The following is a 72,089-nucleotide window of genomic DNA, read 5'->3' as shown; positions in this document are numbered from 1 at the left end:
TTGATTGATCAGGCAAGTTTCATTTCAGTTTGTTTCAGGCTTATTTAAACCTAGTAATAGCTCCAGAGCTTTATATGGAGTCGAAACTCCAACATGATTTGGTCAGCTATAATTCTTAAGATAACTTTCCTAAGTGAGGTAGCAATACACTTATGCCCCGGCCACACGAGGACGAAAACGGTCGTTTGCGTTACTGTTTAGTGTCATATAGACCGTTCGGCCACACGAGGACGACCGAATACGGCACTAAACGACTGCGGAAACGATAACGGATCCCAAGGTGGATAGAACGGCATACGCAACGCTCTGGGGGGTCCGACGGCTCCGTGTGTACGCCCTATACCAGTGTTTCTCAAACTTTTTCATACCAAGGACCACTTAACCAATAAAAAAACACTCGCGGACCACCTAACTCCACAAATATCCCAAAACACATCGTTTTTCTAAAACAGATTATAAATCGCCTGAAAATGGTACAAACAAGTGGCAACATGTGTGACGAAGGTGTTGCCCTGGGCTTTATCATGCAATAGAAAGTGAAACTTAAGCTCGTTCCCTTGCGGAGATATTCCCGCGAGAGTGCGGAAAACTTAAATGTATTTATTTATTTCAAATGTGAAATGTTACCAATATACTCACGGACCACTAGGGGGCGCTCACGGACCACCAGTGGTCCGCGGACCACACTTTGAGAAGCACTATACGATCATTTTCTGATAATGATGAGGCAATAGCCCCGCCTCTCCCCACCTCTGCTGCTCACCCCGCGTCAAAGTAAACTGCACACTGAATTCAGATTATTTATCTTTCTCTCGATATGGACATAAACGCGAGTGAAGTCTAATCTGACAGGACGGAGACACCTCTCAAACTACCTAAACTAGTTATAAATATGTTTATTTTTACTGTCGGCCAGGTCACTCATTACTGGATCAGCTGCTGCATGAGACAGACACTGGCGCTGTCCGAAGAGAGGGAGGAAAAAGAGAGGCTCCGTGTATTTTATTATTATATTATATAGAGTCGTTATTCATTTGTTTTAAAGCTCAATAAATAACAAAGAACACCTTTGACCGGCACTTTTATAATTTAAGATTTAAACTTTACACGTTGACTGGCGAAAAACTCTGCCCAGTTCCCTCGGCCCCCACCGCGGAGAATAAACAGAAGGGCAACCATGACAACCATGGTTCTTCGCTGCTTTTGTGGAGGAAGTTACAGCGCGACGTACAGCAGGCTCCTGCATATGTACTGCAGCTTCTCCAGCGTTTGGAGCTAAACGGAGCTGTCTCGTGTGGACAGACACTATCCGGATGAATATTGCGTGTGGACGGAAGCTTTTTTGCGATTGCGTTTGCGTTAATCCTATGCGTTTAGCCGTTTTCGTCCTCGTGTGGCCGGGGCATAAGTTACAACTTCTGATGTTAAAGGTAATTGGTGGGACTATCTGAGCCTCTGACTGTGTCATTACTCCTTTGCTCTCACAACATATGCCATGATATAAGGCAGAGCAATTACATTAAAGGCCATTGTGTGCCAATGTCAGGAAAGCCCAACATCCTGTGAGTCACACCATCATGTATATGTAGATTGCATAATGTTGAACCTACGCTTTCCACAACCTGCACTGCCTCTACAATCCTCCACACACACACACACACACACACACACACACACACACACACACACACACACACACACACACACACACACACACACACACACACACACACACACACACACACACACACACACACACACACACACACACACACACACACACACACACACACACACACACACACACACAAGCTCCTCAATCTTCTTGCTCAGGAATGCTTTGTGTTGGCCCCTGATGGTCGCCCCTCCTCTTTCTATTCAGTTCTATTAAAGAGTTCAGGCATTGAGAGGCCATGCTGAGGAGGATTTGTTTAGCTGCAGCAGTGATGTTCAAGGTGAGATCTACGGGGTGAGGAAATGAATTATTTCTAAAAGTTCAAGGATGGGCAGCCTGAGAGATCGAAGGAGCTTATCCTTACGAACACAAGGCAACTGTATGAGTCATTACACGATTAAATCCATGCAAACAGCCACGTTACCACCCTTTTTACAAATCATCTGCTAAATTGTGGGGTGCCTTTCAAGACGTGAAGGATGACTAATTAGGGGAGTTTGCGCACACATGACTCTGAGGGACTGTCTACATAAATGAAAAGCAATGGTGTGAAATTGCCTCATTTATGCACAAAAGTATTCTTTTTTAATCACATTTTGCAAACGTCAACAGATATTTCAGAGATTTTGACACAAGATAGTCTGAGATACTTGACTAAAGTGATATTGATACATGAGTTACCCCACGAGATGACTGCTTGTTGGACAGAAATGAACAGGAATAGATGTGGCAAATTAACACAAAACATTATAACACAGCCAAACGCACTCAGGCAGGGAAGCTCGCAGCAGGCAAAACCACATCAGAGATACACAATCCTTCAATTTGTATCTGCTACTTTTCATCAGGATCTTTCAAAGCAAGGTTTACACATATTTGTATTTCTCGGATATTGATTTTTCAGGTAAATATTTGTTTCTCATCTCATTTTATTAGAGCTATTGAAAAGAAAAATGTACACCAAAGTTGAGAGTGATCCTAATTGAACCAACCCGGTATCACGGTGAGACGTGAACATGTGACGCTTTACCATTGCTGGGAGACGTGAAGATGTCACGGTTTCGTCTTTTCAAAACGTGAAAAGCGTGACAGCTACACGGTATTGTTAACCCATGTTAACCATTGGAGAAATAACCGGAAATACCAAGCAAAGGCTACCCCGACGTAATGATTTATTTTTTAAGTCACACTCGATTACAGCGATTTTCTTGTTGCCCCAGCTGGTCGACACCTCTTTTAGCATAAACAAAGGCTACATTAATGTATTAAATCGATATTAATCCATGCGTGTGGATGTGGAATTAACGGACGTGACGTTGTGCGATTGAGTTGCCGAGCAACAGCTTCGGTTCATGTTAATTTACAAACTATTCAACTACAACCGTAGTTATATTTAAAAACATGTTAGAAGGCCTCACGAAATACTTTAATGCACATTAAAATGTAAATGTGAAGGAATGTGTGTATAACAAAATACATCGGTCATTAAACGAAACCGGAAAGCGACGTAGGCAAGATCCTCAGCTCGATGATTGGATGGTTATCCGCAATGCATGCTGGGATTTGGTGTTTATGTGATGTGAAATCTGAAAACGTTTTTTAAAAATACAATAATACTTTATTCCGAGTGTGCTTGCTTTTCTCTTTGAACGTCATCACATAACGGCATTGTAATACACGGTTCGGCTGCATTAAATATTACATATCTGCCGTAATTCTCTATTTATAGAGGCCTGCTGAGAAGACTTCTAGACAAACATGAGGCACTGAAAACGTGACGTGGATCATAAATATATAAGCAATTAAACAACATCTTACATTTATTTTTACACAATACGTCTCCTTGCAGTATCAACACTAATTCGGCTGACTTTTATATTTGATCCAATTGGTAGATAGGCTGTATTTACACCATAACCGTGCAGAGCTGATAGAAAGGGTGGTCAAAGCACGTTATTGAATTGTATTATTTTATTATTAGATATTAATAGGAGGATGTGCAAAACAGACAAACTAATAAGGCTTAATTTAAACATTAAAGAGTACTTTAGGTTAAGGTCTTATTTTGAATAAGAAAAAAGCTTTAAGAAGAATATGGAGGGATGAAACCCTCTTGAAACCGCAGGTCCTTCCTTCCTGCAGCGGTCAGACTTTACAACCAGCACTGCCCCTTGTAGACCCTCCTACACACACAACACAGACTATAACACCCCTTGCTGCTAAATACAAACCAACTTTGTGCAATATGTGCAATATATATATATATGCCATTAATAACTGTGTAATTTATACCTGGCCACTAAATCAATATATATGCCGTTTTGTTTTTGATCTGTATTTTTGAAAATTATGTAACTTTTTATCTTTCTTTTAGCATATTGTTTCATATATTATAACTTAGTACTTTTTTAGCATATTGTTTATTTTATTCTAACTTAGTACTTTTTTAACGCATGTAAGATATGCAACACTAAGCTGTCTGTGGCTCTTTCCTGCTGTAACGCTGCACATTTCCCCTCTGTGGAACTAATAAAGGTATTCTGATTCTGATTCTTTAATGGTCACACATGCAGAGCACACAGCACACACAGTGACATTTGTATCTACAGATAAATATTAAGCCTGACAAAGTACTTAACGTCTAATATATTGCTTTCCTGCAATGTTAACTATGTTTAAGCACTTATTTGTTTATTATTTGTTTATTATTAAACTGATATTATACATATGTATTATACTCTTATAAGATGTATGTAGATAGTATAAGAAATGTGCAGAATGACAGTTTAATGGTGGAGTATAAACACATATTGATAGATGTCTTGTAATGCACTGTTGAGGAACCTGCGACCCAAGTTTTTCATTCATTGCATAACTACACAGTAGTTGTGTATAATATGATATGTCAATAAACCTTAGCTTATAAAATCTTGAAATCTTGAAAGGGATGTTCAAACTAGTCATGATATACAGTCTTTAATGAACTATTAGTAGAGAATAACGAGTAATGAATATACTTTATAGAGATCCTATTAATATCTAATAATAAAATAATAAAATTCAATAACGTGCTTTGACCACCAGGTGTCCCTTTATATCAGCTCTGCACGGTTATGGTTTAAATACAGCCTATCTACCAATTGGATCAAATATAAAAGTCAGCCGAATTAGTGTTGATACTGCAAGGAGACGTATTTTGTGAAAATAAATGTAAGATGTTGTATAATTGCTTATATATTTATGATCAACGTCACGTATTCAGTTTTGGCGGCAGTTCTCCTGTTTGTCCAGAAGTCTTCTCAGCAGGGCTCTATAAATAGAGAACTACGGCAGATATGTAATATTTAATGCAGCCGAACCGTGTATTACAAAGCCGTTATGTGATGACTTTCAAAGAGTAAAGCAAGCACACTCGGAATAAAGTATTATTGTATTTTTAAAAAACGTTTTCAGATTTCACATCACATAAACACCAAATCCCAGCATGCATTACGGATAACCATCCAATCATCGAGCTGAGGATCTTGCCTACATCTGTTTCCGGTTTCGTTTAATGACCGATGTATTTTGTTATACACACATTCCTTCACATTTACATTTTAATGTGCATTAAAGTATTTCGTGAGGCCTTCTAACACGTTTTTAAATATAACTACGGTTGTAGTTGAATAGTTTGTAAATTAACATGAACCGAAGCTGTTGCTTGGCAACTCAATCGCACAACGTCACGTCCGTTAATTCCACATCCACACGCATGGATTAACATAGATTTAATACATTAATGTAGCCTTTGTTTATGCTAAAAGAGGTGTCGACCAGCTGGGGCAACAAGAAAATCGCTGTAATCGAATGTGACTATTAAAAAATAAATCATTACGTCGGGGTAGCCTTTGCTTGGTATTTCCGGTTATTACTCCAATGGTTAACATGGGTTAACAATACCGTGTAGCTGTCACGCTTTTCACGTTTTGAAAAGACGAAACCGTGACATCTTCACGTCTCCCAGCAATGGTAAAGCGTCACATGTTCACGTCTCACCGTGATACCGGGTTGAATTGAACAGATGAATAGGATAAAAGCTACATGCTTTGTCGCTTTACAAATATATTTAAAGTTGCCTAGCCTAACCTTGAAACAAAAGGCTGCAATGAATCCCAATATACCACATGCACATCCCCTAATATTAACCTAATATATTCCCAGGCAGCATGTACATTAAACCCTCAAATCTCCCATGGGATCATCATGTGAGCAAATGTCAACAATGTATATTTCCCGCTCTCAGGAAACCCCCTGCTGGGACTGAGTTATGTATTGATCCCACAACAGAGCCACAGCTTTTTTAATGCATCTGATATGATTCTTAGTTTAGAAGCTCCTGGAAAATCTAACAACAAGATCAAGTACCTTCCAGACTTAACCATCTCTTTATTTAGCCTTCACACTACACTGAGCGACATTTATTGACATAAAGTTATTTGAGGATTACATTTATTTATTTCAAGCCAATAACACGCGTTGTGTGAAAAAAAATGATATAATGCGTGAGTTATCAAAATGTTATTTTTAACTAAATGTAAATGTGACTGGAAGCCAACAGAATCTTCTTGCATCACTGTTTGTTCGTGCCAAGCTCGCAGCACCATTATGGCTCACTAAAATCATGTGATTGGCAGGAAGAAAGGCTGAGAATGTGTGTTGGAAAGGATTTAAGCGATGTGTGCGTGGGTAAAATTGCTCCAAAAAAACATGATCAATTCTCAATCAGCTTTACAAAACCCACAAATGTAGGAGGAGGAGGAGAGTAAAGACACACACAGGCATGCACACACCTACATTGTTAATTTCCTAAGCAGTCTTGTGTGCATCCATATCTTATCTCTCCACCCCCACTCAAGTTCTTCTATATCCCTTTACTCCCGCTGCCTCTCTGTTTCTCTCTCCCGGAGATGAATAATGTACACCCCCTCATTGTTTTGTATGAACAGAGAGCAATTCTCTGGATGAAATCCTTTCTAAGGGCTGGAGAGCCACAGGCCGATCTCCGGACCCTCCTAACTAATCTGCTTTCTCCCTCTGTTCTCTTAATTGGGGAGCCATGCACAAGAAGGCACAGTAATTGCAGTTGTTGCAGATTTCTCATTGTATTCCTCCCTTATGTTCTTCTTCTCTACACATTTAATCCCTAAGTCATATTACTTTTTATCTTTTCATCATATGTATTCTTTAAATGCTCATCATCTTCTTCTTCATCATCAGAAACACGTTTTCATCTGCATTCATTACCCTCAGACACAGAGGCATAGGAGGGAGGCTAAAGGGCTGAGTAAATAATTATGTGGGAAGAAATAACCACAAGCCACAAAAGTCAATAACAACATAAAACCTTGAATGACTCATTGCTTATTCAATGTTTAAGGTACACTGCAGGGGGCTCCAATGCTTGAGATAATAGCCACATTTCATAATGTAATAACTACGTCTAAACTGGAAATGCTCCCTAAACCTTGCCTGACGGAAATTAATATTTCTCTCTATGGTGAATTACAGGCTGAATGTGTACAGCAAAGGAATGACAAGCCTGTTAATATACTGCACCCAAGGCATCTTCACCACCTTCAAATATCAGCCACAACACTGCTTTATAATCCAAGAAGCTCAACAGTATTGTGAAGTGTGTTCACATCCCGGCCACAGGCAACATTAGGGTACTACTCTCCAAGAAATGTACCATCCTAGAATCCTTGTACCCCTTCGGCTGTGTTCAGACATATAACTGCACTGCATCAAAAAAAGTGCACTGGACCCCTCATTCACTTCATAGAGATTCCTTCATTGGCTTTCAAATCGCATTCCTGGTCAAATAAAGTATGACGTTACAGACATCTGGCAAAAGTAGATACAATTAGTTCTTGTCTCTTCAGGGGTTTAGGATGCTTCATGTGCATCATGATTTAGTACTCCTGTTAATATGCAATTGGTGAATAGCTAATCAATATCCATATGTTGTGTATAGTGATTAAAAAGCATTACATTAAAAATAACTGCTGTTGCCTTGAGCCAGGATGAAGTGACTGACAGGACAGGTAGAATTTGAAGGGAAAAAAACATACAATAGCCTCAAACGCTGTTTTTTAAACATCAAAGAGCACATTTATTTATAAGAGAATAAGCAAAGTAGCACAGTTAGAGCCTAAATACATTTTAAGTAATGAATGATTCTCTTTTAATACAGCAGTTTGCAGATTGCAGCACTATTTTGTCTGTCTTTCTCTTTTTACATTTCTTTCTTTTTGTATCTACCTTCTGTATTTAGACCAAGCAGGCTTAGAAATCAAACCAAGTGAAGCGTTCTGTCTGTTGATCAATCCCCCCTTGCAGCACTCAGCACACATGACATCAACAGGAAACAATAAAAATAGATACATAACGCTCAAATAGGGTTGGGGGGATATAACTGAGGGGGCTAAGCTCCCTTAAGACCCCTTGTGGCACTATCTCTTCTCTGTTGGTCTTGAGATGGTGTAAACTGTCATGTTTCCTCTGCAATAGATTCAGAGTCTCCATTCCAACCTAAAATCCATTGTTTTACTATCAAATATCCAAGATCCAACAGAACCTTGCACACCACTCCTTCAGAGGATTCCACTTTGCCCAGTTCGTTACTGTGCTCTGTATTTTCAAGCAATCCTGTATTTTCTAAAATCATGCTAAATATTTAGACACTATAATTGCTACAGGTATTGAATCTCTAATTTAAGCATTGTTCAGTTCTTAGGTAGGTATTTCTTGTTTTATCAACAATTTACATAATTACTTTGTAAAAGGTTTACAAGCAGCTGGAGAAACCCAAACCACAGCAATTCATGCTTAACTTTCATCACACTAACACATTAACATGCAAAGACAACAGATTATATTCTAGGCGTCCCTAGGGGCCTAAAAAGAGTCACACAACTGTCAAAAAGACTGATAGATATCATTTAAATTGAGTTACAAAAATATGAATATGAATTTTGAGTAAAATGAAAATAGACAGAGCAAATTAGCAAATCTGTATTTGCTGCATCTTTTTGCAAAATGACTGACAGAGAGCCCCTACACTCTGGTAGTGTATTTGTATAGACCATGGTAAATATTTTAACTGCATATACTGTACTAAAAGCTACAAAACCTAAATACAAACCTGTTTTAGTGAAATGTTTGTATTGTACATGTTACATTCCCTAAATATTGTACTTGTTGTACTGTATGTGTGGTCCAGTTGAATGTCTGATTCTCCAACCAGAGCCTTGAAGGCAGCACAATACTACCCTGTACCAATTTTCACAAATGTATACAGAAGACTGTCAGCTCAGCATTCAATGTGAAGAGTGGAATGTACCAAAGTAAAAACTGGTTGAGATGAGGGAAAGGATGTCACCAAGTTATGACCACATGCATATGTGCAAACACACACACATATATTAAGTATGAAGTAGCTATCCAACCAGTCAAGAAAACAAAATTGCATGGAGATTTATTTTTTTAACTTTTCATATCAGTGCCACCAGGCAGCTCCCCATTGTTCCAGTTGGTCAGTATTCCCCTGGTGGCTGAGTGATTTAGCCATGCTTACAATACTGCGGTTGTTGTCATAAATATAGATGATGAAAATAACACTGCATTCTCCCATGTGCTTTCTCTGAATATTTGTCACCGAGAATGCATTTATGAGGTGGCCTATTCAACCGAGACACCCCTCGGCTCTCTGCTCAGTCCTGACTTGCTCGCTCATAATGATGATGCCACCAGCCTGGTTTCACTTAACCAGGTAACAACAAGTGCAAATATGTCTCATACACTAACTTATATATGCATAAGTACATCCATACTATATATTTCACTCCATTTCAGTGGGAAATACATTTTTCAATCTGAAAGCCTTTGGTTACTATTTACTTTTCAACTTAAGATTTTGCACAAAACAAAAATATATTTAAAAAATATAACGCATTGCTGTGTGACCCCCTGTAGTTAATATCCTTTGTCATGTTTCAGATAAGTTGTTAGTAGTCTAACAAGGCATTTCCCCTCAAAACATCTCACATTGTCCCATTTAAATAACAATATGAGGCCCAAAGTGGAAAGAGTATATATCTCCCCCCTAATTCATGCACGTTATACATTCAATCAAAGTGCTTAACAGCTGAGTGGGAAAAGAAGAACACAAGAAAATAGACAAGCATACAAATCAAATGAAATAATGAAACAAAAATAATCCTGTTATCCAAATTGCACAAAGAAAACAAACACCAAATGCTTCAGAATAAATAGGATTTATGCTTTTGACTTTTCTGCAGCTAAGGAGCCAGTGAAGGGAGGTGAACATGGAAACAATGGGGTCCCCTTTTTGACATTGTTAAAACCTTTGCTGCAGCATTTCTAACTACTCGGACATGGACTGAATAGTACTGAGAAATGGTTGGAACAGAGAGAACTGCTTTAATGAATGACTTTCTCCAGGTCAGAGGTACAGATAATTGATTGTAATTTGGAAATACAATGTAAACATAAATGCCTTTGTTAGTTACATTTCATTTATAGATCAAATATGACTTCATGATCTTTGGAATGATATCACAACAACAGGAACATGTATGAAGATGAAAAGTTAGAGGGAGAACTGTAGTCAGAATAACACGATGTATTGTCATCGTGCTGGAGAGAGTTTCCAGTAATCTATGATCAGTTATCTTGTTGCAACATCTTGCACTGGGACGCGAGATTCATTCCCTTCATTTTTTTGTCCAAATCATTTATATAGTTTCAGTTTGATGTAATCACTAAAAGACCACTCTACTGTCCAATCACCAACATCCAATTAGGAGAAGCTCCGAGTTGATTGACATGTTAAGGGACTATCTAAGTGCCTTTTTATCATGCAGCCACTGCTTTTAAGCTTGACAAGAATGATTGAGGCAGACTTTATTCTGTGTTTTGCCCCTTAGGCATCATGCATGTTAGCCTATTCTTGGGAGAGGTTGTTGGCACTTTATAAATCCATTTCTAAGGGCTGAAAGAAGTGAACTCTTCTACATGGGATGTTACATACAGGGAGACAAGGATTGGATACAATATAGAACATTGGAGTACTCACATGGCAGACTAAACATCTTGAAATTGTTACTTTTCTTACTATTGCTTTTGTATAGGGCTTTTTTATTTAATCCATCACAAAAGAATGTAAGGAAAATACAGAGCAACATAATCCAAAGTCATCAAAGCTGTCTCCTGCCTTAAAGATTGCCTTCAGTTCAACTAAGCCTGACCCATGACCTGCTTAGATTTCCGCTAACAGATGGAAACAAAGGCAGCTTTAGATCATAGTGTGAAAAATAAATTCAGCCATAGTTATGGTAGACACTGCTTATCAGTGAACACAACAAAAGGAGAACAATGAAAAAGATAACAGCAGAATACACTGCGCGTTATTATAAAGCACAACTGTTTTCTCAGGTGCACTGTAGACAAAGTAAATGACACAGTGTAGTCCTAGTCTCTCTGGAGGTATCTTTCAAATGTATCTGTGCATTATCTACCAAAAGGTAACCGGGCACAAGTTGGCTACGATACGGAAACCTGTTTAATGCTCTACGCTAGGTCAACACACACACGTTTGTATGTGCTCTGTGCGTTTCCTGATTTTAAAAGGGTAGTTTCTTCTCTCGCTGTGATGATAACCTTTGCAGGGAGCTGCTGCTGGGAAGGAGGAAAGGATGGATACACAGGAGAGAGGAGGTGTATAGGAAACTGGGGAGGGTCAGCGGGAGTGGAGGTGACCTGATTCGTAAAAACACATACACACAGACACACACACACAGACACACACACACACACACACACACACACACACACACACACACACACACACACACACACACACACACACACACACACACACACACACACACACACACACACACACACACACACACACAGGAGCATTCACAACCACTATAATCCATCATTACTCGTCATTCCTGGACCTGCCTTAATGACCCAGAGCCGTCTGTTACTGTAGAAGCCAGAGGTGTATCATGGAGTTGTTAAACACACACACACACATCCATCCATTTTACAGTCATGACCCCTGTATTTTCACAAGTTTCAGGTAAAGAAGACAAACAGACATACAAATAAAAATGATCAGTGAGATGAGTTTCTTCCCGTTACATGGATATAAAACATTCATAGTTTCTTAAATATTAAGATGCCCTCAGACACTGTTTCCTCAGATGACGCGTTTTCCCCCCCGCATATTTTCTTTGCCTAAGATGTGAGAAAACTGTGAATGAATGCAATATCAATTTGTGAGCTAGTTTGTATTGCATAAACTGTGTCATCTTAATACCGATTGGTCCACATTGTGCGTGACAGTGTCTGTCCATGACAATTCCAGGAACAAACTTGGACTTCTTACAAGTGACAGCTACAGCAAAGAAGTTCCACAAAGAGAGCCCTGTTGTGTTAAATCCAATTGCTGTGTCAGGGGGAATGTACTGGCAGGAAATGCAAAACTCGTACTGTATTCACAAGCCAACCAGATCTCTGTCGGGAGAAGGCTGATCCTATTAACCCCTTAAGCCCTGACCAAGACAAGGACATTTATCTAGAATCCAACATATGAAGGGAACATTGAACGAAAAATAATGGTTAATTGCTCTGGGTATGTTTATCTTTTATATTTATATGAAGAAGAAAAAAAGACGCTGCATTGTTTCATCTCTGCAGTTCTCATTCATAACACTCCGTTCGATGTCTCACTATGGGATGCGCCTCATCGCGGAGCAAACAGAAGCATCAATCTCATTACACCAATCCTGATTGGCTGGTGATCTTGACGTCAGCGTCAGGGAATTCACCCCCTATAAGTAGCTTGCGCCACGACACATGCGTCATTCAAACACCTCTTCTCGCTTCAGAGCACATCTCTATAGTAGCCGGACAAGCTTAACGGTCCACAGACTGAACCCAAATAACCATTTCGGTTGACGGGCGCTCGCCGGCTACTCCTTCTGCTTTGCAGAAAGATGGTAATACTAACGCCAGTTAGTATTGAAATCGACCTCGCCGTTCTCTTTCCCCGGAAAGTAAGGTAGGTCTGATTTTTTCAAGCTAGCAACACACCTGTTGCTAGCTCGCTCCCTCACTATCGACACCACGGTAGCGAGGAAGCTTTTTCTTTTCTCTTCCCCACGGAGGAGGAAAGGATTAAAGGAGCATACTGTCACACCAGTCAGTATTCTCCGGGAATAAAAGACCCACACCGTCCTTTTCTCCGGATTAAGGACAGGGTGGTAACACCTTTTTTCTCCCAACTTACCTGTTGAGAGCGGGTCCTCTCCACGCCACGAGGCGAACAAGATGGACGCCTCTCTCCCTCACACCAGAGGAGTCAGGGACTCGGTGGCTCGACTCTGCGGCTGCGGGTTGAAGATCTTGGGCACAGACACACACCAGGTCTGCTCGTCCTGCCTCGGGCTGGAACACGCCTGAGGCGCTATCGACAACCCCGGCTCGTGCAGACATTGTGTCCGCTTCACCGTGAAGAGCCTCCGCCGATGGCTAGCACGCCAAGCTAGCCTGTCGGAGCAGGACCCCCCCATGTCCACTGACCTGCCGGCCGGCAGTCAAGACGCGGGGGCGTCCGCCGCAGAGAGTGAACCCTTCTCCGTGTCGGTCTGGGGCTCAATATCTGCGATGGCTGCAGAACCGGAATCCCGCACCCTGGCAGGCCGGGACCCGGTGACGGCAAGACACGCGGGAACGGGACCCCACGCTTTACCGAGCTGGGGCTCCCGGTTAGACCTCACCATGGTCTCACCCGCGGAGGATGTCCTCGAGCTGGACTACGATGAGGACAAAGAGGACGCCTCGGTGTTCCTCCTGTCCGAGTCGGATGAACATGAAGAGGACATCTTCATGTCATCGGCTCAGGCTGCTCTCCCGGGCGATAGCACACCAGCTTCGCCCTGTCTGAGCATGGACCTGCAGGACGTGTGTAAACGCGCCGCGGCCAGACTAGACATCCCGTGGCCTGAAATGGCCAAGGAGACCTCCAGGTCCCGCTACGAAGGGAAACATTTTCCCCAAGCAGCGCGGACGAAGAGGCAACTCCTTCCGGTCTTCCCGGAGATGTTGGATGAGGTGTCGGTCTCGTGGAGAGATCGGCCCTTCAGCAACAAGGTCCCAATCCAGGGTGCCTCCTCCCTAGACTGTGACGGAATGGAGAAGCTCGGCCTGCTCCGCATACCGCCCATGGAACCGCTGGTAGCGGCCCACCTCCTACCGAGGATGGGCCTGTCACCAAGGAGGAACCCCACGCTGCCAGCAAAGTCGGACCGAGTTCAGTCGACAATGACTGAACGGTCCTACAAAGCCGCAGCATTGTCCGCCAGGGCCCTGAATGTGTCCTCGCTGCTAACCGCATACCAAGCGGAGCTCTGCGAGGACCTGTCGGGTAACCCGGGGGCAGCCACTCTGGACGAGATGGCAGCGGTCACGGACATTTGTCTCCGTGTCCAACGCTGCGCCGTCCAGGCCACGGGCAAGGCAATGGGGATCATGGTGATGCAGGAAAGAGCGAGATGGCTCAACCTCACCAACCTCCCAGACCGGGAAAAGGAGGATGTGCTGGATATGCCCATTGTTCCCGAGGGAATTTTCGGCTCCGCTCTCGCCTCCATGCAAAGGAGGTGTGAGTCGAAAAAGAAGGAGGACGAGGCACTCCACCTCTGCCTCCCTCGAAGGGTCCAGCCGCTGCCTTCGCAGCAGCAGTCCTTCGCCCAAGCTGCCTCGAACCCTGCTCGGTTTAAAACACCGAAGACGCAGAGGTCGCAGCCCGCCCCGAGTCCCCAGTCCAGGCTGGAGACGAGGGCGAGCTGGCCTAGAAAATCTCCGGTTCCTGCTGCAGCTCAGGCGCAGCCAACCCAGAATTTCGGCCAGCAGTCGAGGAAGAAGAAGCGAGCGGCATGACAGCCCCTCCTTCTCCCCTCTGTGACAGAGCTGGAAGTCCACGGTTCCCCAGCTCTAAATGTGTTCCCGCCGCCTCGAGAGATGCCTCAACACCATCCTCAAGTCCGCACAAACACATTTGTTGATTTTTCTGTCATAAAATATTTGCCGCTGACGCATCCAGGCTTCAGGCCGAGGGCGCAGCTCAAAAAAATGAAAAGAAAAACAATAACACCAATAAACAGCCCGTCAACTGTTCCCCTTCTGAGAGCAGATACGGCATCTCTCAAAAGGCGGATTACAGGCGGGTCTGTGAAGGCACCACCGCCACGCGCATGTGCAGTGCCGGCTGGGGCTTTAAAGGCACCACCGCCACGCGCATGCGCAGTGCCGGCTGGGGTTGTGAAGGCACCACCGTCATGCGCATGCGCAGTGTCGGTGGGGATTGTCGAAAAGGGGCACCACTGTGTTCAGACACTAGAGGGCCCCATAACACAACACATAGAGACTCAGAGGGGAAGAAACGTGACTTCTCCACTGGTTCTAAGGAGCATGCAGTGGAAGATGCTCACATCATCTGCTTGGGTTTTCAAGACAGTAACACGGGGCTACAGGCTCCAATTCGCTGTCACCCCCCCCTCGCTTCTCGGGCATTCTGCTTTCGCAGGCCCGAGGAGAGTCAGCCCATATTCTGGAGAGAGAGATTCTCTCACTCCTAAAAAAGAGGCCTATATCTATTGTACCCGCCGAGCAGAGTCAGGACGGCTTCTATTCCAAGTACTTCCTCGTTCCCAAACGGAATTCGGCCAATACTTGATTTGAGGGCTCTGAACAAATATCTAAAAATATATAAGTTCAGAATGCTCACTCACACATCTCTGCTGCGGCTCGTGCGACAAGACGACTGGTTTACATCAGTCGACCTGAAAGATGCGTATTTTCACATCCCAGTATATTACCCACACAGGAAATATCTGAGATTCGCATTTCAGGGGATCTGTTATGAATACAGAGTACTCCCCTTCGGTCTGTCTCTCAGTCCAAGGGTGTTTGTACGATGTACGGAAGCCGCGATAGCCCCGTTAAGACAACAGGGTATTCGCCTGGCGACCTACCTGGACGACTGGCTGCTTCTCGCACAGTCGGAGCAGGAGGCTGTTACGCAGACAAATGTCCTCGTAAAGCACCTGCTCAACCTGGGTTTCATAATAAACACAGAGAAGAGCATGTTGTGCCCCGCGCAGACTATACTCTTCCTGGGTTTATGCCTGAACTCGGTGCCCTTTTCAGCTCGCTTGTCAGCGGATAGAGTGAAAGCTTTCAGAGCTTGTCTCGCTCTTTTCCAGCTGCGCAAACATGTTCTCTTCAGATCATGCCTGCGATTGCTGGAGCTCATGGCGTCAGCCATCCTGGTCGTACGACTGGGACGCTTACACATGAGGGAGTTTCAGCGCTGGGTGGCCGCCCTAAAACTAAACCCGAGAGTGATGGTTACTGTGAAATGCGTAATGGCACTGCGCCACTGGCTGCACCCGACTTTTCTAGTACGAGGTGTGCCTATGGGTGCTGTCCTTTCACGGAAAGTGGTCACCACGGACGCATGTCTGACAGGTTGGGGAGGTATTTATGAAGGTCGCCCGGTGAGGGGTCTCTGGAGCAGAAACCTCCAGCGGGCGCACATAAATTACCTGGAGCTTTTAGCGGTGTTTCTCACCCTAAAACGCTTTCTGCCTTTCCTCAGGGGACATCACGTCCTCGTGAGGTCAGACAATACAACCACAATATCGTATATTAACCGCCAATGGGGTTTGCGTTCTCTCCAGTTACACACACAGGCGCGCAAACTGATCCTATGGAGCGGTAGACGTCTCCTCTCTCTGAGAGCGACGCACGTACCGGGAGTGATGAACCTCGGGGCAGATCTACTGTCCAGAGGTATACCACTTTATGGACTCTAAATCCAAGGATTGTGAGCCAGCTGTGGGTGCGTTACGGCAGAGCCGCGGTGGATCTGTTCTTTTCGATGCGCGATCTAAATGCACCGTTAGGCGTGGATGCACTCGCGCACGATTGGCCCCCGGGCCTTCTGTACGCGTTCCCACCCCTGGCTCTGATACCCCCAACTCTGGCCAGAGTGAGAGAGCAACGCCACACACTTATCCTGATAGCTCCGCACTGGCCAGCTATGTACTGGCTAGCAGAGATATATCAGCTGCTGTGCGGGCAGCCATGGCAGCTCCCACTACGCAGGGACATACTGTCCCAAGCGGGGGGGGGCGATCTTTCACCCACATCCAGAGCGCTTGGCTCTATGGGCCTGGCCCGTGAGTGGTACAATCTGAATACAGTGTGACATGAAGCTGACCCTGGCAGCTGCCAAGCGAGCCAGTGGCACTCATGCACTATCTGTACAGTTTTCATGCACTCAGTTTGCCCCAGAGCAAACAGAGTGTGGTTGAAGCCCAACCCTGCCTTTATCTTAAGGCGGTTGGTTCAGGTACCACATTTGACATTAAGGCATCCTCCCCGCCACTGTATTCCTCCGGGGAACAGCGGCCGGATTTGCCGTGTCTAGCCCGTGCTGTACGCACGTACAGGGACAGATCAAGGGTGCTTCGTCATAATGACCAAACCCTTGTGTCCTGGGCTAACCCTTATAAGGGCAAGCCTGTTACTAAGCAACGGCTTTCCCACTGGTTTGTGGAAGCAATTGCTTTGGGGCTCATACGAGTCAGAGTTCGCAGGCACCCTCGGGTCCGCGAGCTCTTTCGACTCAGGGTCTGGCTACATCCTGGGCTCTGTCCAGGATGTCTCCCATCCAAGACATTGGTGCAGCGGCGAGCTGGTCCTCGCCGCTCACTTTTGTCCGCCTCTTAACAGGCTGGACGTTCTGCTCCCAGTGTGACTCAAGCAGTGCTGGGCACCTGGTTGAGTCAGAGCTCTACCTGTTAAGTTCTGGTTGGTTTGGTGATTTTCGAGATAAGCTCGTCTGACAATACGGGAGCTACATTATCCCATAGTGAGACATCGAACGGAGTGTTATGAATGAGAACTATAGGTTACTTGCGTAACCCCAGTTCTCAGAGTAACATGAAGTGAGATGTCTCACCAGACGGCCCTCCTTGCTATGGTGAAGCGAGAAGAGGTGCTTATTTTTAATGACGCATGCGTCGTGGCGCAAGCTACTTATAGGGGGTGGATTCCCTGACGCTGATGTCAAGATCACCAGCCAATCAGGATTGGCGTAATGAGATTGATGCTTCTGTTTGCTCCGCGATGAGGCGCATCCCATAGTGAGACATCTCACTTCATGTTACTCTGAGAACTGGGGTTACGTAAGTAACCTATAGTTTCCACAGACGTATTTTCCTTGTTTAACAAAAGGAAAGACACACACACACACACACACACACACACACACACACACACACACACACACACACACACCCACATACACAGACACACAGACACACACACACACACACACACACACACACACACACACACACACACACACACACACACACACACACACACACACACACTACAACTGACCCTTTGTCTGTCTGAGAACAGTGCTATACATTTTTCATGATTCAATCAGGGTTACCTAGAAATTCAAGCAAACAGAGAGCTTAGCCTTCTAGAAACAAAAATAAATGTTTGAAGTAAAAATTGTCAATTTCTATAAAACATCTGACATCTGATGTAAGCAACAGCAAAGTTGGAATGATTTTTTGATTTGTTTTAAACTCGTCAAAATGCAGTGATACGTTTTGATGCAACAAGCTGTTGCCCTCCAAGAAAACAACCCTAAAATAACTTCAGGGCCATCTTTTGTGCCTTCAGGCAATGGATCTTTTTTTATTATATTATTTTTATACAACCCTTACAATTGTTCCACTTTTTGTGAGACTTTGTTGACATTGTTAAAAAAGGAAATACAAATAGGATTGCCTTCAAAAAAACCTTGCTGTTAAGTTGTTGATTTGAAAGAAAAGTGCAAATACCAAAATGTCTGATAATATACTAGCATACTTTACAGAACTAGCACCGTTTCATCTGGTTGCAAATAGTGCAATTATTCAATTCTAAGCTTTCTAGAGAAAAGATGTTCAGCATAAGTGTAGGTTACCTCTCAGACATGTCAGCATATGTTGTGCTCTGCTGTTTGACAGACTGAGGACAGCATTGAGGAGAGGACACGAGGCGGACCTGTGGTTCTGTAGTGGAGCATGTGTTGCTGCTGAGCATTGCCCAAAGGGCTACACACAGTGGAAGGAGGTTCACAGTACAGCTGATGGACTGTAACTACTTTAGAATAAATAATATATAGGAAGTGCTCTGCTGCCAAACTACAGGAAGCAGAGATCCATCATTTTCTGTAAACCACTGTCTTGAATGTTGCAAAAAGAGGTTAAACTGAATTATAGTAATTGTGCTAAGAAAACAGAAATCCTACTTTCCCTGACACCACTGATCTTTGACAGTATTTCAGGATTTGCAATGCTTACTTAGATGTCAAGTGTGACAGAATTGCACAACAGATGTTCACTTACCACGAGTGATGCCATTTAACGATGAACAATGAATACACACAAAATATGATTTTAGACACACATTATGCAATATATAATTTATTCATAATACAATGCAAATTGCTTCAATCATTGATTCTCTGTTGTTTTTTGGTTCACTCCTTTAGTACTATTTTGCCCAAGGAACCGTCTTTTATTCACACATTTTTGAGATACACTTTTGGAGTGTTAAGAAGGCAACACTGACACGCGTTTATATGAAACATATAAGCAGTGTTTTCACAAAGGTCCCTTAATATGCTACTCTAGTTATTCAGAGAATCAAAGCTACAGTAATAGCTTTTTTTGTTTCTGCTGTGTTTATTTACGTCCTCCTAGTGGAATTAATATAGCTACACAGTTTTGCTCCAATTTCCAAGCCAGATTTCGAATGTGCAAAGTGTTAATCTGTCCTAAGAGGTAGTGATTCCATGTGTCAACCCTATTCATGGAGGACTAATTATAAAGTTGGCAGAAAAGACTGACTTCATTTCTTAAGTGCTGACTGTCTGTCTGTGTCACAGAGGGACACGTAGGAAGCTTTAAAACAAACACTTGTTTTGGACTAAAGGAGTATAAAACAAAACCAGCAATGTCTCGAAGTCATCCACATTCCATATCCATATTCAATGTCCCTTGTATATCTCCTACTTATCAGGTTTATTGCATCCATGCTATGCTTCAGAAGCTAATTTTAGATTCCTTAATAACAGATCCAGTCTCTTGTGGCAACGTCTCATTGTGGTTCCATACAAAAGATTATCAAACACTGCAATTACTGAGTTTTTGTTTCTTTTTGGTACAATAATTGTTCCCAAAATGGAAACTTTTGAATATCTAATTTGTTTTAGAACAAGCCATGAATGTGTATGGATTAAGCTTTGAGATAGCGGTTTACATTGCGGTATCCAACATGAATAGTATACATCATTCCATATTGGTCCTCTCGTTTCATTAGAGATTTCATTTCATTTCTGCAGAGGAACTCGCTTTGTTTTTTTTAGCATATCCTCAACCTCGTTCTTTTTCATCTGTGTTTCTTATCATTTCAACATTGCTCTGGCGGTTTCTAATCAAATTGATGAAGCTTAGGCAATGAAATTAATGTTGAATAAAAATGAATATCTCAAGCTTCTACTGTGTTTTACATATGAAAAAATTATACACACTCTTATTCTTAATATATTAGTGGCGAAATAGGACAACATACCAAAAAAAACAATCCAAATTGTCTATTATTATATCAATGGCATTTAAAAAGTATTGTCCTATTTAGTTTGTTGTGTTATTTTCTCGGGATAGGAGGCTGGAAGTCTTGTGAAGCAGATTATTTCTTCAGATAAGACAAATTATGACAAGCTTCTTAAAAAGAGAGAAGTCTTAAAAGTGTGACATAGAGCTGTCAAGCTCTCAAGTCAAAACGAGGTCTTGAGTTAAAATAAAATAAGTATCCATCAACCACAAAGAGGTTTTGAATGAAACGTAGTAACGGTCTGTATTTAAATGCTGTATACAGTAATATAGTATATATTTTAAACCATATACTTCACTGCCACTCCTCACTGCTCCATTCTAGAAATCACTGATGTTTGAATTCAATTTGAGACGGATGGACTGACTGCAGATCCAGAAAAATCGTGAGTATAGCCATCTATCATAACTGCATTGTGTACTCTGCGACACTGCGATTAGAAAGTCTTCCATTGCGGTGATTCATTAGATGCTCGGTAGTGCTCTTTTGATGGCTGCTTGATTGATTGCTTTTCTTCCACAGGGCTGTAACTTGTCTAACTTCCCCAGCATCTGTGTTTGGAAGGAATTGGCTCATAGTGAAAAAAACAAAACAAACATGTGCAACTGTCCCACATTATAAGGCAATTTCTGGTAATAATCGCTCTGGAGAAAAACTCAAAAATAACTAATTTCCTCCGACATAGCACAAATACTGAATCTTAATTGGGACAAACAAAACCACAATAGGCACAGCCGTGTTGAACATTAACCATCAACCTGCATATTTTACATTAAGAGAGGACATAATATGAACATTTAAAAACATTTGGAAACAAGCCTCCAGGAAGAGCAGCGGCCATTGAAGCAAATGCTCGTTGTGGCCGAACGGTGGTACTACTCTTACATTGTTGTTTCGAGATTCAAAGGCTTTATTGTCATTTGCTCAGTAGTTAAAGTGTAGATATCTGATATGGCAATGAACATTGCAACATAGTATATATAGGCTAGGACATAAAGCAATAAGCCAAATAAACAAATACAAATTAAATAAACAATAGTGCAAAAATGAAACAGAGTAGCCATGTGAAGTCATTTGGGCCCAAACAAATGTTTTCCCATTGACTTACAAGGAAATCAATGCATATTTAGTTTAAGCCAAAATATATAACCGAGCACTTTTATATCCCTTATTTAAACTATTAGGTTCTACAAGTTTAAAAAGGTACTAAAATCTAATTCGAAGTTATTATCTCTTCTCCATTCATTTAACTGAGAAGAGAGCAGGAGATCGGAGGCACTTGAGTTAAACCTCAAGTGCACATGCTCTGTGGGCCCAGATACAGGTACTTTTTCAATCTCCAGTCACCTTTGAGCTTCATGCACCACTGAGCAACTCTCACAGGACGGTACTCTGCCTCTTACGCTGTATCCAGTTCTCTTTATACATCCATGCTTGGAACACCATAACACTTTGAGTAAAGTGATTTTTTGCTTTTGGCAGAGTGCAAATAAATATGTATACAACTCCTATGTACTAAGTATGTGGCTAAAGCCAGGTAAGCTTAGTTTAACGCAAGTCCTCAAAACAGAGCAAAACAGCAAGCCTAGTTCTGTACAAATGTTACAAACTATCTCACAAAGAACTGTTAAGCTCCCTGTTCACATGTATGTTGCTTATTTAATCTGTAGAAAAACAAGTTTAAGTATAAGAAGAGAAGTAAGTATGTCACAAGCAGCAGTTGCCAGGCAACCAGTGGACATTCCAAGAAGATACGACGCAAAATTCTGTTTTTTTTTTTAATGTTAATACACTTTATTGGTATGTATATATAGGTGGATTTTGTTGCTTTTGGAATGAGGCTGGCTAGCTGATTTCCTCTGTTTGTGCTAAGCTAATAATCTAGCTGGCTACTGGTGGTAGCTTCATTATAACCATACAAATATAATGCAACAACTAAGCATGTTTCCCAATTCAGTGACATATTTCTTTGATATGCATGCTATGGAAGGACATAATAAAAAGTATAACCCAAGTTTTAGTTTAAGAAGACAGTTTCTGATTAATGTTTTTCTTCCGTTCTAATACCAGAAAGAGAGGTGAGGAGGAAACCCCAAGGAGAGAGATATAATCAATTCAAGTGTATTAAATCGTTCTTACAGTCTTAACGTTATGAAGCAAAGCTAGTTGCTCTGCAAGCTTGACTTCCTCCCCAGATTGCCAATCTACTGAGAGCAAAAGCAACTTAATCCCCTCACAAGTTAATAAATCCACTCTTAAAACAGTGAACACTTTCAGTAAAACCCATAGTTAAATATGACCAAAATGATGTACTGAATTACTTTCTTCCAATTTTCATCCCCTCGATAATAGGCATGATTGATTAGACAAAGAGAGCTTGATTATTATATTGATTAATTTTCTCACTAAATACGATATCTGAATATGAATCACACAATTCGTCGTGGTAATTAAATGAATGGTTTGTTTGATATTTCTTTGCCCCACTCTGTTCTCTTTATATTTGGCCAACATGCCACATATGTTTTATTCTCTTTGTTGCAGTGATCAAAACTACTCAGGGGAAAAAAGGGGAAAGGGAACACAAAAGAACAAAGGCATGAGCTGGTCCAAAAATAAAACAATGTTACTTTGCCGCTCCTTGAACAATTAAGTCTGCATGAGGCTGGAGTTTCCTGTTTGTATGGCTGATATCTGTGCTGGCTAAAAAAAGGGAATGTTTTTACTAAGATTGTTAAGCTACAACAACCTAGTATGAGCCCCCCCCCCCCCCCCCCCCCTCAATCACAAGCCACTAGAGAAATATATTGAAGGCACACTTTCTCGTAACATGGCTGACAAACACAAAGCTGCTGGAACTGCCTTTGGTAGTGGGTAGTGTGTGTGAGTGTAGGTGTGATGAGTGGTGTGTGTGTGTGTGTGTGTGTGTGTGTGTGTGTGTGTGTTGTGTTGTGTTGTGTGTGTGTGTGTGTGTGTGTGTGTGTGTGTGTGTTGTGTGTGTGTGTGTGTGTGTGTGTGTGTGTGTGTGTGAGTGTGGGTGTGTGTGCGTGCGTGTGTGTGTGTCTGTGCTTCTTTACAACTTGTTCCTCTCATGTTCTAAATGTGGGAACTGTTGATATTACATTTGAGCAGAAACACATCACTGACTTTTATTTTACTTTCAAACTGCAGAGCTTGATTGAACATGTAATGAATGATGATGTGTAAGCTTTTAATATTGTTATTTTCAAACTTAGAGTTGGTCTCTATGCCAGCACATATAGTTCAAACCACTTCATCAAAACAATATAAAAATAAAGGTTGTTGCAGTGACATTTTTTAATTGTATTATCAGAAGCAAAACATAGCCTGTGTTGAATTATTTGTGGTGCCTATATGCAGCTAGTGATAGTGATGAAGTGATGACATACTGTGGTGATACAAGATTGTTATACAAGAAGAATAAACTGTTTCTGTGTTCAAAAATATAGATGACCCTGCTCTCACATATTCTAAGGGCATTGCTTTGTGCCATTTCTTTTTTCCATTTATTCTTCACCATGTGAGTCTTTACTTATTTCAATTTATTTAGAGATTGTTTATGATGTTTACACAATGTTGAGGAGACATGAATGAAGGACAGGAGAAAGAAACATGATGCAGCTATTATAAAACACAATGACCAAGTTCTGTTTGTGAAGTGTTTGTCCTATGTTGGGAATGTTCCTATGTTCTGTATGAACCAAGGTTGTAACTCTTTTGTAACAAACATATACTACATATGTCAAACTTCTCAAGTTGTGTGCATATTTGAAGAAAAAGCATTCGTTTGATTTGTACCTGCAGCATTTCTCAATAAAGCTATAGTTATACGTTGGACTTTAAAGTTGGCATCAAGTCAATTTTAACAATGTATTATCGGTGAAATAGTGATTCAAAGAAGCAATTAGCCTTTTTTGCTTCAGCTCAAGTACCAATATGACTTTGAGTGTAGGTGAAATGGAGGAATGTGATTCGAGAACCATGGCAAATGCTGCCGTCCAGCACACTCATCGGTTCAAAATGTATTTCTTTTTGAAGCTGGTCTGACCAGAAATGTCAGTTTAAATTTGGTAAAGGCTCGCCAAAAAAGACTAAATAAAATGACCATCTCCACCTCCTCAATACAAGTGAGCAGTGATCTGCTGTGAGTGAAGCTCAATCGTTGCCACGCACCATACAGGTCTGGGAACAGCGCGAGAGACATTAGCTGACTTATTGGAACAATGCAGCCATCGAGCTCAGTTATAGATCGCAAGCCAATTTCCTAAGACTTTATGTCAAAAGCAACCATTGACTGTCATAATACTTACAGTAGATGCATAATCACATCTGGATGCAATTAGTTTATGGCAGCACGATTGATGATGCCACCATAGAAGTGAGAGGAAGCGCTTAGTTTATAGTTGAATAATGTGTTGTGAAAACATGTTGTTGAAAAGGCTGGGGGCTATTTAGAGCTCTCTGCTAATCTTCTGCATACATTTCATTTACTTAAGTGCAGTGTTGCACAGCTAACGCAAGCAACGGAAGTGGATAAAGCAGTAAATAATCTGTGTGCCACTGCCACCTCTACAATTGTATACATTATGAAATTGTTTTGAATCCTGAGGCTCAATGTGATTCAAAGTGCTTCTTGTATCAAACAATAATCCATTTAACTACGGTCAGCACAGGATATTAAAGATGTTACTGGTCCAAGATGGATGCTTGGTGGAAATGATTCCTGTTTCATAACTTGAATGGAAATGTACATCAAAGCAGATACAAGCCAGTGCCATGTATTTATATCAGTAACAAAACATTGAAAGTGAGGCAAGTTGAGGGTTGTGAAGTTGTAGATAATCCAATGAGGAATCCGAAGATGTATAGTGTTTAAGGTAAAGTGATGTATGTTGCTCATTAAGGGGCAAATTGCAGAAAATACATCATCCAACAAAATCCCAGGCTAACAAATTAGACTCTTTGACTTGTCTCGGTTTGGTGGTGTTTTTGCAAGAGTGCCATCAAAGAGGGACAATGCCTTTAAATCATCTTTCCAATCTTGACACTTTTACAACTCCACATTGATGCCACTGTGACATGTCCTACGAGTTTAAAGAGGAGCCACACTTGTTGCTGTGGCAACCTATATGTAAAAACATATGGTGTTTATTTACAGATGTGGATACAGATGGGTAGGGAACAGTTAAGGTTGTCAAATGTGAGAAAAATAAGGTGTGTGTGAATCCAAGTATGTGCACACCATGTGTGTACGTGCGTAAGGGCTTGCTGCTTTAATAAACTGATGGCAGTATAAATACTAAGCTGAACTTTGATCACATGGGACTTGTTTAGTAAATGGAATAGTATCATTTACATTTGACAACAATGTTGCTTATGATTCAGAGGATACACTTTGAAGTAGGGGTGGGCGATACCACAAAATCTGGATTCGATCCGATACCAAGTATTTCAGGGCCAGTATCGCCGATACCGATATTGATACCGATACTTTTTTTAATGAAAAGCGTCTTATGTACTTTCATATAGGGGAGAGCTGCATGTCATGATTTTTGAGCTGAAATCATCATAAATAGACTAAATCTGAATTCATTTTCATGAATAAAGACAGGACAGTTTTTATAGACAAATACACGTTTTACTTTTGCAAATTTAAAGTGCAAACATGAAAAATAACAATACAAAGTGGCCAAAGTAGCGAACTGTCTTCTTGCACACATCACAGTTCGCTAAGTTTTAATGGCCAGTTGTGAAATTGCTCCACACAACGCTGCTCTTTCTCTCAGCCATCATGCGCGTGTGTGTGTTGCACTCGCGAGTCACTGGCTGCTGCTGTCAGTCAGCTTGATAATCGGCGTTCAGGCAGGGAGCCTCGAGGAGAAGAGGACAGCAGTGGAGAGAGAAGAAAAGAGCATATACTTGTGTTCGTCTGCACATAGTTTTTTGAAGAAATTGACGAGTAGAGGAGACGAGAAAAAAGTATAACAGTATCGATCCTATTGGCTCTAGTATCGATATTTTGAAACGTAACGTAATATCGGAGGTATCGATATTTTGGGATCGATCCGCCCACCCCTACTTTGAAGCTCTGGAAAGATCTGTTCCTTAAAGAAGAATTCAACTACTTAATGGTTCAGGGTGTTCACATTTGGGAGATACTGGATGTCATTTAATGAGTAATTGTTTCTTTAACAGAATCATATTTGGCACATAACTTATTTTTTTCACTATTTGTTTTCGCTTGCACGACTACAAAGGGTACAATTGGTACTACAATTGGGTTGAAAGATGTCTTACCGTCAACATGTGTCAGACAAAACCCTTTTAGTCACAACGTATATTTGTTTCTATACTGTTACTTTCCAATTCACTCTCTAATTTCTTTGTCAATTTTCTATTTCAAGACACAAAAAAAATGTGTCTGCTGGGTTCCTTGAGAGTAAATACAAACACCATAATTAGCTCATTGGAAGAGCTGCGTGCATGCATTCAGGGGATCATTCTGATTTCAAATGGGTTTATCGTCCATGAAATTGCATGGACATGTGTCAATGGCTTATGCTCTGATTGTATTTCCTTGAGCAGAAGCAGGGACAGGCAGAGTTAGAGTCAGAGCAATAGTGGGGTGGGGGGGCTGAGAAAGAGCAGAGTAGATGGGTACATTTGAACACCATTTTTGTCCGCCATGCTATTATGTCCCCATTACACTCCTAATCACATTGGGATAGAGAGAAAGTTGAGAGGCAGGCATGTTGCATTGTTTACAAACCAATTATATGTTCTCTGAGTGCTAGACACACCATTAGCCGTGTGCACAAGATCATACTTATATGAACATTAAAGCAACAATCATTGCTTCCATACATACCAAATAGCCTATACAAATCTGGAATAATAAACTGCACCATCCAAAAATGCTATTGAAAGAGTTTACCATACTTCAACTTACACACATCATAAATGTTTCTTTTATTATATTTATTGTCATCTTCAGAGATTTTTAGGTTTACAGCTACTCCACAGCCACCCTTTCAACTTTTCCCTCAGTGTGGCCAAAGAAGCCATACTTCAGCTAGTGGAGTTGTCCAGCTCCATTCATTTATGGCTCGCCTTTGAGAACCAGCTCTGCTCTGGTCTGATACCAACTGCTCACCACTTCCCCTTCTTTCCTCGGCCGTCTGTACTCAGCTATTTCCCCTGCTCTTTAAAAGTGCACTCTTTCTCTGAAACAGCATCAAGGCCTGACTTAAGCCATAGCTCTCGCTGAAGCTTTCTGCATTTCAAAGTGTTTTGGTTGGGCTGCGATGCAGAGTGGAGAACAACATTCTCCACACAAAGGTGGCGGGATAAATATATTATTCTACCTAAACTCCTGCGAAACATACACATAGTGAACATTAAAACATATACTGTATATATAGTTACACTATACATATTTATTTATTAAGTACAACCTTTAACACAACATTTGCACTTTTTGTTTCATTTAACAGGCTAGCATGATACAGCAATTGTTGCGCTTACAAAACTTTCCTGGGGAATTCAATTAAACCAGAATTTAGAAGTAGTAGACATTGACAATTATTTATTCATGTATTTTTTAGTCAAAGGTCATTCTGAAAATATTCCGAACTGAACCAGATGTCCTGTATTAAATCTTTTTTGAAACAATTACACATACTGCTACACCCCTAAAATACTTAGCAAAACTGCAACTCACAAAAGTAACACCCTTCACACCCTTCACACACACACACACACACACACACACACACACACACACACACACACACACACACACACACACACACACACACACACACTCCTTTCCTACTGTGAATAATTGATTGCCTGTCTATGTCTGACTCTGACATTATGAACAGGTGTACTAAGCAAAAGTGCTTCCTCCCTAATGTGTCTCCTAGAGTTATGTTGGTTCATGACTAAGTGTGTGTGTGTGTGTGTGTGTGTGTGTGTGTGTGTGTGTGTGTGTGTGTGCGTGTGTGTGTGTGTGTGTGTGTGTGTGTGTGTGTGTGTGTGTGTGTGTGTGTGTGTGTCTCAGAATTATAGTTTGATTTTAGTCCATTAGTCACAAAAGATGTGTGATCTGCAGGTAGTAATTACACTCCTTACTCCCATTTAAGAAATGTTTTAGTTTATTTTTTAAATACTTTAAAAAAGACCTTGGAATTTCAATGTCAAGCCATAAAAGAACAAACAATTCCTGTTATCATTTTATGTCATTACAACTTTTCAAACACTTACACAGGTACATTTTAAAATGCTAAACATTGTTCACCAAACGTGGACAACTTTGCAGTCAGATGAAAGTATAGTACTGTGATTCGACTGTTATCTCTCCAAATGATGCAATATATAATAATTGATCAGATCTTCTGCATTAAGGCAACAAATGAAATCATTATCGTGTGTAATAAAGGCCTACATATTTCAGTGACAGCACCAATCCCAGATGGACAAAGCAAACACTAAATTATCTTCTTAATTTGCTTCTACACAGATGAACCTTTGCAATTATCTGCACAACTGTAATCAGAACATTGCAATTACTTTGCTATATGCCATGTCTGTCAGTGGTGTAAACATTGCTTGGCCTCAAACATATTGGTTGTGGAACTGTCAACGTTTTTACAAAATCTAAATAATTAACTGTGATATATAACTGTATAGAAAAGGGCTAACATCAAGTAAGAGCAAATTGAAATGTGAAAATTATATATGTATAATTAGGTATTCAAAACTGGATCTAAGCCACTCTTAAACAAGTTCTCTTAAATAGATTGATGGATCAGCAAACGATCAAAAAACATGGCTATGCAATGTCCTCTTCAAGATAGGGATGTTGGAACGGTCATGTTTGGCATAGTCATTTGAAGGCGGAGATAAACACACTTATATCACTTATAAGACTTGTCCACTCTGGAGAGGATTTTCAAAACTATTCACATGGTTGGAAACACGGGTGAGTGTTGGTAGAAGGCCAACACAGAGATAAGGATATTTGCTCCAACAGTATCTGCAATGACTGTGGACTAAATGCCTCATTAAATGTCGTCGCTGTAACAAGCCACAGAATACGACAAGCTACTAGCATTACAACGGTCTGTCAACAGGGTCAAAAACACATCAAAACAGCCAAATTGGAGAGTATTTCCACTTTGCACAATCATGTTTATGCCTCCCTGGTTTATTGGCAACATGCTGTGTTTAGTAATGAGAAACAGTGGGAAAAGAACGTTGAATTGCGTAAAACATCATGAAGTGGATACGATTGTGAATACAGTCTGTGCACAACGTCTGCTACTTAGTATAAAGTGTCTGACCCCAACCTTTGTAGGAAACCTAGGAAACCTTCAGTGCATTAATTTGCTTATAGGTGCAATGGGGAAATAACATGAAATCTAATTGAATACTAGAGTGCTTCTTTATATCCACACATATATAGCCCTCCAGTGTAAGCTTGCAAGGACTCAGATTCGGGCAATTTAATATTATAGTGCCTTTATAATGATTAATAATTTCCCATCAATTTGACAATAAAGTGAAGCCTAGTTTGAAAATGCTACAGCCGATTAGAATAGCCATCAACCTTACCATAGCAAATTAAAGGAAACGGGTAAATACTGAATCACAGGTAGAAATTGGTCTCAAAGCGAGCTAGAAAACTGCATTGATGATAAAATGATGGATATTGATAGTGAGGGGTAGAAAAGATAGATGGAGAAGAGGTGGTAAGAATAGTTGTAGAACAGGCCTAAAGAAGAAAGATAACAGGAAGCACAGTGATGTAGAAAAGTAAGCGACATAGAGAGCAATTCAACACAGGAGGAGGTATAGAAGAGACACTGTGAGATCCAGTAAACATGGAGGGGAAGACAGCAAAAAGAGAGGGAGGACAAGGGGAAAGAGAAAGACAGACAGTGGGAGATAGCAAGAAAAAGAGAGGAGTGATTCGGTCTGACACGAGCTAACCCTCTGGATCCAATCCCACACGCAGAGTGTTCTTCTTTGATCCTGAACACTTTGAACATCCTGTCAGCCTTGTGCTTTTCCACCAATGAAGAAGAACCAAAGGAAAAAGAAAATAAATAAAGAACTCTGGGAGATGAGTTGCGTGTATAAGCCACTCCACCAACACTCCTCCTTTTACCTTCTTTCTACATGTTTTGATTTTCTGCACATGACGTAAGGAAGGGAAGATGCGAGGAAAGAGACGCTGGGGTGAAGTAAGAACAAGATGGAGAGTGTATGCATCATTGTATGACATAAAACGAATAAACATATTTTTCTCCCACAAAACTGAGGCATGATGGAGAACAAGGTTCCCATTCAGCATCCCTGTTGAACTGCACCTCTCTCTCTCTCTCTCTCTCTCTCTCTCTCTCTCTCTCTCTCTCTCTCTCTCTCTCTCTCTCTCTCTCTCTCTCTTTTATCTATCTTCTCAATGTTATCGTTTCTTTTAGCAACAAAAGAAGTGTGTCTTTAAAGAGAGGCAACAATAAGGCGCTGGTGATTACACGACTGCTAGAAGCCACAACGGCATAATCGCTGCCTGCCAGACGTTCCTCCGCCTGCAGTGCGTTAAAACACGGACAGACACACAGATGCTCTCGTGCAGAAAAACATATAATTATGAACCTGAACACACAAGGCTCTTTTCACTCGTCATTGGGCAATATGTGGTCGCAGGGAAGGACGCTCTGTCCTGTTGCCGCTGCCTCCAACATGACAGAGAGGAACACACAGCATTCAGCTATTGTAAAGCAGACAATTCAAAATGCTAATGGAAAAGGTATTGTCTGAAAGAGGACTGTGGCGAAGTTGTGTAGAGAGTGACTGATAATAAACTTCCAGATAATAAGAGCTAATTAGAAAATGCTTGGCCTTGACTGTTTTGTCGAACACATTAGGCTGTGTGTATCAGTGTCATTTTAGACAGTTTCTAAATCATCAACACCATGCTTTGTATTTAGAACATGGTATATGGGAGAGGACTGATTAATGCAACCGTTGCAATATAAATATTTGCAGGAGAACAAGGTCGCTGTTCTTATCGAATATCACGTTACGTGTCCTACGGGATTAGTCCATTGCACACCGACTCAGAAGCCTGCCAGTCTAATTATATTACACAGGCATACATACGGTTTGATGTATATATAATAGCAAATACACTGCAGGAAAGATCGTGGACAAATTACAGTGAAGGTGTGTGTTTGCATGTGTGGAGAGGAGATGTGGAGGTGGCACAAACCAACTTGCCAGCTGCAAGCATGTCCTTTGGGAAATCCTCATTCTGCAGTTTACAAAGAAGTCTTTGTGTTTTGTCGTAGAGGTCACACACTATCAAATACACATTACAACAAGCTACCATAGACAGTTAAAGATAATAAGACAGTTATTTCTCCTTTAGCAGCGCTGTCACCAGTGGAAATATGTCTGACAATGGAAGTGTGTGTTTGTGGATACTTGCGCGTGTCAGTAACTGAGCTACCCAGAATGTCTTTGGAGACTGCAGTGTAAAGTGTTCAGATACAGGCACACAAAGCAGCAGTATGCAGGGAACGCATGTAAAGCACATTCTCTTTGTTTTTTCACAAAGACACTGAGTGAACGCAGACGCAAGATTAATGTCCACAGTTGTTTCACCAACATATAGCCAAAATACAGACATCTGTCTCTTCACTGCAGCTGGAGAGCGTAATGGACACTGTGAGAACTATCCTTTTCTTAAATCAGCAAATTACCACAGAGCGGAAATACAGGAGAATGCATTGTACACAAGAAAGCTTTTTTACCCAGGTTGTAATCAAGTGTGTTTACAGCTTTTAACAGCCAGTGTAAGCATTGGCCCCTGTGCAAAATGTATAGTAAACCTGATTATGTAACTATTATAAAGAGCATGCTGACAGATGTGAAATATTTAATTCAAGTAGCGATATTGAATGATTCCTGTGAACTCCACATTCCTCAAATTAGAGATGGACCACACTCAGCAGACCGGAGGTCTTCACGCTGCTGCAGGGATTTAATCAACCAGACAGCCTTTGGGCAATAATGGATAACTGATAACTGGACAGTCCATCTTAATAATGTTATGTCATGTCAATTGTATCTTAACATCATATCTAGCCCAGTCTCTTTTCGAGGGCGTCTACCGACCTTTTGCAACAAATCTTAGCGCATTATACTAACGCACAAGGCACCCTTCATTAAGTATCTGTATAAAACGTACCAGGCTTTCAAATAACTTCAAAAATCTTTCAAACAATCAAGGGCTGTTTGTGACTCATGAAAAACCAAAAGGCAAGAGTTACGTTTTGTCTTATTTTACTTTTGTTTTCAGAAGTCTGTTTGCTGTCTGGGGTGCAGACTTGAGTGTTTATATAGTTACAGTTTGCATTCTCATTAGTTGTGCCCTGGACCCATTTTAGCACCAACTATGTCACATATAATTACACAACAGCTGCAGGTGAGAAATATCTGCTTGCCAGCAACACGTTAGCTCGGTTATTGCTGAAAGTTCACTGTTGTTTGTCAGAGCACAGTCATAGGGCCCAGTTTGTACAGGTACACCATTTTGACGTGAGAAATACTGTGATATATTATGCAGTAACGGGTCATTGTAGCTAAAACATAGACAAGTAAAGTCGTTGTTTTTTTTGCTACAATGTTGGATTATATTATGCATTATTGTAAGGATCTTTGAGCTGAATTCAATGCTGTACAATATTTATTCTGGTTTGTATGTTTAAGATGGCAGCTGCTGTTACAGAACTTTTCGTCATCCTCTAACTCAGCAGTCTGCCAAAAAAGGATGCATTGCTTTTCACAGCTCAAAAGTTTCAATGACGCAAACGGCATACCGTCCTTCTTATTGTTTCTTTCATTTCCAATGACAGATACAGCAAAACAGAAACTGGCTAACTTTGTGCAACCTGGTCCAAATTATCCAAGGATAATTTGATCGTCAAAGGCAATGAAATGATGGTTTATTTTCTCATTTGGCTGCGACATGGCCTCTCTGGTGAATTGAGTATGCACAGAATGTTGTGGAACGAGCGACTGCTAACATCAATCATTATTTGGCCTTGTTGGAAAGCTCTGGCCCATCCATATGCTGGTGTGTCCATGGCCACTGTCTCCCAGCGGAGAGGATTTGGCTTTCTGTTCTCCGCAGATGTTCTCTGCTTGTGTTTGCTGCGCCTGCTGATTGTATTACACCAAGTGTCTGTCTCTGTGTGCGAGTGTACATCTTTCTGAGATAGAGATAGGCAAACAGCGACACAGTAGTGAGAGAGACTATATTTGTCTATGACATACACACACATACATTTTCTGCATTAGAAGCCCATCTGTTGAGCTGTGTGCCACCAATAGATCTGTGAGGCCTTGTTTAACACATTGCCTGTGGTGTGAGACAAAGACAAACTACATAACTGCTGTGTTAAGCCGCTTCAGTCATTTCATCACTGCTGTGATCAAGGTCTTAAGAAGGATCACCTTTAATACTGCACAAAAAGTGCCCAGATGACTCGCTGGAATGCTGTGATTTGAATCACAAGCTAACTAATGGTTTCAATATGGTGTATTTTGCTTTGACGGTCACTGAAGGGACGCCGCTAACTAGCTTCAAAGTGACAAAGCAATGTTGTTGTCCAGGAGCCACTATCAGAAGGCTGTATTGTACTTTTTTTGCTGTCATTATACTATGTGTCACTCAAATGGAAAATGCAAATATTTGCAGGATTTAGCTTCACGAGAACAAGGATTTGTTCAAGCATTTTACTACTAAACAAAAGTGTAGGTGTTGGACTGTTTATTGAATAATGCGAATAAGTGCTCAGGATTTTCCATGATTTCTGATAATGTTAGTTAAAATTGACAACCTGCTGGATATATGAGACACTAAAGCCTACCATGTTGACTATATATCGCTAAAAGTTTATGATGTAATATTAAAATAAGTGACACAATCTCAATTTGAAACTGCATGTTATATGCAGATTACAGTTGTGAAACTTTTCTAAAAAACGTTACATGAGGAAACGATAACAGTGTACTTTGTGAAAAGGATTCTGGGGAGAATGTATAACAAACATAACGGAGGTTCCTGTGGAGGCCTCAGTAGGGTCACTCAGCTGTATACATGCTCCAGCATTTGTAAAGCTAGTCCATCTTTCCTTGAGGAACCACATAGTAGCAATCAGTTCCTTCCTGCTCCTGGGAGTGGGCCTCACCGCTGGACTTCACACTTTAATATGCTAGCCAGCTATAGTTCCTCAAACAAATAACTAATGTTGGATGGATATTTGTCATTTTCGCTCTGATTTGCAAGGAAGAAAGACAAAAGAAGGCGCAGGAAGAGGCAAGAGGGAAGAGGGAAAAGGGTCCAGGAGAAGATGAAAGAGAAAGAGCCTGAAAAGAAAAACAACAGTGCACAAAGGAACACAAGCACGGAGCTCTGTCCTCCAGGCAGCAAAGAGAAAGTGCAGAGGGAGGTAAAAGGAAGGAAGAGAGAAAAAACTTGAACTCTAGGCCCCCCTCTCGACTCAACACACACTGACACATGAAAACACTTGAGCTACTCCTTTTTACCTCCACATTTCCATTGAGTTTTGCAGACCCTGAAATGTGTATGTCTATACAACACACTCTCACTCCCTAAGCGTCCAGGAGCGACGTTTGGTCAGTGTCCGTGGCGTCCAGTTGTGACGCTCCTAGGCTCCTTCAGCGTCATAAAGGGACGCAAATAGCTTTCAACTGATTGCAATGTATTCCCATCTGCGGCGGGATATGACGCTCATGGAAGCACGGCATTCGTTTGTGTCGGCTGCCCTTAAAGGCAATGTGAGCGTCCATTCCCATTGGATAACGGAGAATTGTACACCCGGAAGTAAGTATTCCTCTTACTGTCGATTGATTTTACAGTGATATCTGCACTACTCATCGACTAAAAAACACCAGATTATCCTTGTTAATTACACAACATTGATTGGTTTAAATTGTGTGCAATGCTTTTGTATTTTTCCCCTTCGATTCGGAGAAACAAATATTTTTTCGGAGTAAAGGATAGCAGAAGACACTACACTACCCAGAATCCCCAGCTATCGTTTGGACTACACCATGTGCTCTGTTTGACAAACCCCGTTTTTTTTCACCATTAATTCCAATGGCTGGCGTCTATGTCACGTGATCTTCAAATTTCTCCCTGCAGAAAAAAAAAACATGGCCGAACTTCGTTTTATTCTCGGTGGAAAATGCCTATTTTAAAGTTAGTTTGGCCATTAAAATGCGTTTTGATGTCATTTGATGCGAGAAATATGAGTTGTTATTTCAGATTATGTGTGCAGTGGATGTACATGATCTTTAGTTTGCTAGTTATTACGAAGATTACTTCAGGAAGTTTTCATTGTTACCAAGGTGGTTGCTAGGGACGCTGCTATCGATATTATTTCTGTTATGTTGTGTAACTGTTTAATGGTGTTATCTTTATTGCTACCCCCTTCCCCGTCAATGTATAGTGTTGGTCCACAGCGCAAACATATTAGTTTAACAAAATCCGCATCTAAAGATAGCCTACGTTATTTCCCCCTGTGCAATTCCAGTCTCACATCTCACAGCACATCGTCATTAACAAATACCGGAAACAGACCGAAAACATTTAAAAAAAACATGAGGAACTGAAAACGTGAGGTGGGTCATAAATATTTCAGCCATTAAACAACATCTTACATTTCTTTTCACACAATACGTCTCCTTGCAGTATCAACAGTAATTCGGCTGACTTTTATATTTGATCCAATTGGTAGATAGGCTGTATTTACACCATAAAGGTGCACAGCTGATATAAAGGGACACCTAGTGGTTAAAGCATGTTATTGAATTTCATTATTTTTATTATTAGATATTAATAGGATCCCTATAAAGTATATTCATTACTCGTTATTCTCTATTAATAGTTAATTAAATATTGTATATAATGACTATTTTGCACATCCCTTTCAAGATTTCAAGATTTTCTAAGGTTTATTGACATATCATATAGGCCTACACAACTATGGTGTAGTTCTGCATTGAATGAAAAACTTGGGTCGCAGGTTCCTCAATAGTGCATTACAAGACATCTATCAATATTTGTGCATACCTCCAGCAATGTTAACTATGTTGAAGCACTTATTTTAACTGATATTATACATAATGTATTATACTCTTATAAGATGTATGTAGATATTTCATCTCCGGCCTTGTCAGGTATTGAACAATCAATAAATAAAGAACACAGAATTGTTAAATATAAAACACAGAATTTGTGTGATTATTATATAATCATTACTAAATTATTTACAAATAAACACCACTGCATATTTACAACTGTTACACATGCTGATGTAACGCAAATGTTCCAACTTGGGATCAATAAAGTATATCTTATCTTAAGCTGATCGATGGCTACTGCCATATTTGCAAAATGTGCCTCTGAACCTTGACAAGTGGATGTTTCAGGCTTATCAATTAATGTAATGTAATGTAATGTTATCAATTAACAACGGGGGTCACAAACATAAGACCAGCTGTTAAATAAAGCTCTTCTGACCTTAGCTGGCATGTGTGTATATATTAATGCTGCCCATTATGGGCACAAGCAATTTTCACCCATTTATTAATTATATGTTTTACATTTGAGTGTTTCCTATCCCCTAAACCTCCAGGGATGTACACAGTTTAATACTGGCAACTTCTTATTATGGGAAATACGAAAACGTGTTTTAAAACTACAACTCCCAGTAGAGACGTGCCATAGATACAGAACATGTTGCGAAACAGAATAGCCAGCATCAGAGCCATAGAGAGATAAGAGTTACGACACTCCCATAGACCTCCGTTGTAAAAAATGGCGGCGCCTACTTCCGGGGTATGGACATCGAAATAGTTTAAAATATTGTCATTTGGGCGTTGAACCCTATGGTTGAACCTCATTCACTTAAATTACGGCGCGTCGATTAGTTCCAGAGGTAAGTTGCTGAAATATCGAACTCTTTTGAATTGTCAACTGTCTATATTGTATCAGAGGCCCTTTATGATGCGTATACTGGTCTTCATTTGTATATGCACAGCGTAATTATCTATATTTTATCTTGGTTGTTACAACCAATTTAGCTAGCATTGCCTGCTAGTTAGGTCAGCTTTGAAGGTAAGATTTCAGTAATGAATCGCTAGCAGCTTATATATCAATGATGCTGGGTAACTAACAAGCAGGATTTAGATTGATTATGTGTTTTTATTGTTATTTTGGTTTTTATCCGCTGAACCTGACCGTGTCAGCCATCCTTAGTCGGCTTTTTCTGTATGATATGACTTAACTGCTAGCACTAGTAGAAATGAAGTGGCGTTTGTGATAAATATTTCATTTAATATTTCATTGAATTTTGGGATATACTAACATTTCATTATGTGACATGTTGACTGTACTTTGTTTTTTTTTGTACTGTTCCGTATTAACTCATACTGTACAACTAGCCTAGCGCTACTTTTTAATGCTTGATGGCATGCTAGGATAGATTCCTTTGTATTGTAATATACACACTAGTTTAATGATTGTTCTTCAAAGGTATTATTCAGTCTTAAACAAATAATAGCCTACTGAATAGGCTACTCTACAGCAGTGAATGAAGGATGAGCCTTTTAGCAACTATACTACGGACGTGACTGCCCTGGCAGTGACAGCAACATAGCCTGCTTGTGCCCCTCAAAATATCGTTAAATAACAAAACTTATAAATAGTGCCAATCCATACAAAGTGTAACCACATCATGTAAATAAGAAAGCAATCTTTAAAAAATAACAGCGTTGGTTTAATCTATGACTATTTTGACCATGTTTGTGCTGTTTTTGCCATAGAGAAGCATTGCAACGGAAGTGCGTTTTGAACTATCCCGGCATACATAAACCACGTGACCGGCTGGCGGCGACATCAAAGAGTGTCGTAACTCTTATCTCTCTAGGGCTCTGGCCAGCATGTGTAGTTCTGGGGACGGGGTGGGGGAGGGGGGGACGCGGTGGACCCGTTCAGATCCAGTTTTGGACAGTCTGCCGTGGTTCCATCCCATTTCAAGTGCTGTTCGAGAATCGGCGTAACCCTCGGAGCAAACTCTCCAATCACAGAGCTTGAGGACTATCACAGGGTTTGTTAAACAGAGCACATGGTGTAGTCCAAACGATAGCTGGGGATTCTGGGTAGTGTAGTGTCTTCTGCCATCCTTTACTCCGAAAAAATATTAGTTTCTCCGAATCGAAGGGGAAAAATACAAAAGCATTGCACACAATTTAAACCAATCAATGTTGTTTAATTAACAAGGATAATCTGGTGTTTTTTAGTCCATGAGTAGTGCAGATATCACTGTAAAATCAATCGACAGTAAGAGGAATACTTACTTCCGGGTGTACAATTCTCCGTTATCCAATGGGAATGGACACTCACATTGCCTTTAAGGGCAGCCGACACAAACGAATGCCGTGCTTCCATGAGCGTCAAATCCCGCCGCAGATGGGAATACATTGCAATCAGTTGAAAGCTATTTGCGTCCCTTTATGACGCTGAAGGAGCCTAGGAGCGTCACAACTGGACGCCACGGACACTGACCAAACGTCGCTCCTGGACGCTTAGGGAGTGAGAGTGTGTTGGTCTATTCCACTGAATTGCGTTGATGAGATATATGATTTGAAGGCATTACTTGTAATTAAGATATTCTTCAAGGGCAAGCTTGTCTTGTCTAGTCTACACTATTTAGATGACTCAAATAATGACTCCTTCTCTCCTAAGCTCGATAAAGGTCTCCATTAAGCTTTTGACATTTTCTCATCTGACTATTTGGTCTTTTGCAAAGGGAATACAAAAGAAGAATGGCTGCTCTAGGCACTAATACCTATTTAGGGGAATGTTTTCTTCTCCTATATGAAAAACATTTCAAAGACGAAAACAGCCTTCTGAATATAACATTTCAAATGGTTACTCAAATCCCACATGAGTCTGTGAAACAGTATTCACAGTTATTGTTCTGAGATCTCAGAGGTTTCCCACCAGTCTGGCTTATAATTCACCTGCCATAGTATATTCAGGAACGGTTTAGTGTTGCTCTGCCTCTGGGAAAAGCGCTTGTCCTAAAGCACCTTTTGTGATTTGACTTTTTTCCATTGCCTGAATATGCAATTCAGGCAGAAGACGCTGAGCTGCTTATGATATCCCTCAATATATCAATCAGACCTTTTCAAATTAATTTCAATGAACATTGTCTCAGACAGCTTAAAGCTTGGATGGCCACATGGACGCTCTCCTGCTTGTCTTGTGGTCCTTACACACCAAGACGATTTTCGGCGTCGATAGATGTCTGGCCGTCGATAGATGTCTGGCCGTCGATAGATGTCTGGCCGTCAATGAGTGTCCTGTCGTCCTACTCAGATTGGTGTGTCCCGCGGCCTCCCCTTTGTGTCTTTTCGGCGGTGCCGACACCTTCCGCCGCCGATTCGGAGTAGGCTGTCAGTAAAAGGCTATTGGCTAATTAAATCACTCTGATTGGCTTTTCAGCTTAGCGAATCAGTGCATGAGAAGCGAAACGGAAGTGAGGGACCCAAACAAACGATTAAGAAGGCAAATCTGAGATTGAATTCAACTCCAGCTCTCGACACAGGTTCGGGAAAGCCCCATGAGCTTCTCGCTGTAAAGTGAAAATGGAACGCACACGCTATTTGTTGTTTGTTTATATCACGCAGTCTGTTCTTCTTCTCTCGGTGTATCACGCAGTCTGTCTTCCGGTTGTTGCCTCTTTTGAATGACGAATAAACACTACCGCCGCATGCTGGTAAGGAGAGTTATTGCCACTCACACATGCGCAGTTCGTACGTGCTACTTGGCTGTCGGCTGAAGTCTTTGCGGTGTGTTCCAGTGCGACTGTTGGCCAAGACGCAGGAGACGTGAGGCGACACAACAGTCGGGTCCGTCGGGACGTGTTCTTTGGTGTCTGATTGGTGTGTAACAGGTTATATAAGTATCGGTAGTTAGAACCAACATGCATGCTTTAAGCCCAACAGAGGTCCTGTCCTAATAGACTAAGCCAAATAAACCAAGGGGGAGATATATAGTGCCCGTTGCTGATCCTGATGGTGGTGCTACAAAGCTGGAACAGTTTGATGTCAGTGGGCGTACATCTTTTATTTTTTTACTCATTCTATCAGGAAGGCAGAGCCTGACAAAGCATAAAGTTGCCCCTGTGAGCCGAAGCTGCTGACTAGCATGGAGAAGAGCACACAAACACACGCACACATTGTTAATAGCTTTAGGAGAACTTTTAGTGATTGGCATTATTCCATAACCCTGAAAGGAATAGTTTCAAATCCAAAACTTTCTTTCTTGCCAAGGATTGATCGTTATGACATTTTAGAGTTGTAGTGATCTTCTAATCTTACTCTCTGCAAGAACGTCAAAAGTCTCAACATTATTGTTTTAACCTAAGCTGTCCCCCTATAACATCTACACATGATTATATGATCTCAAATCTACCATCAATCTATCCCATAAAAAGTCCCTGGATATAGTAACAGCAAACAAATAGCTAGTAGTGTATTCCTTGTCACTCAAAATATATGTATCCTTTTGAGAAAATAATTGCTCAAAAGATAATGTCTGGCATTGTGTTTTCCTAATAAGCAATGCAACATGATTTCTACATTAGTATTTACAACCATATATTACCCTTTAATTAATTGGAACTATCAAGTCATTATCCAAACTAGGAACGTGAGAGTGTAGAAAGCGATCTCATAGAACATGCACCCATTTACATGAAGATCAAGCTCCATCCCTGCTCTGTATTACTTAATGCATACACATAGGAACATTCTCACACATTTCTGCTCTGATACAAGAAAACACACACACACACGTTCCAAAGTTCCAGTTCTTTAATTCCTAAGTTTTCGTCTCAGGCTGGCACACACGGATGCTTCGGTATCAGAGAGTTGCAGACTAGCACTCAAACTGACACAGCCAGAGAGAAAAACTCAGAAGGAGTTCTCATGCTGCTGCCGAAGGGGAGGGAGAAAAAAAAAAGAGTATGGGGGTCATGAGCAGGAGGCAATCAGAATGAGTTTGACAACAGAGTAAAGACTACAAGAGAGGAGATAATAAAAGCGATGGTGAAGGAGAAACAAAAACAAACTGACAAACGACTATTTCTTTAGAACACCATAGTAAAGTGGATTTATTGAAGTCTGGGGGAAAGTTAGAAACTGGAGGGATCTTGAGTCAGCGAGGCATGTCGATGGTGGGCGACACATGAGGAGGGTAATCCATTTAGATGCTGCAGAGCATGTCATCGGATTCAATAAGGTCTCATTGTGCCTCACACATTTTTGGCAGTAATAAGGAGTCGTTCAGAACGTTTACTTCTCCACTTTCCAGGTTGCTCTTATTCAAAGGCTTAAAATGCTGCTAATGACACCTATTAACGTTCAATCTGTGTTCAGCTTTTTTAAGGGTTTGCCAGTGGTGTGTAGAATAATGGTCCCTCAAGCTTTCAACCATTATGGGTAAAATCAACAGTAATTGACACCATTTTACAACATATAACATATATAAATAGTTCACTGTTTTTCTTTTTGCTCATAGTCTTTGCTCTGTTTTGTTTTGACAAACCTAGCCTGTATTTTTAGTGTACATTATGGATAATGGAGCTAAATCATTGATAATTCTCCATTGTTTTTGTTGTTAATGTTATAATTCCTACTGATGCAGATTTAAAAAAAATGCACCATAGAAATGCATAGTTTTAGTTTTTCTTGTGTAGCTTTAATAGACTATTATAATAATCCTTGTATATAAAACACAAAGATGTGTTTAAGTGCTATGAATAAATTAAAACATATTGCAACCTCTACCTGGGTTTCAACTCTGTCTTTATTGCATATATTTTTGTAACAAGATTGGGTTCAGTCTCTGACTGTTTCTTCTAGAAGGAAAATAGGTTATTATGCCATCAAATCCAAAACCAGGATGCATCCAAATGTAATATCCTATCACTTGATTAATCTGATAGAAGCATTAGTTTATCATCAATCTTTAATCTTGAAATGTGTCTATCTGGATTAATTTATTCTCAATTAAGATGGCTGCTGCAAATCCTGTGTAAGGATTCCCAAATTGCATCATACAATTTTAAAAAGCAAATCATGTTTTTTGGCCGGCCATATTACCTTCTCTTGCCTTTTGATATTTGGTTAGAGTGAAGACCTTGAGAGAGGAGAGCTTGTTGATTGGTGAGGGTTAAAGGAGATTCCCACATATTTTTTTGTTATTTCTGTTGCACAGGGGGGTCAACTTCTTTTGACACGGCAAAGTACTTTTCTGATTGCATTAAATAGTTTGTAGAGATTAAAATTGCTTTCTCACCAGTCTGTGAGAGCTTAATTATTGTATTTCCGTGCATGAGCAGCAGATCCTGGCTCTTCATATTAACCATGCCCACCTTTACTCTCTATTCAGTTCCTGTATTGACCTTCAAAAGACACTGGTTTTGTTCTTATCGTCTGATGAGAGTTCTTATTGTGTGGCCAAGGGCTGTAATTGATTATGGATGAAGATGCACTGTAATGTGGGTTTAACTGATTCAGTGATATCTGAGGTTAATTTGCTTAATGCTTCAACATTGTAGTTTTGATTCAGTCAAACTTTGTTTCAGCATTATGCATGATCCCTCCTCTGATAATGCATACCCAGCCCTTTTTTCCAAGAACATAAATTCAACTAAACTATATGAAAACAAAATACAGAGATCATTCAATTAAGGACAAAAGCAAGCATTGTCAAAACCCGAACAAAACAAACTAAAAACCTACATCTTTAAGTTCCACAATTATAAAAGGTTGCAGTCTAAGATACTTACGAAGTAATTAAAGGAGCATAGTGATGTAGTTGCCTTGACACCTCCTGCTCTGCACAAACATCAGGGCACATCAATAAAGGTTGCACACACCCACACATTAAGAAGGAACATGCACTAACACAGATAGACACAGATACAGAACACACCCAACCACACAATCAGAGCCTCCTTATCTTGATTTATGTAGGAACATGACCTCTATTGGCACAGCAGTCAGTAGCATGCTCTCCTGTGTCATTAGATCAGTGGACCTTACAATCCTCCAGCCAAGCCAGCCCGGTGGCACATGAGGAAGAGGGAACAGGGAGCCTATCTTGACACAGGTGATATGTGAACCGACCTAATTTAACCATAGAGATACCAATAGTTCCAATAGTACCAATAGTAGTAGACAAACGCAACACATACACAAAAGTCTTGATTGTAATCAAACCTGTCTAGCAAGTCAGCAACAGCGTCCCAAAAACACAGTTTAAAATAAACAGAGAGTAAGAAAGAAAATAATTAATCACATTTCAGAATGTGGAGCAAGCAAACACTTACAATTGCTTGATTAAATGACTAACATAATGAATCTAACATCACATTTCAGTTTCCAAACTATTCATTCATTGATGTATTTAAAAAATATATATATATCATGCAATTCAACACAGAATACATGATACTAAAAATACACATTCATTCAATGTGGGCCATTTTCCTTCTTTTTTTCCCCAAAGAAACATTCTTGTTGCTGTTTTTAAACCTAGCTTATGTAGGCCATCTTTTGTTTTGATCTTCTGAGTTCGCAATAAGGAATAAATGATCAAAACACGAGTGGACATGTACCATACATCATGTGTCTACATGTACACACAAACCAGCACACATACACAATGGTACTCTACATCACCACCAGATTTTCTATTCATAGTAATGGGTTAGGCTGGAACCCAATGGAGAGGAACAAAGAGATTTCTGAATATAACTAAAATGGGGACATTTCCACAGCTCATATCATATGTTTCCAGGGTGCAGCTGGAGGGGAATTAACTGTACTGTCAGATTTCATTTTTTACTTAAAGGGGACCTATCATGCAAAATGCACTTTTGTATGTCTTTTATACATGAACATGTGTCCCCGGTGTCTGGGAACTCACCAAGTGTCAGAAAACACAACCCTCTCTCTTTTCCTCCATACCCAAATCTCTAAAAACGGGAATGCAACGGAGCTGATTATTATTTGAATTGTTATGACATCAGAAAAGGGGTGCTCCGCCTATATGGGCAACTCTCCACCTATCAGGCGAATGAGAGACCACTCGAAAGCGCTGGAGACGCTGTAGTACATATGCCAGGCCTGTAAGTGTCGCTGTAGTCTGCCACAAAAGCAGAATCAGCGCTTACAAAAACAGGGCTGGAAAAGAGCAAATAGAACGAAATGAGGCATGGCTAAAATGCTTAATCTGTTTAGTATTTTGAAAAAAAAACTTCACAGACATGTTTTATAGTTATGGCCCTACAATATATGTTTCAAATATAGCATGATAGGTTCACTTTAAAATGACTTTGCTGCCAAAGATGTGCCTTTTTCACATGACACATGGCCCTATTTGAAACCAACAGGATTCAGCACCTACACTACATAGCAATCAATTCACTAAAGAGAGAACAAGTCAGTGGTGGTCCCGTGTGGGTGTGATTCTAATCCATAAACTGTAATGCATGCTCTCTCTTCTCCCATCACACCAGTCACTGCTCCTATGGGATAGGTTGAACACAGTCTGGGATATTTAAAAAAATTGTGTAATTATAAAAAACAATTCAAAAACCATGTTCCCATGTACCATTACATGTTTAATTTTCCATTATAAAAAGCAAAGGTACCATACACATTTGCTTCTAAAAGTAATAAAAAGGCACCTTCAACACTGAAGTGGCAAATATATTTCTTGTCACACACCGAAAACATTGTATATGGTAATTGCAGGGTCTGACTAAACGTATTGGTGCTGATGTCTATCAATCAATCAATCAATGTTTATTTATATAGCCCAATATCACAAATGTTACATTTGTCTCAGTGGACTTTACAGTTTGTACAAAATATCAGTATGACAATATCCGTCTATTTATCTTATCCATGTCACTAGGCTTTGATAAACTCTTTGAACAAACAGCACAACAAGACATTATTCTCTCCAGAGGAATTAAAGTGTCTGTATCAACGGACACGATTTACAAAGTCAGAAAAGGAGATTTAAAAAAAAAAGAGATAATTCCAAAAACAAATGTAGCATATATTATGTTCACTTTACTGTAGTGTCATTTTCGGGCACCTAGTAAGGATGCCACCTGGGCGCCTCCCTAGGGAGGTGTTCCAGGCACGTCCAGCTGGGAGGAGACCGAGGGGTAGACCTAGGACCAGATGGAGGGATTATATCTCTTCACTGGCCTGGGAGCGCCTTGGGATCCCCCAGTCAGAGCTGGTTGATGTCGCCAGGGAAAGGAACGTTTGGGGCTCTCTGCTGGAACTGCTACCTCCGCGACCCGACCACGGATAAGCAGGAGAAGATGGATGGATGGATAGTGTCATTTTAGTTCTAAGAACCATCATTAGAGTAGATTATTCAGTTTCAGTCCCCCTACTACATACATATATACACGCTTATTTAAAATACTAAGCCATGACTACTAAACTTTGTTTTCAAAATACCTGTTATTATGTATGCCAAATGATTGTTACATTATGGTGGCATTGCTGCGAGACAAAAATAAATTGTAACCATTTAAACCGTGATAATTTCAAACTGCATGGTTTACCAGCTGAGTGGATGAAATGTTCGACAATAGAGGTGGAAAATTGAAAGAACAATATGCAGTCAGGAACCCACCTGAGTGCACTTATTCAAGTCCGCCAGCATGCACCGAGCCATTCAGATTTAGTTGCAAGACTGTAAGCATCTTCATACAAAAGATTCACTAGAATACACACCAAAGCAATTATGGAGATTGTTGAGTAGAGAGAAAGAAAGAGAGAGGCAGAAAGAAAAATAACAAACACAAGAAAGGCAGAAATATAAAGGTGTTATGCACCTAGAATACTGATGAGTGATACTGTTAAAAATAAACAGCCAATCAACATGTCAATGACAAAGGACAATATATTTTTTACAAAGCACTGCTGTTATTTATTTCACAAAAAACAGCTGAAAATAACTGACTCAAGTCAATAGTGAACAATGCTAACCTAAAATGATGGATCTCGAGACATAATCAATGTTAAAGTATTTCAGAACCTTTCCTTTTCTTGTCTATGGGCTGTTAATACCTCATTCACACCAACGGTGTTTCAGGGCCGGTTCGGAGCTGGAGCTTGAAAAGCACCGGGTTTTCCTGTTCACACCGCAGCGGAGCAGCCTCTTAGCTCCGGAATCCGGTTCGAATCAAGCACCAAAAAATTGTCCGGCTGGAGCAAAAGCACCGCATACGTCACGCTTACGTCGAGGCGGGGGCAGGGGCGGGATCAACTCCTGAACAACAACAAAAAGCCGGCGTTGTATCCAGTTTGTACACAACGATGGAGAAACTTAACAAGCAGCAGTGGTCCACTGAAGAGACCAGCAACTGGGAATCTGGTCTCCCGAAGAGGTACAGAGGAAGCTGGAGCACAATCGGCCATTGTTGTTGTTGTCGGTGTCAGCTGTGAGGGGTTTCCGTGCGGTTTGGCTTTATGAAGCAGGCACGCAAACGGCTACGTCATGACGCAAACAATGACGCAATGACGCAGCACCAGTCGGACTCTGGGCTGTGAAAAGAGCCGGAGCTAAACCGAAGAACCGGTTCTGAACCTGAAAAGCTCTAGCACGGAGCTTGAACCGGAGTTGCGTTGGTGTGAATGAGGTATAAGACTCTGCTTTGTGTTCCCTGTTGTAATATGTGGACTTGTTTCCATAGTTACTGGTGATTGGAGCCTAATTTATTTCACTAACAAGAGCTAACCTGGTTCGAATAATTCGGCTGGATTCGTCGATAGGAGGGGAATGAACATAGAGATTGAAAGCAGACATGTGCAGAGCAGCTATAGGCTCAAATATTCTCATTTTCCACTTAACTTGCGATGTTTCCGTGTTCCGTTGACAAAGGGGTTTAATTCAAAACTGTTTGCTCTGACCCAGGAAACAAAGATTGGTGAGAAAAATTCAGTGAATAAAAGTACCGCTGAACCTTTCATCTTTTCCTTTTTATCGACCTGTACATTGCAACATGCTCCTTGAAGATACTGTAACATTTGCACTTTTTAGGTCTTTCACTTTTCAATGGAAAAGTATAAGCCAAAGCCTCTTTTCACCTAAATTACCTTAACAAAAGTGGAACCCTTTAAAGGTCTCCTATTATGCTATTTGTAGGCATATATTATGGGTCTCAGAAATATATAAATATATAAAAACATGTCTATGATGTGTTTTGCTCAAAATTACCAAACAGATGATGCATTTTAGAAATCCCTCATATCCCTCTATTCCAGCCCTGTTAGAGAAACGCTGATTTTGGGTCCTTAGCTAGAAAATAAAAGAAAAAAAGAGGAGGGCGAGCTTGTGCCAGCACAGAATTCTACGAGATACTCAGCTAAATGCTACCGGGAATAAATGCCATATCGTGTTCCAAACCACATCAAGGATTATTTCTGAAACAGTATGGAGCTCAAATGCTTTTTCTCTCGCGGGTTCACCTCTAGGTGAGTTCCTTTTTTTATTTTCTGCTTTTTTACACAGGTACTCTCTCCAGTACAGGTTAGCGTGCTAACGATGCTCGCTAATGTAAACAAAGACCATATTACGCCTAAAACACGTCGGGATTGTTACCGATAGCAACGTTTCTAATAGTGCTGTGGGTCCACATTTCCGATATTACGTCATATCGGACGCAAATCTGGATCAGCTCCGTTGTACCCACGTTTTTAGAGATTTGGGTACGGAGGAAAAGAGAGAGGGTTGTATTTTCTGACACTTTGTGAGTTCCCCGACACACCAGGGACACATATTTATGTATAAAAGACATCAAAAAGTGCATTTTGCATGATAGGTCCCCTTTAAGGTCAGATTGTCCTTCAAATACAAAAACTCATCATAAGAAGAAAATCCAGAAAGCTTGTTATGTTTTTTGCAGGCAACATGAATCATAAAAAAGGCTTACACTGCTTTAGGTATATAATGTCATGATGAATCATCAAAAGATGGTAATGCTGCATCTTGCAGGAGGCCATGAGTGTGTTCTGTTCAGCATCCTTCTACCTGCATTCTTCAAAATGTTTTGTTCTTTCTGTTTGTTTAAACGCTCCTGTGAAGTCTTACTCCCTGTCTGAAATGCCTGGCTAACACAAAATGAAGGGAAATTACTTTTCATAAAATGCCATCGAGAAGATAAGAAAAAAAAGAAAAGCCCTGAACCATCTCTATAATGTTGATCAAAAGTGACAGCTCTATATTGCGTTTGACTATACTCAGACAGCCCCACTGGCAGCTGAATAGAAATAGGGAATATCACTCTTCAGCTTCAATCCCTCAATAAAGACAATAGTATCAATAGGATCACATGGGAGGAGATAAAGGGTAAGAGTGATACAACGTGGCATTAAGTTTCCCCAGTGGCTACGTTTAACACATTTCATTCAATAATGCCAAGTCTTTCAGGGGACACTGCTGGACTAGTCAGCCATTTAGAAAAGAACATAGGGGATGATCATGGCCCTGAAAAGGCACTGTTTATGCTGGGCATGGGGAGGGATGGAGGAGTGGAGTGGAGAATGAGTGATGGCTGCAACAGGGTAGATAGAGAGATATGGAGGATGGTCGAGTGAACGGATGGATGAGACAAGATCAGCGGATAGTGACAGAGATATGGGGAAAGTGAAGAGCAGGGTAGTGATGGGAAGGAGAAAGTGAATTTATTAAGGTGTTGGCTATGTGAGCAGCGCTGCTGATTGAAAATCCTCCTGCGCAGGAGTTATGTTTCCTACTAAAAGATGAATGTAAGTCTAATATTTAGCTGTTCATGGTCTACATTAGAATAACATTGTACTGTATCTACGCTGGCAGGTACAGTACAGTTTATAAACACATTTGTAGTTGCTGCTGTTGGAAACAATGCTAATGAGAGCCGTGAATAAAACCATAAACAATGAGCAGAATAAAAATCAAACCCTCTGTCACGAACGAGCTGAGAACCAAAATGCAACACACGGGAAACCAGGGAAAGTCGGTAAGCAGCTTTATTATAAAGTGTCTTGCTTGAAAAGTTCTGGTATGAGATAAACCGGCAGACAGTAGGCAAAGGGCTGGTCGGGGACAGGCGAGGGTTCCAGGATAGGCAAGACGGGAGACGCAGGTACAGGCAGGGTCAAGAAGCAGGTGAGGCAGAATAATCCAGGGACAGGCAGGGTCAGGAAACAGGCGAGGCAGGCTGGTCAAGGACAGACAAGGTCGAAACCGGGAGAGCAATCTGGGAGGTAATGCGGGAAAGAACTGCATGCTGCGAAGTACGATCTGGCACTGAGGTGAGAGTGAAGGGGGCCTATATACTAGTGGAGCTGATGGGTGTAACAGAGTGTGAGAGAGAAACAGGGTGTGACTAGGTGACTAAGGAATGCTAATGCAGAAAATAGGTGAGTGAGGGAGCAAACTGTTTTTTCAGCTAAATAAATAACGTATTGTTCAGTATCTTAGTATTAATAAGTGGCTAATGATTTAAGTTGAGAAATTGTAAATAAAACATTGGAAGCAAGTGAGTATATGAGTAGGTAGTTGTTTGCCAACACAATATGTCTACAGACTGGTCCTGCGTCTTTCTGCCCTGTTACGTGCTCCTCTCCTGTTTGTCTCTCTGTCTCCCTGCTGCACAGACACACCTGGTCCGCCCCTGGCTCCACCTCCCCCAGGTGTCCTAATTACGTTCAGCTGGGGACTTGAAAAGCAGAAGCTGGAGGAGAAGAGTTGTCTTCCCCAATCTTAATGCCGGAGGAGGTTGTCTGTGGTCTTCCTCCTTCTCCTTCTTCTGATTCAGGATCTGTAGATTCCGAGTGTTTTGTGTCTTATGTACTCTGGAGGAACAGGTAGTCTAGGTTTTTGCAGCTTTGTTTTCTCCCGCAGGGATTTGTTAGGTTTCTGGGTAGCAGAGGGAAGCTCTGGGTCCTACGGCCCGTGGTGTGGCTGGCCCAGGCCCCCTTTGTTTGTGTCCTGTCCTCCAGTGCATTGTTATTTGCCGGTTGGCCATGTAAGTACGGATGTATCAATAAATGAACACCGTTAAATGCTGCGTGTTTGCTGTGTTTGCTGTGTTTTCTATGTTGCGGGTCTCCCCAACGAGTCTCTACCATTAAGTAGAGGGCGGGTCGTAACATGCCCTAACAGTCGTCTAATAGGAACACAATTCATTTTTCTTTACGTCCTTTAAAGCCTGATAACATTTGAAACAATAAGAATATCAAAAAGTATAAGATTGTATAATAGTCATATTGTTGCAAGCTATTTCAAAACAAGATTTGAATAATGTACAAACACACAGTAAAAATAAGAGGGAATAAACACTGCTTTATCTTGAGATGATACCTCTAAATATATGTTATGGCCATAAAAAGTGATGTTTTTAATAAATAAATTATTTCAAATTCGTTTTTGGTTGAGTTTTAGACTCAACGTAATAGGCATTTTGAAGCTGTAGTTAGGGTTAGTTTAGAATTGTTTGAAGATGGGGTGGATGTGTGTGTTGTTTTCAGCTGGATAATTATATATCTGTCAGGCATGTACCTTGATGATATGCTGGGAAACGTGAGTTCACCAAAGTCAATGTTGTAATGGTGTGTAAATTATGTAAATGATTATAGCGCAAGTTGTTCTGCAATAAACATTTAAACAGCTAACAGCAAGGATAATGATATGTCAATCAAGCAAAAATATACACACCCACACAACCCTGGAAAATGGCTCAGGCAACATAAGTTAAAGCACCATTCGTACATTGGCAGACTATTAATTCTGAAAAGTATCTAAATCTTATCTGGCTAACTTGCTAAGCCTGGTATGTGATACTTAAAGTCTAAGTTCACTGTATCTGGGCAGAATCGTAACATGCATCATCTTATGACAGGAGGTAAACCTTGATCTGCGGCTCTCTTTTGGCTCATTAAGCTGAGCAGGGCCATAAAGGAGCCAAGTCAGGCGAATAAATACAAAACGACCCCAGCAGGGCATTGGGGAGACAATGCAGTTCCTGATGCTGTCCTCCATACATCAATTACCCAAAGCTGGACATTTGTCAGTTAAATGGCTTTCCATAATGACTGGCTATTGGTAAAGCTATTAGGCCAGTAATCACAGGTTAATCGGCATCTGCATCATGATGTTTATAGGGAACTGTAAAACCATATAAGGATATACAATGATGGTGATCAGTGAGGATTTAAAGGAACATGGGTGTTTATCTGCCTGTGTGTTGTCTGTAAAATTAGAACGGCCAGTTATACATACATGTTCAAGCTCATACCCAGGGGGAAACACATAGAAAAACAATATTTCCAAGAATCGTGATACAAAAACATTTGAAATCTCCAAATGAAGGTAAAGAGGCAAAACTAACTGTGCAAAAATGTGAATTGTCAAACTTATAATATTGAATTCAAGCATTTAGGATTCTCAATGACCCAGTATGCCATTCATTTAAAAATCATTCATTTAATGCTAGCATAGAACTACATAGGCAGGGCTGTGGAGCTCACAATCAGGCCATGCTATCCATGGGAATAGCGTAAACTCAGAACGACTGGAACAGAGAGCACCTGATAACAGTTGAATGCACCATCTGCACAGCGGCTGGGTACACTCATGACTTAACACATGCGCAGCTGCTGTGCTTACAAAAAACAATCACCAGGTTACATAAAAGTCAAACAAGGACCATATTAACTGAGTTGACTCTAAGGATTATCTCGATTTGCGTATCGGTTATGCAAATTATTCCGTCCGATGCACTCCCTCACAAAGGCCTTGCATTTATGAAAAGCTACATGTTCAAACCTTGAAACCTTGATTTAAAACAGGCAAGTTGACTAAGGGAGTCCCATTTACAATAGTTCATGGAGTTTCTGTAATGTAGCATAACATAGACACAATCCTAATAACACTGGTACATGTCCCTACATGCAAAGACACAACACAAAGCTCCTTCTTTTAACCTTAACTTGAACATACCTTCATATAATCACGCATAGAGTTGATTACCAGACAAAATATAGCACCATTTATATTCGTGGTTCACTGGAACCAGATAACTAGCAAAGGGGATTTTAGAGGAAAAGTAGCCTGGGCATAAAAATAAGTCTTTGTCATATGTCGTACGTCCAAGTTCTCTGTACAAATCTTAACTGTGTGCCTGTCTACATCATCAACACTGACGATTCCTAACCCAAAACAGTTTCAGTGTGATGTGCACTGTGTGAGTCTGACCATATGTGTGCATGCCTATAAAAGAAAGTCCAGATCAAAGCACCACATGCCGTCCCTGGCTAGCCAACTTGGCAGCAGGATTATTCTACTTGTATCGGAGCTGCAAAAATAAAAATAAACAAAAAAGGGGGGGTGGTAAATGTGGATGGCAAGATAGAAAAAAAAGTTTTAAAAAAAAGGAGAGCAGGTATGAGAGAGAATGTTCTTCGCTGAAGCACTGGGCTGTTTCTTTTTCTCTTTTTTCCTCACAGGGGGGCTGAGATTTGAGTGGCAGATCATAGATACTGGAGCATTGCAATGCTGCATGAAGGGTGGGGCTGAGTTACAGCACATCTCCTTCTTGTGCCTGTCAATTTACAGCTTGAGTAGAAGAGAAGGAATGACAGACATCCAAGCAAAGACAGGCTAAAAGAAACAGGGTAACATGAATGTTGGGTAAGAAACTCACTTTTTGCTCTTTTCTTTGACCTAGAACGGCTTTACAATCTCATTCTTCCTCATATTTAAATGTTTTTTGATGTGCTAAAACATAAGAATGATGTCAATGGATGATGCTTGAATTTGTTTTTCCTTCTAAGTAGACCATAGTGCTACGATCTGCCACTGATATCGTCCATTCTGAAACATAATAGAACTTGGCACAATACCTGCACCTCGAGTAGTGCCCAATGTACCCTAATGCTACAACCTCAAACAGATACCTTAATCCAACATGTCAGGCAGATATGTGTTAGCTGATGTTACAAAGGTCTGGTAACCTCACTTTTTCTTTGATTTTGTTCATCCACAAATAGAGTTCAACCACCACAGATGCTGATTGAAGTAACATCACTTATTTAACTTTTAAGACAGTACCGCACTGTGTTCCTTGTAGGGAAGACAGAGATACACTTAAAATGCAGGGAGTTTTTTTACCACCACAATAACCTATTTTTATCATTATCATATTCTATTCTGTGAGTTCATCACAAAGCCTGCAGGTTGGGTCAACAAACCATCATCCGGTCTTATTCTAAAACCTCTTCATACTGAGTTGCGAATAAACAGTTATTACACTTAACATTATGTTAAAGGTGGGGTAGGTAAGTTTGAGAAACCGGCTCGAGATACACTTTTTGTTATACTCCATGGAATGCTCTTAACATCCCGATAGCAATGAATATCTTAAGTGCTTTGACAAAAAATCCATAAAAAATGTCATCTGTGGAAGCATAAAAAGCACGACCAATTATCTGAGCCGGCCCGGCTAAAATAACTGGATGGCCTACCTGCCTGTCAGCCTTCCATCTGTGCACAAACTTATCTCGTGCCCTCATTGGTCATGTGCGCGTTCGTGTGTGTTGGAGGAGAGGCTCTGTGAGGAAGTGACAGATTCTTTCCAGCTGTGTATTTTCAAATTCCAGCGCACTCGAGCTGGTTTCTCCAAAATGACCTACCCCACCTTTAAAGAAAACCTGAATGAAATGAAAATGTATTTTGTGCTTTCGTAATGCAATTATGTCTAATTCTAGGGTTTTGTGGCAATGTGTCGGTACTTAAAGTTGTAGAGTGCGGTCTCTGTAAACTGTGATGACACAAGATTAACCTGCGGCAGCAGTCTGGTATGAATAAGATCAAACGTGGTAGTTGGAAGTGTGCATTCAGTGGCTCTGCGTCATACCTGTCTCTACGGCATGAAAGGGTATACAGGAGGCCAAAGCTAAGCTGCAATTGGACTGACCCGGTCGACCTCGGGTGTGAACAGAGGTGGAGAGTGTGGCTGTCTGCAAACAACAGTTGCTGATTGAAGTCAAGGAGCAAAGCTGTCTTTTTCTCGCTCCCCCTCCTCTCTGCCCACATTTCCTGTACACCTCACTCTGTAACTCTTTCACCCTTATGCATTCTCCTCCAAACTTGAATTTAGAAATGTCCAGTTTTGAAACAAGTAATACATTTTCTATATAGGAGATTGTGTGATGCCAATTTCACAATAAACTTTCACTCATATCATATCAATACTTTGTCGAAGGGTGTTCGTCATATACAAGAATGTTGCCTTTGTACCGGGCTTTTCCTAAAATACTGCTGGTTATGTGTGGTTGGCATTTCAAATCTGATCCTTGTATTGCGTCATAGAAGCATCACTTGAGATAGTCAGATGAGGCTTCTCATCTATAGCTTTCATGACGGTTAGGTCTTAAACTGATGTTGAATTCTAGCATCTTTCATGAGAATATTCTGTTAATATATTTTTCAGTTGATAGAAATATAGCAGCAAGATGTAAAGACTTGAATGGGAGAGCGTTAGATAGAAGTTCAGAAGCTTGCGGGTTCAATCCGGGGTTTCAGCTGCAGTTAAACCTTGCTGAGGGGCAACAGTAGCTCAATTTCTGGAACCTGTCAGTGCGGAGTGTAGATTGGGTGAACATTGCAATATTCAAACTGACATGAAACAAAGGGGGGGGCAAGAGTAGGATTTCGAAAAGTCAGGAGAAGCATAACCCCCAAGTGGATATGTTGCCTTTCCTTAGACATACAGTATATTCAATGCAAAATATCACATTTACACTGACATTCTGTCACTTTAAACACAACACTCCTGACCTGACTGCTGACCCAAAACCTGCAGGCTACTTGACAAGCAATATCCGACAAAATAAAGTCACACTTGGTATAAGCAATTACAAGGAAGGATGTACAGCAGAGAGAGCTTGAACATGATGCAGAGACTGTGGCCCACAAGAGGTCCTCCGGGACAGGAGGAACGGCACTGAAGTGGAACGCTGTGGACTCTTACAGCATGACCCGTAACACAGATAAAATGAGATGACCAACCAAGTGCATCCATGTATCTGACATATTCCTGTGTCTCTGTCTGTCCACCATCACAGTGCACACCTCATACTGTGCTATTGTGATTTGTTTTCTCTGTAATGTGTGTGGTGTTCAAGGTAAACATTTATTGAACAATTAGTTTTTTCTTATCTATCATTACAAAACAAGATTAATATAACCAGGGCCTTGAAGCTGTAACCCCTAGAAAGCTGGTTCTTAACAGATTTCCAACTCCTTATTTATTTTTGTTTCAACAGTTGCAGAAAGCAGATTGTGTCAGGACAGATTTAGACACTCCTCTTGGAAACCAGAAGAAAACTATTCCTGCCTCTGTTTGTGTTTCCTTTATAGAACCTGAGAACATCATGCAGCCACTTTCTCTTCCAAATCTATACCCAGAGGCAACAAGTGCACCAGAGGGCAGAAGCTGTTCAAAGCCCATAGTAGACTCAGAAGTGGTGGAGGGGTAAAGATGTTTCAGGGGAAAGTGGATAAACAGTGGGAGGGCTATGCCTGAAGCAGAGACACTCTTCTGTTGTTGATTGTCCAGTGACAGGGTCAATCTATTGATACACTCTTCAGTTTGTTGTAAATTCCTACACACACTCAAAGGCTCAAGACCACATTCACTAAGGAGCTTCATTTACCCCCTGAAGTTAAGATGAGGCAGCGGTGACAATGCCATCTCAGGCTTGTCAAGTTTGAAAACAAATCTTTCACTGAGGCTCTGTCAGCAAGTTGAGATGGATAACACGCCAATATATTATCTGTTTATAGTTTATACATCCTTTGAGGCACTGACACATAGGACACCTACAGTCATAAAGCAGTCATGGTGTTATTACGTTTTTGTGCACATGGTGAATCCCTGCAACATCAAAACACTCAACCAAAAGGGTGCAAATGATGGACGAACAAAAGAGAAAGGCTCTTACTGTAGGTTGGGTTCATAAAATATTAAATAACATAAGAGTGCATAACCCTCTGATATGTTGTTTGTGCTTCTAAATCATACCGCATCTTTCAGCCAATGGAGAAAAAGAGAGCTTTTTTCTTTTTTAAATGCAGAGGATCCTCTCCAGAGACCTTCAGGCCCCCATGCATTCAGCTGAGTCTTTGTATTAAAACAACAATACAAAAAAAGACACACTTCCTGTGAATCTATTTGCTTTAACAAATACACAGTTAAACAGCACACACCCTATTCCTTTGATACTATTTCATTTAACTATTTGTAATGTCTAAAAATACACACACTGCCTAGAGCTGTACATGCATACACAAAATGTGGCATACAAGTACAGAGAAAGGGTTTAGCCCTGCTACACAGAAAGAGGACGGTTGTTCCTGCTGTGTACCACATCTTCATTTAAATTGCTCTGTGATGGCTCAGTAGCTGCTAATCCCTTCCAGCCTAAGCTTTAATCAGAGAATGATTCATTTTGTGCAACTTGCTGCATTTCTCTGAAATACCAATAGCTCACATTGATAAGGCATTAGAGATCACTATGTAACTAAAGAGCAGGGCAGGGATGTGTTTAATATCCCAAAGCAATTTCAATAGTTGTACAATGAGTCCAAATTAGCAATACATTAGCAAGACATTATGACACTAATGAGAATCTGCATAACAGCGGTGTTAAGAGGTGGCGTTGTCGTACATAAGCTGAAAAGACCAGTATCCATTAAAGCCTCAGTCACACATGGATTCATGCACTTTTTTACCCCGTTATTATATAACACATTGTGCAAGGCTGCTGTTATGTGCAATGTTTCTTTTCAAGCTGATGAGATGAAATAAAAGATGTTGTAATATTCAGATAAGCATCAATACATTGCTGATGGATGAAGCAATCCTATTCCAGTGTTTAACTCACTGAGTGACACCACTCCCTCTGGAAGATGCATCCTATAAGAACCAGCAGGTGACAGCAATGTCATTTTCAAAATAAATCATTATAATTTCCGTTTTGATTATGCAGATTAGTTCATTAATATATGCAAATAATCTGAGGAGAAAAGAAAGAGAAGCTGATGCAAATTAAATGCAATACTCCCCAAAAGACTGCAATAATGTGGAAACTATGGTTTACTTTCCTAGCCCCATCTTTCTCTTGGTCAAAGTTGGAGGAGCTGGAATGTGAATAAGGTTTTAAAATGGGAAATTAAACTGATTCAGAAACCGACAGCTCACATTCAAAACATTGATTTAAAACTCATTATACGATAACTAAATATATTTGACTGATTATCATTGGAATGCCTGTCAGACCAATCACATTAAAGTTAATCAGCACCACATCTGTTTGTATAATGGGGAATGGCTCAACTGTGGCTCAGGTGAATCAGCCACTGACAGCACAGTTAGGCTTGTGGCAGTGGGGTAATAATAATAATAATATATTAATTTTATATAGCGCTTTTCTGGACCCAAAGACGCTTAGAGACGTAAGGGTAGAGACGTTATGCAATTGTTAAATGCATTGAATCAATTCCATAAGCTTATCTTATAAGCTTAGTAATTGACCAACATTCACAAGAAAGGGAGAAAAGGAACTGTAAAGTCCAAGCATTATTAAATTATACAGTGTCAGATGCGAAGGCATTTTATGCCCTGAGTCAATTTGCTGGCCAACTATGTTGCACTTCTTGTGAAAAACCTCTGTGGTTTGCAAAGTCTAAGGTTATTTAGTCGAGCACTGAATGGAATATTTATGTGTTTTTGTTTGTACAGCTCATTGTTATTCACCACCTACATTACAGTGTATAAATAAGAGGTTCAATGAACCATGCTTTCTGATTTATAGTAATCTTGATGTGTCACTTGGGAGTAAAATGAGGGTTTGGTGCGAGCAGATGTGGGGGTATCTTTCAAATATGGCAGGCGTATCTCTATCTATTTATCTATATTTACACAAATATATAGGTGGAGAGTGTGGCTGTCTATATTTTGTATTTTTATATTTTGGAGGGAAAATGATCTTTAATTTCCGGGATTTCACCCCACTTGCTGTCAGCCGCCAAGCCTTTGTTTTTCTCAAATCCAGTCAGGCATGACCAACTCCCGTCCTCCACTTTCCACCTAATCATCACTTCAGTGGTTGACAAGGACGCTCATAGAAATGGTGGATTATTTTAGGAGGGTCAAATTGAGCTTTTTATCATGTCATTGCTGAAGGATATATCGCTTATCCCAACAATGATTTAGTTTGTGGGTTGGATTACATCGACCAACCTGAAGTTTTTTCGATCACTTTTTTTTACTTGAGGTGAAGACTATGTTGGATAAAAACATATTAAATAATTGATGGATGGATGAAGGGTATTCATTTAAGGTTGAGTCAATAACTTGTACGTGAGATGGATTCAGCAGAATGAAAATGACAGTTGCATATGTTATATACATTATTTCAAAGCAGTTTGTCCAAAATTAAAATAATGAAACACTCTAAACTCTAAGAAGTGGGATACTGCAACTTTCAGTTTCCCAACAAATGCCTTTAGCAGTTCTGATGGGATTGGGCATATTCTTTATTCTAGAGCCAAAAGCAGACATTAATATATATATATATATTTTTTTACATTGTGCACCCAGCCAGAATGTATGACTTAAACTACAAATGTTTTGATAGAGATATCTAACTGAATGATTCAAACAAATGCTGGGGGCTAAAAACATTGTACTATTCAGCCAAAACAGCAAAAGTGCTACAAGACACTGAAAAATACTGAGTTAAGATCTCGTCAGAACTTTAAATTGACGCAAATAGACATGCACACCTCCATGCATAATCATAATCTGTCCGTAGATGTGTCAGTCTAAGCCCTGCACACTCCAGAATTGTGTATTTTAAACATTTAAATCGGTGAAAATTCAAGGAACACAGTTTGGAAAAATCTCAGTGTTGGTGAATGATGACCAGTATTCAGGCCATCAAACAGCTCCAATACTTTCATTCCTCACATTTGACTGAATATATTGTTTCCACATGGTCCAGAATGCTCAACCAGTTAAGAAGCAAGCTTTGTGTTATATTATGCTATCGACATTCATCAGGCGCTGTTTGTATCACTGAGCAGTTTCGCAGCTTATGGGCTCTATTTTGAGCAGAGCAAGTACGAAGGCAATATGTGGATTGTAAGCTCCGAGCAACAGATGAAACAGAATAGAGGAGGGAAGAAATAGCATGGGTGAACAGAAGCAGCGTATTTAAACATAGTGAAATCTTAAAATAAGGACAGTTTCAAGTCATCAAGTGTGATTTCCACATGAATGTTGCAAAGAAGACAAAATAAAATGTGCACTTTAAAGCAAGCCGCACCCAGTACCAGTTCCACAATACAATGGAAGATGGTCCATTTAAAGAACCTATTCATGTTATACTGTACTGTAGGTTATACAGCTTTAAATCAACTAAACACATTTAAAGTGTTGTAGCATATGTAATTAATTGCTATAGAATACAATAATACACTTTTTTCCAATTCATACTCTTCCAAGCAATCAATACTGTATTCAATTGTGTCATGTGATGCTAGACAAACAAAGAAAACTGCTCTGTCAAACTGCTGGCAAGGCTGTGTCGAAGTTACACTGATGGATTTGTTCTGGACATGTCTATTCAAACATTTATTTTGGGGGAATTTCTTTGACAACTTGTCATGTATCTATAATAAAGTGTAGAAACAGTTGGTGTACACATATAACATGAACACACAGTTTCATGTTAAGGGTTCAGGAGGTTTGAATCCTAAATGTAGTTCCATAATTAACTCAAATATGGACTGAAAAGGCGATAAAAAGACAAGAAAGGATGATATTTTCCCATTAGTTTTACTCTGTGGATCATGTTGGATCAGATAGGGACAAGGGGAACCTGATTAGTAATTCTGCTGCCATCCTCTTTCATGAGAAGGTCTGCGATAAGACCCATCCATCAAACTTGACTGCCTCATTCAAAGGGATGGGAGATGTGAGCCTATCTGTTTATCAGCACTCTGTCTTTTAGATAAGGATATGTACTATGCCTACATTAGGAGAGAAGCTGGAATTAGACATGGCCTCTTTTCAGAAGATCCTTTTGTTTCCCCAGCATGAGAGAGCCATCTGCTGACTACAAGCTGAATTACAACTTCTATTTTATGTCACCGTGGAAAGGTTGTGAAACAGTGACTGCAACTATTTTTATTCTAATCATATCACTGCATTCAAAGCTCCATAATACATTGTAGAGTTAAACACATCTGAAGGCAACAATAGTATACTTCGATTTCTTTAATAACATCTATTCAATTTGAAAAGTAAGAGCCTTCATACATTTATTTTGTGTCTGGTGGTTTGATTTGCTGACAAATCTATCTATGTTCTCTTTCGACTCCACTTCAAGCAATACAATGAAAACAATATTTATATAAAAAGCACTTACATACTAACTAAGCACTTATACTAACAGAGGACTGGCTTTTCTAAAGCCAGTTGAGTAGCACTTGAAATGTTTTGGCTCTATGAAACCTGATGTACTTATATGATTCTGTTTTCTTCAAGTTTGTATCTTCTTGGTCGAATGCACTTATTGTAAGTCGCTTTGGATAAAAGCGGCAGCTAAATGCAATGTAACGTAATGTTGTTTTTTTGGCAGCCAATGTGATCATCAATGGCCAGAATCCCATATCTGAATCACTAAAATAAATAAAAAAGCTTGCCAAGTGCATCGTCTCCATCAAATGTCTGCCAACTCCACAGTTGGACTTACAGGTGGACTCTTTTATTGCTACAACTTTATCTTGGCTTTCAACTCCACCTAGGGTCAGATGTTGTTTTTATTAAACTATTCAAATCCCAGTCAAATCAAATCAAATATGTTACAATAATTGATGGTTTGTGTAAAGTTTATAATAATTATGGCAATAATTGTATTGTATTGTTAGTTCCTTATTAAGATAAGATAAGATAGTACTTTATTGATTCCAATTTGGGACATTTTTGAATTACAGAACATATCTATGTCAGCTTTGACTACTCTCCCACGATGCCATAGTGACATTTCCTACCCGTTTATCCTATATTCAAAAGATAGAGAAAACATGAGCAATAAGCAATGAACTATTACACCTGCTCTTTCACTTAGGAGAGAGACTTCTGAGTCACAAATATATGTTTTTACTCATGCTGAATATTTTATTGTGGGTCAGTCCAATAATTTAAGGTTCAATGAAACGACACACACGGTCAAACACAACAGAGTCTTGTCTACTGAGGTGAGGTGAACTGCAAAGGATCTTGGCAAGATGAAATGGAGCGGGGTGGCTTGTGAGGCTAACGCTTGTTTACCATCTGCAAAAGAAAATGTCATAGGCTACCGTGCAGAGATAACCGTTTTCAACAGGGCGGGAGCAAAGCAGCAGATTACGTAATTTTGGACCAGAAATGTTTAGAAGACACACAAATACACACACACACACACACAAACACACACACACAGTGTCCCCATTGTGCTTCTCGCTGTATTCTATATCGATGAGACAAATACAAAAACTTATCCCATCATTTATCAATTTAGTTCATATCCCAATACAATCAACACGGCCATATGTATCTCCAGCTGCTCTCTCTTGTTTTGACGTTGCAGTTATATGGTCAGCAATTTCCAATTTGCAGCCATATGCTGCCAACCTAATTCTTGAAAGGTCTATGATTCAAATTCGTGGCTGCATCAGCCAAGTTTGTTCGTAGCGGAATTAATTAAAAAGATACTATACTCATCTGCCCTGAAAATGTTGGCAACCCCAATGTTTTACCCAATTGGGTGACAGGAGGAAAGTAAGTAAATAAAACATAATGTTTATGCAAGGTTGAGAGTGGGAGATATAGGGGGACAGCAGTCAGAGGATGTTAGAGCAATTATTTACAATATGGCTGAAGAAAAATAAAAAGCACATAGTAGCTGTAATACCTGTTGCTTTTTGAGACGGAAACTAGTTCAGGGACTGGTTTATTGTAGCTGACAGCACAGTTCATTTGAAAATGAATAAACCACATTCCTAACCATAGGCTGTGCAATTACTTTGTTTCCAGATCATTTTGGTGAAAAAGTAAAACAAGGTTTGAGGGTGTTTAAAATAATACTGCGGTATAATGGTGCTTTGATGAGTCACTTCTAAAGTGCAGCTGCATTCATTCGAAGAGCCATCCATGATTAGGTGTTCTACTGTATGTGCATGCAGTACAACACAAACATATATTCTCTAACTCAGGATGTTATTTTCAAAAAATGTCCTGTGTGTGTTGTCTTATTAGTTTAGATTGCCCACTCTCGGTACGAATGTTTAGCCTCAAGTTTTGCTGTGTGGATGGACTAACTGTTGGCATTAATGAGCAGGTGTACTTAATATACTGTCCACAGAATCATTCATGTTGAAGTGATAACTGGCATATGTTTTAAAGGCATTTACTTTAATGTGCTGCTATTACTTGTATTCCCCAGATGTGCCTGTGGTGAGACAGAGATAAATTAAGGCATAGTGTGACTGGTATTGTTAACATTTTTTGACTGGGTATTTAATCCGGTTCTGGATTCAACTATTCCCTTCTCTCCCTGTGGGCCGGCCTGCCGTTGCTAAGAAACATCACAGAGACAGAAAGAGAGGCACTGATGGCAATTTGAGATGTGTGCAGGGGTGTGTGTGTGTGTGTGTGTGTGTGTGTGTGTGTGTGTGTGTGTGTGTGTGTGTGTTTGAGCAACTGTGACAGAGCGAGATTTCATGGAAGACTGCTGAGCTGTGTCTAATGAGTAGAGTGTGTACTCACACCCTGGAAGCCTACAGCTGGTCACATCTGACAGGGAGTCAGTGCCCTCAGAAACCACACAAACAAACAAACACACGCAAACGCAAACACACACACACACACACACACACACACAGTCTTTACTGTCTCTCACCCTGCAGTTGGCCACCATGGAAGTATGGAAGTCCAAACACTCAAAGTAAGTAGCTTCAATTTCCAGGGACTTGGCATGAGAACCTAAGTGCTGAGGGTTCAATTCCAGATCGGACCAAAAGCAAGGCACCAGCAAACTGCACCCTCAACTGCTACATAGTGCCCAAATTGTTGGCAGAAATGTGGCATCTCCACTCTGAAACCACTAATCGCCACTCAAATATATGTACAGGAGCTGTTTATAATAATACATGTTATTTATTTAGCCCTTTTCCTGGTGCTCAAAGCGCTTTACAAGCAAGTAATGAAGAAAAATAACAACACAAGTAAAAAGTGCTAGGTGGAATAGGGGCAAGGGGTTAGTGGATTAGGAGTTGAAGGCAAGAGTGAAAGGGTGAGTTTTGAGGGATTTTGTTTGTATATTGGCCCTACATGTATTACTTGATGTAAACAATACAAAACGTAAACATTTAAAATCTCCTTTGCAATTACAGTAATAAAGTATGCCTAAAAGACAGCATAACATTGTAAAATCACTTTTAATCACTTTTTTTAATGGCTGAGGGCCCGGACTGATTTGCGACTCACTTTAGCTGGGTCTGCTCACAGTGCTTGACTGGTACAAGATCCCTTCCAGAGTAATGAATGCAGCATCGCTTGAGAGGGCCCCTAAGCAGCAATGCTTTTTCTATCTGCCAGGAAGAGCAGAACATAAGTCGAACCTGGCAGCAGACTGTAGGTACATGTTTTCAGATATTACAGGACCACGTTGACATGTCTAAAGGTTTAATGGAGGATTCTGGATGCCCTGACTTGCAAAAGAAGACAGTTGGTCTTTTAATCATGTACTACAGATTCAGATCTGTTTTGAGTAAAAAGTTGATATTCACAATATTAAATATGTCACCAATTAATACAAAAATGCAATGTAACTGCTGCAAATAGAGTAACATAAAAGAACGGAAATAGTATAACCATCCAGAAATCTTGACCTTAAATGACGGTCACATAAACCCTCTCCCTTTAAATGTTTTCATACAGCAACAATGAAAGGGATACTGAAGTAGACATTCCTTTTACATTTGTATAAACAACTACTCATGACCCACTCAAGAGTGTTAGGCGCGTTTCCACTGCAGCGGGTAGCTCGCTTTAAGCGTGCCGAGCCGTGCGGGGCCCGTTTTTGGTTGCGTTTCCACTTGGCCTAGTTTTGGCCCATGGGCTACTTTTACACCTTTTTTCTGGCCCGACTAAATCGTGGTTCTAGGGCCAGGAACAACCAGGCTGAGTCGGGCTGAGTATGCTAAACTAGAGGCAGAATCGCTGTACAACTACAACAAGATGAACATATTTGACCGTGATTTAATTGTAATACACGTTTCAAAATGATGCCGAAGTAACAACATACTGATACCGGTTAGTAAAAACCATGAATTAATGCTTTGACAAGTCTGCAGACAGACGGCAGGCGAAAAACCTTTTTAAAATGCGAGCTTGGCTAAGCTAACGTTATGCTCCGACCGTCCACACTCACAACAACGGCCTATACAGACATAAATAAACCAGCGACTGTATTCGCCATGACACAGGCCGTCTGTTGTTTGTACTTGTTTAACTTTTGTCTAGTTTCTGAACAGATATGAGGAGCTGTGAGCTGCGAGTGCTAAGAGCTAACGGCTGTGTTGTTTTTCTGGGGCTCTCATTGAAGATGACGTCACGGCTCCGCCTACACTGCGTTACTATAGTAACTGCCTCAGTTCCTAAACTGTAATGGAAGCGCAGCATTAAAGCATTAAAGGTTTTTTCCCATAGATATATATGTTTTTTCCAACCCAGTTTAGATTTAACCACGCCCACTTCCGCATTACGCAAGGATCGACGTAGCTCTACGCGATAGCGTCATAGACGCGGCACACCCGCGAAATCTGAATCTGACAAGCGAAATACCGTCCTTTTAAACGCCGAATAATATACAATATACAATATAATAGTGCTTCTTTGTCAATATGACTGACGACCACACTTATGCAGTGCTGAGGTAATGTTAATTCATCATTTAATATTAATTCCTGATGGATATAAGAGGGATACATTAGCAAACATCTGTATATATAGCCTATATGTGTATAATGTTTCGTTTTTTTGTTTGTCATGTAACATATTAAGGTTTTTACCTTCTGTTTAGGATGTAAAGGTATCTATTTAATATTTTTATTTAAAGATAGACATTTATAATATGTTATAAATGTCTATTTTGTTATATAATACAACATATAACATTTGACATTAATAACAGGCATGATTATTACACAGTCAACCCTTATTCAGAGTGCCTAATAAATGTATATATTTTTTTACAGTGCATATTTTGGCTTTTTTGGGACCATCGCACATGTGTGTAAGTAACAAGTATGCTGAATAATCTGCAACAACTGTCAGGTGGTGTTATTGATTATCTTTGCAAAAGAGCCCCCACCAATATTGATTTTGAAAAATATATTTTAATTGAAATGGAGCAAAAACAAAAGGGTAGAATTGATCATACCATATTACGTTATTATTGCAACGGTTTGTATTATATTGTGTTGTTTTGTTTATATATATATATATATATATATATATATATATATATATATATATATATATATATATATATATATTGTAGCGACCCTGTATATGATGCTGAGGGTGTCACTCAGGCATCGAGGGCGGGAAGTTGTGACGTAGACACTGTTATATATATATGGGAATGTGTAGAAGTTAGTGTTAGTGTGAGTGGAGTGTGAGGTTGAACCCACAAGCTGTTCCTGAACCTGTGATCATCTGTAAAGAAGAAGAGTTATTAAAGCCTAATAACTAGCAGCCTGTTTCCGACTCCCTTTGTGATCGTTACAATATATTTGTATGTGTGTGTGTACAAATTAATAATATAAAGTGTATAAATGTGTGTAAAGTGTGTAAATGAATAAATACATGTGTGAGTACATTTATGTGTGTGTTTATATATATATATGTTTATAAATGAATACATGTGTGTATATATATTTATGTGTGTGTTTATATATATATATGTTCATAAATGAATAAATGTGTGTATATATATATATAAAATAGTATCATTAAATAATGCTGTCAGATAAATGAAGTACAAAGTAATAGTCAAGGTTATATTCAATATTCTGCACTTACACCAGCTGATAAGATATTTAAAACGTCTTTTGTTTATCCTGAAAACGACATTTGAGGATACACACAGGCTATTTATAGATGATAAAACACCAGTAATACAATCTCAGGACTCTCCGATATGGCTTTGTTTACAGGATCGTTTACTTTCAGTTCACAAATCCTTTGGAAAGACAAAAAACAACTATTCAATATCCTGCTTTAACGCAACCGCTATAACTGCCGAAGAAGAAGTCGATGACGCTATCGCGTAGAGCTACGTCGATCCTTGCGTAATGCGGAAGTGGGCGTGGTTACATCTAAACTGGGTTGGGAAAACGATAGACGCAGCCGGGCCTAATAAGGCCTAACCAAACCGAGCGAGGCCGATCGAGGCCTGTAGTGGAAACGCGCCATTAGCTTCACCTTGCCCTCATTGGAAATGGTTTTATAACCACAGACATGGCAAAAGTATTTGGAATAAAAACACGACCTCTCATGGCTTTTTTACTGAACTGTCTACAAACCAGTCCGAAACAAATGAGCATCATTTCTGAGTCATCGGCAGCAGCTTTGTATAGTTTAAAAAACAAAAGGTAGGGCAACCGTGATTATAGTACTGATGTCTAATGACAGTGCTTTGCTAATAATGTTGTGTTGCATCCACTCAACACCAAGCTGCAATTAGACTGTCAAGTGGGTTGATTCAAGCTGATTTGATTTATGTTTGCAGAAACACACACACACAAACAGCAGGAAGAGGCACAGAAATGCACACGTACACTTCAGACTATGGATCTGTCTGTTGGTATATGAATGTACAGTTGGCTACAAACACTTTTCATCAAGTTTACATTTGGAGAGCTTAAAGTCACTCAAACACTGTCCTTTACACAAACATCAAAAGTGACACATGTATCCAAGGCTAAAGTTCAAAACACACTGACTGCTTCTTTATGTGAAGTACAATATCTGATGAATGGCCTTGCAGAGTTGAATAACCTGCCAGAGAAACATAACATATTTTCTTTGACTTTGAAGATCCTGTGCCTGCTGAAATGTTTGCAGTTTACTTTTTAATGAAGGCTGCAAGGTCAGTAGTGTTTTTTCTTTATTTATGTAAAGTAGTCAAACTTTTGACGATGAACTGAAGCCTTAGAGACTGTCTGGTACAGTAGTTACACTTTCAAAGGTCTTTTTGTTTTCCTGCAGGGACACGTTTGAAATGTCTGAATTCATACATTATGTTTACGTCATTTGCATATTAAAGGTTTTTAAATATAATTGCATCTTTTAAATCCACACACACAATCTGAACTCAAAGAACCAGCGAAAACCAAAAGCATCTGACCATCGGACAAACAGCGATCTGACCACTGACATGCATGCTTGTCTGTATCTTATTATCTGTGTATATTATTTTTGATGCAGAATTAATTAACGAGTCATTGTCAAAACATTGTATTGTCTACTGTACATGTAACATGTATAGTTACTTTGCTCACTTTCATACACAAAGCTCTTTTACAACGTTCACATTGCTGTCTCTGTAAAACTATTTGTGATTACACAAAGCTGAATTAAACACAAGTGTGTCATTTCCATGATTATCCATGTTTATAAAACACAGTAAGAAAATATGTGCTGTAGGAAGAATGTATTTCATTTACATTTGTATACATTAATGTTATTGGGTAATGCATTGTGGCTTTTTTCAAAGTTAAGAACAACTAACTGTTAACTGTACAACATACCGTATAAAATAATGCTTATTCTTTCACTATATGACGTGAAAGCATATGACCACTAGATGTCAGTGTATCCTAATTTTTTATAAGTTTGCCTCATGTTGCCTTGTTACTGTAACTTACTATACCCGTTGTGATGTACTGTACACGTGTACTCAATGTGTGTTCCGGGAATAGATTTTTAGATTTTTAAATATGTTACATTTTCTCTTGATGAATAGGATCCACACAAACCTTCTTTTATGAAAGTGCGTTTGTGTGTGTGAGTCAAAGAGAAATTAGATAGAAAAAAGTAAAAGTCATAGATGGAAAGACAGAGATAAATAGATAGCGACTCCCTCCATTAGTCATGGAAGCCATGCTTATTATCAAACCTCGGGACCATTAGCATATTCTACCAGCAACAGCCGAGTGTTTTCATGCCCAATCTGTAACTCTACCTCTCAGAGACTTGACATATTGCCTATAGGAGTGGGTTTCCTAATAAGATTCAGATCATTTGAGCGCATGTGTGTAGGTGTGTGTGGGTGTGTTTGTGTTCACTTGCTGGTGACAAAAACTGATTTAACAGAAGACTGATGAGCAGCAAGTAATGTGTTGAGTATTTGCATACTCACATACTCATCTGAGCGTTGAATGAACACATCCCATTGGGCTAGGCCACACACACACACACACACACACACACACACACACACACACACACACACACACACACACACACACACACACACACAACACACACACACACACCCACACACACAGTCTATGGTGATGGTTATATCAGAGCAGTGTATGTGTCGTTCTAATTACATGCTGCATCCATCCTGCTCTCTTCTCATTAAATAATGTCGTTTAATCTATGGCCCAGAGCCTCGTCTCCAATACTGCTGTGATAAGGGCAAATTAAACAATGTTCACGTCTCAGGTCCGCTGATAACAAAGGTGAATTTGATCGAAGCGATGTGCAGGCTTATGTGTGCATGCCATCGCACTATGCATGCACACGAATGCCGGACAAGTGTCTTTACAACCAATGAAGCTGAGAGTCGATCAATTTTAACCTTGAGCTCAAGGTTGGTTCGTGAGGGGAAATCAACCTTCACATTAGTCACCAACTCAATATCAGATGGGCATCAAAGAAAGCCTACAAATCAGAGGGGTTGCCATACATTTTCATAGTTAAAGGGTGCCTAGTATGAACAACATTTCAATCTCTTATTGGAGCTGATGGAAGACCTGATAAAGATCAAATGTTGCTCCTTAAAAAAGTAGTCTGTCACCCTTGTATACATTTGGTATCCATATTTTCTCCAGCATGTTGAGGATACTCCATCCTCTCCTTTTTAGAAATGTTTTGCGATTGTTGATAAATGGCAGGTTGATAAATATACTGCTGCAAGGTGCCAATGACGCGTATTCAAATAAACAATATAATGTAGAAAACACAGTGATAATGTAACAAGGCAATGTCAAAACATTTGGCAGGTATTTTGTCAAAACCGAAGACTTTATCCTCAGGCAGGCATGTATGTGTACAATTTCAAAACAGTCCATCCAATAATGTCTGGATGCTTCACTCAAAACCACAAATGTAAACTACTAGAGGTAAAGTCAGGGGATCACAAACACTTTCATGATTCTCTATGGACTCTATACACTAACAGCTGTACATATCCATGGCAATGTAATACATGTTTGTGGAGATATTTAAGTATGGACCCGTCAAACATGCTGCCACCAACAACCCTAAAGCCATGCTTTGAAAAAAGCTAAACAATTTAAATTAAAAAAAACAGTGACGCATGTAAAAACAACTAAAAATGAATATATTCAAGGATGAAGCCGAAAGGTTGCGTATGTGCTTTATTTTGCCAGCCCTATGCAGTGGTACTAGATACATTGACAGGATCTTTAAATGTATGGGAGACAACTTCATCTGCACCCATCTACATAGAGGGAGCGTTATATGCATGAGCAGGTGGGCAGGTTTTCAGGTGTGTAAATTGCTGTGACTAAATGTCTGCCAAATGACAACCAAGAACATTTGTCAGACAGAAAAATGTGCATAGATGAATAGATAACTAGGTGCCGCGGATATATCTGCATCGTTCTGTTCTGTTTATGTTCAGCTGGAAACATACAAAAGCTTACACTGCCATCCACAACATATGGCCCAAAATAAACAATAGCAACTACTACAATCAGTTATGCATTAATTCAAACACAGTCCGAACAGATAAATGGCGTATGGTTGCACACTGAGGGAAATAGGCCAGCGGTGTTAATGAATAAGATGTGAATGATGCGGGCTGTAAACACAGTGTGGTTATCAAGCTGTATCTCCCACACACACACACTGCGCTGCACAACCTTTCCTCAAGAGGAGAGGAGACACATTCAAGGTTTTTATGGAAAGAAACATTAATGCACACACACACATAATTCATTGCACATACCATGTACAGAGGTCACGTGCACAGATCCGACACAAGCTCACTTTGATTCCCCTTGCTTCTCTCTCTCACACACAGGAAGACACACATATTATCACCTTAGGAATGATTTTCCCAATGCTCAGGAGCCTCTGTCATGGCTTGGAGAATCCACAATGTTTCAATATGAGGTTTTTTACCACCGTGTTGCATCAGTACCTTGCTGACATGTGAGCAGGCAATGTCTGCTGTTATAGCGTAACACAGATTGAGTTTATACAACACAAACTGCAATGACAGGTACTGACAAAGTGAAATAAACGTATTGGGTTCATGAGATACTATAGGTGGAACACTGAAGGAGGGGGAGAGAATGGGGACAGTATAAGCACATGTCCAAGTTATAATGCAATAGGAGTGCAGTCATACCATTTAGAGGGAGTAGAAACTAAATCACAGTTAGGGTAGAGTTTTGTCTGGCACTTATAATGCCACGGTGTGTACATGTGTGTACAACACTGATGTTACCCTTTGATATGGTTGTTTCAATAGCAATGTGTAGTACAATATCCTCAACATTAAAATCAATCCAGGGCAGTGGAAACACACGGATCTGTCCAAATCTATTTTCAGTACACTGATATTTAGTCATACGATAGTCATGTCATTGTCATTGTGAAGTATCTGCTGTAGATGGAAGAGTAGGCGGATGATATGCTGGCTTGTAACCTTCCTGTGAGTAAGCAAACTGACGCTCTGACTTTCACTGTCTTGCCTCCCTCGTTTACATCCTCAGACTAATTATTCACTGCTCATAAAATCTGAAAATGACCCAAGCAAAGGTCATAACGTGACTAAGGTGACTGTGTGAGGAACACACTGGCCATATGGCTGTCACTGGAAAATATGCACTAACATTGGCAAGAATACAAACTAGACACAGCTGGTCATTTTCTACAAAAAGCCTGACTCAAGAAAGCATATGCTGTAGAAGTGCATGAACAATTCAGAAATGGCCTTTTTGGGA

The sequence above is a fragment of the Gymnodraco acuticeps genome, unplaced genomic scaffold, assembly GCF_902827175.1.
Source record: "Gymnodraco acuticeps unplaced genomic scaffold, fGymAcu1.1, whole genome shotgun sequence".
In the NCBI taxonomy this organism is placed as follows: domain Eukaryota; kingdom Metazoa; phylum Chordata; class Actinopteri; order Perciformes; family Bathydraconidae; genus Gymnodraco; species Gymnodraco acuticeps.
Note: the sequence above shows the minus strand (reverse complement) of the source record.